Source organism: Cupressus sempervirens, chromosome 4, assembly GCF_028749045.1.
Source record: "Cupressus sempervirens isolate cs-2001-9-10 chromosome 4, ASM2874904v1, whole genome shotgun sequence".
Lineage (NCBI taxonomy): Eukaryota > Viridiplantae > Streptophyta > Pinopsida > Cupressales > Cupressaceae > Cupressus > Cupressus sempervirens.
The window spans coordinates 822,133,003-822,205,091 of NC_143121.1; the positions used below are offsets into that span (position 1 = coordinate 822,133,003).

Consider the following 72,089-nt stretch of genomic DNA (forward strand, 5'->3'; position numbering starts at 1 on the left):
GTAGGTGGCAGGTGCTTGAATTTGACCTAATTTATGGAAGGTGTGGCTATTAATGTACCTCAACTAATATTTAACAATCTATTTGAATTATAGTTAATTCATTACTAAATTAAAATTAAACATCATAGTTTTAGAGTTTTTAACGTTAAAGTTTTATTTATTTATTTTCCACATCAATGGGCACATAAATAAAATTTCCTTTTCATTATAATCATGTGCAAGTATTGATGATGTGAAATATATATAGATGTGTGACATTAATACTAAGTAATAATAATAAAAAAGTAGATGAATTTGTACCCAAACAAGCTTCATAGCGTAAGAAAAGATTCATAAAAACCCTTACCTGTAAAGGTTCCCTGTTCCCACTTTTAGTTGCACCAACACAACACCTAGGGCATGACCAGATGTTTGAAATTATGACCACTCATGTATAGTATACTTAAAATGCTAAAATCCTCCATCACCTCTTGTTGACAGAAGAGCGTACAAATTTGCAGCCAAAGACAATGTGGCTGAGCAGAATTGTGAAGTCGCCACACGTTTTGGGATGTTTTGACTACTCGTTAAGCATGAAGTGCATCATGGTCATCAAGTTTGTGTTATGGGCAGTTGCTGCATGATCCATTCCTAACTCTTCCAAATGCAAAAGCGCTATCAAAATTCTCCAAGTTTCTCCCCCCCACCCCCCAAGTGACTAGGAGTGCCTTTAGAAGCCTATGAGCATGTAGAAGCATAGGAGCATGTAGAAGAATATGAGCATGTCGAAGCATACGAGCTTGTCCATACACACTAGGAGACCCTGTATATAAAGGCCTCTAAGATGAATCTAGAATGTGTCTAGAAAGAACTAGGAGATAAGCATGACAACTTAGCACATAACTTCCACAATAAGAAGATGAACATGATGAGGTGTCTAGAATGTTGTAGACACCATGTGCTCAAATAATGCGCTAACTCCTAAGTGTAGACAACACATGCATAATTAGAGTGCAAACTCCTGTGTTGTCAACATGACAACTCACAAGAGTTCACATACTCCTATGTGAATAAATATTAAAATAATGCACATTAATTTATTCAATATTCACTTTACTCTTTTCAATTTAATTTATTAATTTTAAATCTCACGCACTTATCATGAAATTATTAATAAATTAATTTCTTTTCCATTTTTAAATTTATTTTTGAAACTTAATTGATAAAACATTTGTTAACTTAAATAATAATAATATTTAGCATTTATTTAAAATGAACTCTAAATATATTATTATTAAATTAAATAAATATTATCACATTCCAAATTTAAACTTATAACTTTCATCTCCAAATTTAATTCTTTTATTTAATTAATTTCCCAATTAATAAAATAAAATAAAATATTAAAATATCATTTTAATTTTTATTTAATTAAATCTTTTAATTAGATTTAATTAATATAAATTCACTAAAAAAGAGTTCAACAACAATAGAAAAATGCAAACTAGGGCAAGCACTACATCCACCCCCCCTAGAATTAGGCTTACTCCTAGAAGCCTATAAGAATGGTAATACTGAAGAACTCACTATATGGGTCCCATTGAACCCTTTTCTCCTGTAGGAGGATTTGATTCCACTAATGACATTACAACACACTTAGAGCAATATGATTCTAGTTTAGTGATAAACCAAAAACCATATTGATCCAACATTCATCCTTTTATCAAATACTAAAATAGATTCCCTAAACACTCCAAACAAAGGATCAACATAATGTTTGCAAAGACGATCAAAGGCATACTACCTTAAAGAATAGATGAAAGATACATGTTTTGAAAACAGAATAAGTTTCAATTTTCAATTTTGCCCAAGTTTAGGTTTTAGTGTAATTTCAGGTTTGAAACCTAAGTGTTCAAGTATGAAAAATATGTAAGTAAAAGTTTAAGTTCTGTTTCAATTCTCCTAGTTTCAAGTTTTAGTTTGAAAGAGATACACATGGTAGTTCAAAGTTTTCAGTTTTGTTCAACTAGTTATGAACTAGTGGCGTTCCAATATAACTAGAGCTCCCAATGTAGAAACTTGGGCTCTGATACCAGATGTAACGCCCCACCAAGGGATCTAAAAGAATTGACCTAAATTCTTACTAAGTTTTCCAAACATTTATTTTTTGAATCATGAAAGATAAACCATTTATATCAAACCATAGTAGCGGAAGCAATAACATACACAATGGGTTACATTCCTTAAGGATCCCAAGATGTTGAGTCACATTTAATCTAATTAATACTAAGTCTAACAACTACCACATCCACATGAAAGAATAATTAAAAGTTCCAATGTCCATAATATTTTTTTTTTCTGATTGCCTCTTAGCAATTTAATTTAGAATACTCAATCATCCACTATTCATGTCACAGGGTATGAAAAGCTAAAAAGATTAAACATATATAAAAATAAAGATACATCATCCTCATCGAATCTATGATACAAGTGCAATGAAGTAAATGAAACTATTAACATACATGACACATTCATCAATCAATAATAATATAACAACCATCGTAAAAGATAACCATCCATCTTAAAACACAACTAATCTAAGTGTGTGGTTCCTCCCAACCATCAATAGCATCATTAGACCATCATGGGCCCTAGCCATCCCCCACACATAACATCCCAAGTCACTGAAGAGATCATCGATATTATCATAGTAGGGATGTCACTCCTAAAACATGCTATAACATATGGATAAAGAAATCTAACATGCAAGAATAAAGCATAAGATGATCCTACAAGTAGATAACATCATCTATCACATGTTAATCATCAAAATAAAGAAACATGTCAGTAATTACATCCATCATAAGATCCAAGAACAAAATGAAGGTAAATACCAACAAAGATAGCGCAGGAGGAGATAGTCTCAAGTCTCAAACAGGATAACAAATCACATAACACATATACTCTCTAAGTCCAAGAAATCCTAAAAAGTATACTAACTCAAAGGTTCCAAGACAGACCGACATCTAATTCCCAGAGGCACAACAAAAACATGTAGGAAATCTACTATGTAAGTGGGAAAGTGTCATCACATGGATCATGCTAGAGTTACCCTAGTAGTCTCTCAATAGACCCTAGCCCCCTAGTGATCCCTATGCGGCCACTAGTATCCTCTCGTATTGATGAGGCATACTATGGAATGCAAGGTCGCAACCAAGCATTCTCTCTACTCCCATCCTAGTCTGTACTAGGACTCGAGGCATTGGTGAGAATGCACAATTATCTTATTAGGTTCATTTTAATCCCCATTTAGTGTAAATGTTTTCACTTATTAAATAACTTACAATGAGTTACCCTGGCAGCCACTTAGGGCCCCGACCCCCATTGCAAGCCACTTCCTAACACTGCAAGAAGATAACCTACCCTAGGCTCATGGAATCATAAATCAAAAAATCACCTTAGTCTTATACAAGTGACTGAAAAAATACCAAAAGATAATCCACAATAAGAACATCAAATCTCCATGAGCAACTAAAAAGCATCCATTGATAATCATGACCACAACAGTTCTCTATTGGCAACTGAAGGTATCAATGATAATCACAATATCCATCGGTCCTCATTGAGCAACCATATAGTATTCCAACATGATAAATCTCAACATCCATCGGTTCTCAAAAAGCAACTGTAAGGAATATCAAAATAATTCACAATATCCATTGGTTCTCAACAAGCAACCAAAAAGGCATCTCAAAGAAAATAATACTAATTGAAGACTCCAAAATGGTCGAGTCAAAACATGTCACAACATGACAACATCAAGAATAAATCAACTCTTCAATCCCATCATGGCAACTATAAAGTAATCCAAGTGTGATTGATCGATGACTCATAAATGGTTAAGTTGAGTGTCTCATACACATATAACTCAACTTCACACAAGAAGACTTATGGGCATCAACACACAATAAATATAAACATCTCATAGAGCATACCATCACATAATCATGGCTGGGTCTTAAAAAGATCAAGATCAAATAACATCAACATGACATCACATCTCATAACCTCCGAGCCTTTGGTAACAACCTAAGACTGGTCAACAATCTAGTTAACCCCAAAACCCTATAACATAAACACACACACATGCAATATGGGGTAAGTATCCATAAGAAAACACATATGATATTAAACCATTGAACTAATCATCATCAATATCTGAAAACATTAAATAATCATCATGAAATATAGAGTTCCTCATCATCTCATCATATAATAAACTGAATTTAACTCCACTGTAAAACTTAATGACCAATTTAATTAACATAACTATATTAATAACTCAATGATTATCAAATTCACTAAGGTTCTCATTTTCAAATAGAGATCAGCCTGTGTCCAAATAGAGTATAATGATTATTAGGGTTTGTTATCATGTGTGAAAACTCTCTTTGACACTATAGATATCTAGTACATATAACTACATAAATTAAGGTTCAACCCGCAAAATATTTGAAGTCCACCTTCCTAAAATCAACTAAGGTTATATGTTGAATAACTTAAATGATTAAGATTAATCTCTTAATGATTTAATTTCAATTACAAATCATCATCATAATAAATTGAATTCATTTCCTTTATGTTCTCCCCTCTAATTCAATCTCAATTAAATTCCATCTATTTACGTTGATTAATAATTCATTAGATTACTCTCCTCCAATTATTAACTAATCCTAATTAAATTAAATTAAATTAGATTAGTTAATAAGTCATATAAAACTAATTAGAAGTTAATAACACTTAAAAAGTGTTAATATTAACAAATAATAATAAACTTGTTATCAAATATTATTATTAAATAATAACAAGTTATATTAAAAATTTATTAATAATCATTATTATAAAACAATATTATCAAACTTATTAATAAATATTGTTAATTAACATGATTAATACAATATCAACAATTTACAAAACATTAACATAAATATATATCATAACATGGATTAATATTAATTAATAAACATATATAATTAATTAAAAACTTGTTATTAAAACTTTACAATATATTAAAATAAAGGGCATTTTAAGGTTTTAAGCAAGCTACTTGGTTGTTCATAGCTATCAAACTGGAGTTCATCTATTCTTGTGTATTTGATCCCTACTAAGGAGTCAAGCTTAGAAAGCAATTTTGGAGGTTCCATATCGTCCCTCTTCTATTGGTTTGTTCAGTAAGGTGACCTTGCTGGTCTATCTACAAGTATCCATATATTCAAGTTTACAGATCATCAACGACATCTTGGAGAGCAGTACTCCTTCAGGGCTCAATTTTTGATCTTAGACAACACTGTTCATTCAGGACTCAGCATTCGGTCCTAGAGATTCACTACTACCAGATCATAATCTAAATTGAAGATTAATTGTGCCACAATATTAGCATCACTACACTGTGCAACGTGATTGAACATAGAAAACCACTACACAACAGTAGCCTCATCTTGATTAAAGAACTATAGATCAACACTCAAATCGATTGGCTAAACATTAGCAATAAACAGTGACGACATGATTCAACTGGTAGGAATAGGCGACCTTAGTTGCATATACAGTGATAATCACCAGCAATATCCATGTATGATGTGCCTTGGGCAGACAATCTTCCATTTTGCAAATTAACCACCCAAATTTCCCTTCAGATAATCATAATCCAAACCAAAGTAGTCCCTTTTTTTCACCTTGATGGTCATGCCCATGCTTATGTTCATGTACAGGTGTGGTATAACTGAACCAAATTTATCAATAGTCTGGAAGGCAATACTTTGGAGATTTAAACAGACAACCTCCATATGCGACTGAGATGGCCAAAAGAAATAGATGACCATGTAGATGATGATGGCAACGAAGGTTAAGAGAGTGCCATAGCCAAGGAAGATTATTTTTCTTCATAACAATGAGTGACTTGAACTTATATGTTGGCAACCTACTCGGTGACATTCGAGAATGGGAAGCTGAAGATCTTTTTATAAATATGGATCCGTTGTGGACACTGATCGTAGAATCCCATCTCAGCCTCCTATTATTATTACATAGAGTTTGAGGATGCTCGAGATGCGAAAGAAAAAATTCAAGGTCGCGAGGATAATCCATGGAAATCAGTGTTTGAAAATGATAAATACTACTTAAAATTGACTATGAAGTAGAAAAACAACTCAAAGACCACAGAAGCGATAAGATCCCACAGGTTGAGGGTTCAGTTTCCTTCACAACTACCTTAGATCCAAGTTTAAAAGGCCATCAAATTGCTGTTATATTTAATCAAATAAAGAAAAGTACGAAGAGCAAATGATTTTCTACGAAAGAATGGTATATATATATATATATATATATATATATATATCCCAAATAGTAAATGTATGGCCTTGGCCCTTCACTATCACCATATGAATTCCCGTCAATGCATTCCTTATTAGTATTACATTAAATAAGTTATGGATAAATAAACCAATTTCATGAACATTTTAAATGACACTAATCAATTCAAAGGGAGAAATAGCTCACTGAAGTTATATTGTTCATATAACAATGTGACCTACTTGCTTATAGAAGGCTTTTCGATTGAGATGGTAGGTGGTAAGTGCTTGAATTTGACCTAATTTATGGAAGGTGTGGTTATTAATGTACCTCAACTAATATTCAACAATCTATTTGAATTATAGTTAATTTATTACCAAATTACAATTAAACTTCACAGTTTTAGACTTTTTAACGTTAATGTTTTATTTATTTATTTTCAACATCAATGGGAACATAAATAAAATTTCCTTTTCATTATAATCATGTGCAAGTACTGATGATGTGAAATATATATAGATGTGTGGCATTAATACTAAGTAATAATAAAAAAAAAGTAGATGAATTTGTACCCAAACAAGCTTCATAGCATAAGCAAAGATTCATAAAAACCCTTACCTATAAAGGTTCCCCTGTTCCCACTTTTAGTCACACCAACACAACACCTAGAGCATCACCATATGTTTGAAATTATGGCCATTCATGTATAGTATACTTAAAATGCTAAAATCCTCCATCGCCTCTTATTGACAAAAGAGCATACAAATTTACAGCCAAAGACAATGTGGCTGAGCAAAATTGTGAAGTCGCCACATGTTTCGAGATGTGTACATTGCTCGTTAAGCATGAAGCACATCATGGTCATCAAGTCTGTATTATGGCTAGCTACTGCATGTTCCATTCTTGACTCTTCCAAATGCAAAAGTGCTATCAAAATTCTCCAAGTTTTTCCCTTCCCCCCCCCCCCCCCCCCCCAACTGACTAGGAGTGTCTTTAGAAGCCTATGAGCATGTAGAAGCATAGGAGCATGTAGAAGAATATGAGCATGTCGAAGCATATGAGTTTGTCCATACACACTAGGAGAGCCTGTATATAAAGGCCTCTAAGATGCATCTAGAATGTGTCTAGAAAGAACTAGGAGATAAGCATGACAACTTAGCACATAACTTCCATGATAAGATGATAAACATGATGAGGTGTCTAGAATGTTGTAGACACCATGTGCTCAAATAATGTGCTAACTCCTAAGTGTAGAAAACACATGCATAATTAGAGTGCAAACTCCTATATTGTCAACATGACAACTCACAAGAGTTTGCATACTCCTATGTGAATAAATATTAAAATAATGCAAATTAATTTATTCAATATTCACTTTTCTCTTTTCAATTTAATTTATTAATTTTAAATCTCATGCACTTATCATGAAATTATTAATAAATTAATTTCTTTTCCATTTTTAAATTTATTTTCGAAACTTAATTGATAAAACATTTTAAAACTTAAATAATAATAATATTTAGCATTTATTTAAAAATGAACTCTAAATATATTATTATTAAATTCAATAAATATTATCACATTCCAAATTTAAACTTATAACTTTCATCTCCAAATTTAATTCTTTTATTTAATTAATTTCCCAATTAATTAAATAAAATAAAATAGTAAAATATCATTTTAATTTTCATTTAATTAAATCTTTTAATTAGAATTAATTAATATAATTTCACTAAGAAAGAGTTTGGCAACAATAGCAAAATGCAAACTAGGGCAGGCACTACAGAGTTCTTTTTCCTATTATCAAAGACTAAAAGCTAGCAAAGTGATTCAAGATGATTTCATAGACTGAATTCCTTGCATGCTTTTAAATATTTACAATGTATAGTATAGGGGCATATATTTTGGAAATTACTACATTCTAGAGTATAACCAACAACATATATTCAGATCAACAATTTATTAACAGAGGAAAAAGAATACCTAGTATGCAAACTTTATAAATTTTGAGATCAAATATGTAAGAAATATCAGTATTGAATATCAATAACCTAATGAAAATGTTCATGCCTCTGATAAAAACTTATATCTAGATATGGGTTTAATGTCTATGGTTAAAGTGTCTAAGATCAAATATTTGAGTTCAATGTCTGAGATCAAATATTTGGCTATGAGTATAGAAGTGTATGTCACATAGGATGTTTGTTGGAGGAAGTGGTGTATGTCTTTGTGCAGAGGTGTTGCACAAGATAGTAGTCTTTTGCTAATGAGGAGAAATAATGGAAATAATGTATTTTATATATCACAGTGGCCTAACGATATTGAAATGAAAATAGGGGGCAATAGACTCCAAGTAGTCATCTATTGAGTGATCACTTACTCCATGGTTTCCTTCAAGTGGTCAGTGGGGAAAGTATTTTGGAATTTCTTCTTCATGTATTTTACCTTCATGTACTTCATATTATTTGGGATGATGACTATGGTAATCACCCATAACATAATGTTAATTTTGGTACAATAGGACCTTTTTTCATGTTGTAGATTATTTTCCTAGGATTCATGATCCCTTATCAGGTAAGTTGCCTTGTACTCCATTAATTAATAAATGATTGACTTATGTTGAAGTAAAATATAAAAAGTAGGGTGGTCACCTACAATTGATAGATGATTCCTTTATGGGGGAGATGGTATTATCAGTTGAACCTTATAATTTGGACACTCTATGGCCTTTTATCTTTGCAATATGGAGATGTGAAGACCAATTTAAGGACGACTTGAAAAAAAATGGTCAAGTGTATAATTTTTTTAGAACTTGTGTCAATTGTTTTAATTATTGCAGTTTTCTAACATTAGATTTTGCCGCTTCAGTGCTTGTTGATGGTGACAAATGGATTGTGCTTGCCAGGTATAATGCAAATAGGTTTACTAGGATTGCATCAAAATATGAAGTGAGGTATATAGATAATGAAATCTATAGATATAATTTAAGAGTTCATTATGCTAAGATATGGGTTACTTTAGCTAAGAGTTCATGGTTATTGCTTTCAAGTGAGGTCTTAAATTTTTGGTAAACTATGCTTAATTATGACTTATGGTATATGCACATTTTAGTCTACATAACTTAAGGAAGATTATTTTTCCTTCCACAAGAATTTCTAATTATAGATTTAAGGGACTATAATAATCAATTTAATACATATGGGTAGCTCATAATTTTTAAGACCTCTATCTTTGCAAGATATTTATGGAGATTTATATTTAGTTCTGGTCTACCACTAACAATCAGATTTTTCTACTCTAGTGTTTGCTATTAGGGATAAATGGATTTTTCTTGCCAAATTTAATGCAAACAAATTTACTAGGATTGCATCAAAATATGAAGTGAGGTATGTAGTATTTGGTACTTTCCTAATCTATATAGATGACGAGTTCTATAAATGATGAATTCTATAGATAGAATTTAGACCTAGGTCATCAATTTTTTGAAATTGTGGATGAGTTAACTTTAAAAAAAAAATTAATAGAATTGGGCATATGAGTTTTATTATCACATTATCATTACAACTTTTTATGTTGACAAAAATGATTATTCACAAGGATTAATGGTTTTGGATATTTATTTTATGGTTTCAAATTTACAAACCATTTATCCTGATAGAGGGCCACACCACCCTTACCAACTCACAACCAATAATGCAACAATATAGAGACCAAGAAAAAAAAATGCTTCACAAATAATTTTACTATACTTGAAAAATCCTTACAACACCCACAAGATGATATGATTTCTTCCACATAAGAGAAATCCTAAATAAGAGTCTTCACACCTTCTAGCTTTTACTTCTCCAACTTCTCCTTGAGCTTCCACTCCTCAAGCTACTCCTTGAGCTTCTACTTCTCAAGCTTCCCCCTTGAGCTTCTACTCCTCAAGCTTCCCACTTGAGCTTGATTAGAAATGCTCATATGCCTTGCTTAAATAGGCACTTACCACCTTATGCATGACTTATCCACAACCTTCTAGAATTATTCCTACACAATATCCACAACCTTCTAAAACTTCCATAACCTTCTAGAATTACAACTAAGCACCACCATGTGGCCCAATTAGAAAATTACATTTCCTTTATGGATCACAACAAATATTAAATGCAAGATTTAAGAAACTTTCCACAAGCTTCTAAGATGCCACCTACACACCTCGATTAATGTAATGACAACTATTTTTTTTTTTTTTTTCTATTTATGCCACCTATGCACCTCGAAAATAAAAATCCTCTTTTCCTTTCTTTTCTTCTTTTTATTTTTTTATTATTTCTCCTTTAATTTTCGTCACTTTTCTCTCTCCTCCAGATTTTTTTTTTTTTATTTTTTTAAAATTTTAAATTTTAAATTTTACATTCAACATGTCTCCCCTTTATTTTGGATGCAAGATGCTCCTGCATCAGACTTCCCAGGTCCGAAAAGATGTTCTAATAGCTGGAAGAACATCTTTCGGGATTCAGCACATAAATCCCAAACTGGTTCTTCACATATATGTCCTCCAAATCTTCAACTTGCACACTCTTTCCCTTGTTTTTCTTCTTCTCCTTTACATCCACCACAGGTGTTCTATAGGTTTGCTTCCCATGCTGATTTTCAATCTTCTCAAAATTTGCCAACTCAACTCGACTGCCAACACTCAAGTTTCTCCTACCGAGCGCTTCATTCTGCAAAGGAATCAAATAAAACTTCCTACCACCTTTCTCAATAGTAAACACATTCCTAACACAATCATGCATAGCCCTGCAATCATACTGCCAAGGTCTACCAAGTAACACATGACAATTGTTCATATCCACAATATCACACAATACTTGATCCTTATACTGCCCAATCTGAAAATCAACAAGACATTGCTCTCTCACTTCCAAAGCATGCTCACCTTGCAACCAGCCAATTCTATAAGGACAAGGATGTCTCAATCTCTTCAAACCAAGTTTTTGAACCATCTCCTCAGCAACAAGGTTATCAGTACTACCACTATCTATAATCACCTTGCAAACTTTCCCACCAGACTTACAACAAGTTTTGAACAAACTAGTCCTCTGATAAGAATCCAATGTCTTCTTACCCATTAGTACTCGCCGAGCCAACAAACTTTCTCCTTCCTCAGGCTGATTTTCCTGGACTTCAACCTCATTCGCAATAGTAGCTGTCCTACCAATAGAACATTCAAAAGATCTATGCCCTTCTTGACCACACTTGAAACAATTACCTCTGAATACACCTCCACCTGTCCTTCTTCTTTGTTCAATAGGTTTTGGTTCACCTTCTACTTTTGGTTTAGCTTGTACCGAACTATCTTGCTTCTCCTTCCCTCGGGAACTACCTTGATTCTTCCTCTTTAGCTTCTCCTCTGCTCTCAAAGCATACTGATAAGCATCCTCAACTGTGGAAATATTTAGCATACCAACCTCATCTTGAATATTGAATCTCAAACCATTAATATATTGTGCTACCTTCTCCTTTGACAATTCTCTATGCCCAGACCGAATAGTCAACTTGTAGAACTCCTCAGTGTAATCCTTCACAGTCATATCCTTCTGTTTTAGATTTTGCAACCTCTTAAACAATTCAAGTTCATAATCAGCTGGAATGAACTTTGCCTTTAACTTAGTCACCATCAATTTCCATCTAGTGATCTTCATTTCACCTTCCTCTTCTCTGTCTCTTTGCAGTTCCTTCCACCAAAGAGCAGCATGTCCCTTCAACTTAGTTTGTGCCAACCTTACTCTCAATGGATCTTCAATACCCTCAAGCTCAAAGTAGTCCTCTAATTCACCAATCCAATCAATTAGGTCTTCAAGATTCAAAGTACCTGAAAAATTAGAAACCTCCATCTTATGCTTCAACTTCAACTGAGATCCAGGTCGAGCAAACTGACTAGCCCTAATTCCAATAGGTCTCTCCTCATGATCACTTCTATCCTCACTAGTAGCTTCAAAGTCTTCAGCAACTTCGTCATATCTGTCTTCAGTACCCACATGCCTAGGTACACCACCCAAAGCACTCACAATTTCAGCAATCATGTCACTCTTTATCAATGCAATCTCTGATTTGACCTCTACTCTTATCTTCTCTAAGATTCTTTCTTCCATCGCTTCACTAAGGTCATCATTTTCCTTGGGGTCCAATCTTCTTGGAGGCATCTTCCAAAAATTTAGCAAACCCTAAACAAATCCACCAATCTAAAAGATCAATCAGCCACAAGATCAACCTTCTTTGCAAATCCTGGTGTAAACTGCCTCACGTTCGGCGATCTGTCCACACACTCAGGAACTCCCGCTCTGATACCACTGATAGAGGGCCACACCACCCTTACCAACTCACAACCAATCATGCAACAATATAGAGACCAAGAAAAAAAAATGCTTCACAAATAATTTTACTATACTTGAAAAATCCTTACAACACCCACAAGATGATATGATTTCTTCCACATAAGAGAAATCCTAAATAAGAGTCTTCACACCTTCTAGCTTTTACTTCTCCAACTTCTCCTTGAGCTTCCACTCCTCAAGCTACTCCTTGAGCTTCTACTTCTCAAGCTTCCCCCTTGAGCTTCTACTCCTCAAGCTTCCCCCTTGAGCTTGATTAGAAATGCTCATATGCCTTGCTTAAATAGGCACTTACCACCTTATGCATGACTTATCCACAACCTTCTAGAATTCTTCCTACACAATATCCACAACCTTCTAAAACTTCCATAACCTTCTAGAATTACAACTAAGAACCACCATGTGGCCCAATTAGAAAATTACATTTCCTTTATGGATCACAACAAATATTAAATGCAAGATTTAAGAAACTTTCCACAAGCTTCTAAGATGCCACCTACACACCTCGATTAATGTAATGACAACTATTTTTTTTTTTTTTTTTCTATTTATGCCACCTATGCACCTCGAAAATAAAAATCCTCTTTTCCTTTCTTTTCTCCTTTTTATTTTTTTATTATTTCTCCTTTAATTTTCGTCACTTTTCTCTCTCCTCCAGATTTTTTTTTTTTTTTTTTTTTTTAAATTTTAAATTTTACATTCAACATGTCTCCCCTTTATTTTGGATGCAAGATGCTCCTGCATCATATCCCAACATCTTGATTTTGCAATTTAGTTTCTTCAAATTTGACTTAATAATTTTAGCTTCTTCCTTAAGAATGACCCAAGTCCCAAAGTATGATCACCATCTTTCCAAAACCCATATGATATCTTTGAGAGTAGGTTTAACCTACCGGTAACATAATTTTTCATATTATATTGTATCTCCATTGGCTTTTCTCAACTCCACTATAAACGATGAAGGTGTCACCTCGAAAATCTTTTCAAAAGATACCAAGTTACCTTTTCTTCCATTCTTATTTCTTTTCATCTTGATATGAAATCTATTTTATTCATATTGAACTTCAAAAGTTTAGTTGCTTCATCAAGATTTGTGCATATGCTAGAAAATGATTGATTAGATGTCAAGAACTTCTCACTTTTTGCTATGTTTTTCTCTTCAAGTAGATGTAATAGATGAAGCCATGAGAAAAATAAATGACATCAAATACATTTTAATCTTGATAACCTCTTTACATGGGTGTTATAAGGGGATGAATTATGACTCATATTGAAGCTCACTTTGTCAAAAAAATTCTAACAAGGTCATATCCTCTATCTCAAAATATAAAGGCTTGTATTGTATTCTGAATAATGGAACTTCCATCAACTAGGGAATAGTGAGTTAGGTTTTAGGATGGGGATATGATAACGTGTCCACCATCCTTCTAAAATTATATATATGAAAAATTATATAGATATAATTTATCAAAATTATATCTTATTGTACATAGCCATCAGATTGGGGATCTTGTAAAGGTAGACAACTAGCCATCAAAATAAACAAAATAGCCCCTCATGACCATACATCTACCTTGGCACCATCATAGCCTTTTCTTGTAATCATCTCTTGTGAAACATATGTAGGAGTACCAAAAGTTTTATGTGATAGACCATCTGATCTAGACTCAACTTTTGTAATTTTAAATCTTTATAATAAAATCCCATGCTATCACAAAAGTCCACTACATTGATAACTTGTTGGAAGTATTTACTTGCTACATCCTCCTTTATCTTCCCTTGGGAAACTTTGTTGAAGAGTTCTCCAATAATACATTCTATATCAAAATAGATTTTGGTATTTCTTTCCACGACTTAAAATAGTTGTACAATGTTGGGATGCTTGACAAGTCTAATCATAGTTGTGTACTGTTGGGATGCTTGACCAATCTAATCTTAATGTGTGACTTTTCACAATTTCCAGCATCACCACCTTCAATGCAATGGTTGCATTTCTTCTTCATCCCATCGGATGGAACATTGATTTAAATGACCACAAAATGTTGTTAGCTTTTGTGAAGTTGGAGCCAAAAGTAACAATCTCATGGATAAGATCTTCAATATAGATTATGCCATATTTACCTAAAATCTATTCACAAGCAACAAGGTAGAAATAATAAGCACCAAGAAAGCATATTGACTAACATAAAAAGGCATCATGAAACCAACCACCTTTTCAATGGTAGAGTTGTTAATAAAAGGAATCTATTTCTTACCAACCTTTCCATAACCTCTCTTGTAAACCAGCTCTCTTATGCTTTTTAAATTTGGATATCTAGAAAGAATTAAGCAAGAGAATTAAATAAGAGTAGACACAAGAATCTATGAAACAAGAAAAAATTGATCTACATAATGCTTATAACTAACCAGGAACATACCTAAAGGTCACATATGGCTCAACTTAATGCAACATGTTCATTGTTGCTTTGTTCAATTTTAGAAACACACGATTGAGGATCTAAAATGAAGTGCCATAAAAATTCAATATCATTGGAATATTGTATATACATATCAAAGCGACCACGAACCACTATTTTAGAAACAAAAAGTGAAAAAGAGATAGGTTAAACTAAAAAAGGACCAACCTACTTCAAATGCAAAAGTCACAAAATTATTCTTGTCTTTGGATGCATATCATTGATAATGAATAAGAAAAATAAAAAACTCAAAAAATGAAAAAAAAAAAAAAAACTACTTAAAAACTTATATTAGAATTTGGGGAAGACTAATAATTTTTTGTTCCTCTTTATTTAAAATAGAAGAGATGTGAATAAATTATAATAAAATCTAGAAAAAAAAATATTTTCTCTTTTTTTAATGAAATATAGACTAGAGAGATAATGGTCTACCAAATCTATCACTATATAAAGACCAATAAAGTGCAAGGTATATAAATACCATAGACTAGTTGGTTACCCATAGATATGAATAATGAACAATAGCTTAGCTTTTGGCTCAACATAAAAGCATCATTTTTTTTTTCCTCTCTCTTCAAATTGATGCCTCCCATTCTTGGTTTTTTTTACAAAGTACACAAGAAACTTGCTAAGGTGCATTCTTCAACCCTAGATGGTGTAATGACACATCAAAAAAAAACCCAACAATTTATTAAAGGATCCACATACTCCTTGGTGACTCATAGATTGATATAAAACTTGCCAAAAAGAAACTAAGGTAGACACTTAACACTAGATGGAATTGTGACATCACTCACAAATCAAGCAATTTGTTCCTGCTCCATATAATCCTTTGAATATTCCTTAACCTTCTTAAATACCGGTTTGCAGTTTGTAGCATTTTTTACTTTTGCAACTTCCAACTGCCACTTCTTGTCATTCTCCCATTCTTCATTTCTTTTCCTCTTCTTGAAAACTGACTTAGGCACAAAATTTGCCTCCTCTAAACTCATATCTGAAATAATAGAAAAATTAAACATTAAACAAGAAAATGCTTTCTAGAAGCAATAAGAAGTTCATAATTTCTATGGCAAATCACCATAATATATTATATAATTAAAAAAAAAGACAATTATAGTTTTTTATTATACACTAGATGTGTTGATATAGGTCTTTGTGGGAGTTAGAGATTGCTTTAAAATGACAAGTAACTCTCAAACACTTGGCAAGTGAAACAATCTTGCTAGTCTCTCTATATAGAACACTACTACAAAAAAGGCATTGCTTACCATAAAATATTTTTTTAAGAGTTTTAACTATTCTATATTTTGAATGCATAAACAAGCACTTGGGTGTGCTTGCAAGGGCAAAAAAAGACATTTGCATTTTAATATTAATTTTTTTTCCAAATTTCTTAACTATTTTTTAGTTTCCTTTAGAGAGAATTCATCCCAAGGATTGAATTATTTGAAGAGAGTTATATAATTTTGTGATTTTAACAAGTAGGGGTGAAAGTAGGGCAACCGCATTTTCACTTCATTATGTAAATTCCTTGTTCTCACTAAACATAATTGTCACACTCCATCATTTGCAACTTCACAAGGACAATCTTCTCCCAAACTAGACTATAGTCCAAATTATTAGAAGGCTTCTTATTAATTGGAACTCACTCACTTAACTACAATCTATTGGAGAGTTTGAAGCCTCTTTGATAGTAGAAGCATCCTAGATATTATAAGTAACATTTTTCAAAAAATAATTTGCCTAGCCATGACAATTGTGATGACATGTTCTAATGGCTAGCCGTCCCTTGCATAACACAACTATCACAAGAGTGTCACAAATATGATGTCTAGTCTTGATGGATCAATGTCACTTCAACAATGTAGTTGTCGCATGGACGTCACAATTGTGATGACAGATTGGAAGCTTAAGATGTTGTTATTATGATGACATACTATCATAATTGTGATGTCATCAACATGAACTCTTGCCCCTTCCTTCTTCCAAGTTATGAAAATTGTATCCCTTGCAATTGCGACTAATGCCCTTGCCATCAAAATTTACAACAACAAAAGTCCAACACCTATTTGACGAGCTATCACAAGAGTATCACAATTATGATTGCTAGTCTCAATGTGTGAGGCCTCACCCTGACCCATTGTAGCATAGATACTATATTTCCATTTTTTTATTTATGATGGATACCTCGACATATATTTTGTTACTTGATGGACAATAAATTTTGCTAATTAACCGATGATATTTACCTTGTGGTCTTCCATTATGATATGTATTAGGACTTATTTGGCATAGTTGATGGATTAATGGATATTTATTCAGTATTCCACTTTTATGATAAGAAATGGAAATATGATGTGTTTCATATGCTTAATTTGATCTTTTTAGGAAAGTTAGTAACATGTAATTTTTTTTGAGGATTAATTATTAAATTCTTTATATGTAAATGATGGAGAGTAGGAAGTTGAATTATGTAATGTTTTATATGTGAATGACGGGATAAAGAAATTATTGTGTATCTTTACTTTTATATGTATTTCATATGTGACTTTCCATTGGACTACTGATGCTCAAGTTTAATGTGTAGGAAAGGAACCATGGAAATTTAATGGGGAAACAAGGTATAAACACATGTTAAAATGACACTACCAAGGTGAATCTTTACAAGATTCATAAACCTCATTGTGATGTGTTTATTTTGTAAACATGAGATGTATGTGCGTAGTATGTGTCTCAAGTATAGATGTTGAACGTGCCATGTGTAATGTATAGAAAATTTTGTGTGTCACTTGACATGTGTACTTGTTATGTGAAAATGACATCTTTGATGATGGATCATGTGGCCACCTTATGTTGAGTTAAATATCTTAATTGAGAAATTTGGCTTATTGTCTTAACTTAGTAAAGAAAACAAGGTTATCCCCATAGAAAATTTGGAATTTGAAGTTGCCTAGCATTGTGAGGGTCATAAAGTAGCTCTAAGGTGAATGTGTGATAAAAATAAACCCTACCCATGTTATTACTTTAAGTTAGGGGCCTAATAATGACCACTAGGGTGCCTAGAAAACCTAGGAGACCCAAAAAAGAATGCATTTTTTTATTGAATCCGAAAATGAGAGTGATATATGGAGGCTTGGCCAAATTAGAAACTCACTTGGCCACTCTCTATCTTTAGAGACAACTAGGGTTTGGAGGAGGACGATAAGGAGCTCTACTACAACTTTCCATTGCCATTGCTTGGAGTGAAGTTGGTATCCATGATCCACGGTGTTCTTTATTTTCATGTAGAGTAGATGTGGTGTTCTTCATTCCATGGTAAATTTGGTGTATTGTAGATGTGGTTTGTGGAAAAAGATCCTTTTCTTTGTGTGTTGCATGTGAGAAGTTTATGTGATTTCTTCCTTGAATCTTGTTTTGTTTTCATATTGTGTGTGTTTGTGTAATTGGTGTGAAGGATCACTCAACCTTGGGAGGGAAGAGATGCTTGGGTGAAGGGGTTAGTTGGGCTTACTCATGTAGTAAAGGAACTCTCCCATGTGTGGAGATGATGTCTATGTGTTCTTTGGAATATGGGCTTCTTCTTTCTTGCATTTTGAAAGGTATAAGGAGGTATGTGAAGAGGCAAGACATTGTAAGCCTTGAAAGGTCTTGTTGATAATGATATTATGTGCATATTTGTGAATCATTGCTTGGAAATCCTCCTCATGGAGAGAGCCCACCTTCACCCTATAATTTGATTCAATTGTTGAATCTTTGTGCATGCCTTGGGTTGGGTTGTCTGATATGTATTGTTTAGTGTTTTTTATATTGTTGTGATCATGCATATTTTTTGGATGTGAAGATATGCAATTAGTTGTACCTTGTTTCCCCAAGCTCGGTGGGTGGCCTCCTTGAGGCCTAGGTTGGGAGGTGAGCCTCCATGGTTGTACATATTGTCTCTTATTGTAGGTTGCTTGAGGTATGGGACATTTGGAAATTTGAAGTTCCACCATTGTTAAGAAGAAGGCACTATTGTATTGTATTGAGTAGAGAGAAATCCACCTTGTTGTGTGTTTATATTTATAATAATGTTGTTCGTCCATTTCACTTGTCAAGACAGTATGATGTTGGAAATATAGATGAAGTAACTGAGAGGAGAGGGGTGAATCAATTACCACAAAAACAATTCCAAAAATTCCTTTGATGTCTTTACTTATTGTTGATACATGGTAAATAGTGTAGAAATACTATAACTCAGTAGGTTAACTAGTTATTAATCATCTAGCATTCATAGTTATTAATATGCATGTAAAGGTTAAATAAATGAACACAAGAGACACCAGATTTAACGTAGAAATCCAACATGGAAAAAACCACCAAGTAACTAGTTACCAATTTTCACTCTTCTGAAGTGAGCCCTATTAGGAGCCAACCCTGTTAAAGGTTACAATACACATTGTTAGGTGTGACCTTGTTAGAGGATTTAATCACCTTGTTAGGAGTGGCCTGGTTAGAGGTCTTTAGAATAATTCAACTAAACTATCACCTTGTTAAAGGATTTACAAAATGGTTGTTAAACCAACTCTGTAAAGAGATTCTGGATTCATTGTTACAATGATTAGAAAGCAACAATGAGATGACCTGAATGATATGCAACTTATCTTTTGCTGATTATAGATCTCCGCTCGGCTTCATTGGATCCTTACTGATCGAATACAACTTTGCATCTCCTCCAAGATATCTGATCCTTCATCAAAATTCGCTCAATATTCACTTATGCCATCCTCATCCATATATTCACGTTCACACTTAAATTCACAACTTGAACATCTATATATATACCTTTCAAATTATCAAGTTGGTTCAAATATAGGCTACAACAACTGAAAAAATCATTACATCAGTCAGTTGCATGAAATAATTGAACTTAATATCAAAACAATAAAATCCTTTGATGGCTGACCTAGCTCGGTAACCACTACTCCAGAATGGTTTCTAGTGTTAACCAAGTGAGGCTCGGTAAACACTACAAACCCTACAAAAATCCATTGATGCCCGAGTGAGCTCAGTAAACATTAAATTTTCTTCGTTAACCTTGGGAGCTTGGTTAACACTAACTTTCTGCTACAAAATCCTTTGATGCCCGAATGAGATTGGTAAACATTAACTTTTTTTCATTAACCTTGGGAGCTCGGTTAACACTAACTTTCTATTACAAAATCCTTTGATGCCTGAGTGGGCTCAGTAAGAGCTGACTTTATTGAGTAATGTTGAGGAAAATTCTGTAGACACTATAAATTGCTTTGTTGATCATTTGAGCTTGGTAGACTCTGTCTGATGACTGATATGACATTTGTGTAACATCAAAGACAATATAGAATTAACAATTGTATCCAACAATCTCCCTCTTTGGCATTGATGACAACACAACATGTCATAGTAGAATAAAATTTAAAAACAAGTTTAACAAGTCTTTTTCTATTAGAACAACTTTCTCTATTAGATAGAAAACTCTCCCTCTTTTAGTAATCTCCCTCTGTGAAGGAATTCTATAGCAAACTCTTCTTCTCAAACAAATTTCAGAAAGATATGACAGTAAAACTCTCCCTCTTTGACAACACATACCAAAGACAACACAACTCAAATGGATTTTAATGTACCTTTAGTACTGATTCATATGCAATATTACCTAATTATGCTACATCAACTAATAGACTTCAACTTGGTATGCATTGATGCATCACTAAAACTTAATTTTAGTGAACTTCAGATAGGGGAGTGACCCCTAACTTATCTCTTAGATACAAGAATGCATCCTTAGGTAATGACTTTGTGAATATGTCAGCAATTTGTTCCTTTGTATGAACATATTCCAATCTGATCTCCTTATCTTGCACCAATTCTCTGACAAAATGATATTTTATTGCAATGTGCTTTGTTTTGGAATGCATCACTGGATTCTTAGATATGTTTATTACACTTGTATTATCATAGAACACAACAACTGGTTCTTTGATTTCCACCTTCATGCCTTTCAACAACTGTTTAAACCAAACAATATTAGAACAGTTTACTACTACAACAACATACTCTACCTCTACTGTAGATTGAGATGTACAATTCTACTTTTTGCTTGTCCAAGAAACCAACCTCTTTGCAAGAAAGAATGTTCCTCCATTTGTACTTCTTTTGTCATCAAAGTTTCCTACCCAATCAACATCAGTAAACACTTTCAAATCCAAATTATCTCCAAATTTGTACCATAAACCATAATCTTTAGTTCCTTTCAAATATCTCGTTATTCTTTTGATTTCCATCATGTGATTTTCTCTTGGTTTAGCTGAAAATCTTGCTACAATACCAACTACAAGGGCAATATCTGGCCTAGTATGAACTACATATTGCAACTTTTCAATCATAGATCTATACAATGTTTGATCTACTTCTTTTGATTCATCTTCCTTGGTAAGTTTTAATCCAGTACAAATAGGAGTCCAAACTGCTTTACAATCTTCCATAGCAAAATTTTTCAATATCTCCTTGATGTATTTTGATTGAGTGATGTAGATACCATTTTTATTCTACTGAATTTGAAGACCAACAAAGAATTTGATCTCTCCAAACATAGACATTTCAAATTCCTTGTTCATTTGTTCTGAAAATTCTTTGCAAAGATCATTATTCCCTATGAAAATAGTATCATCTACAAATATTTTTGCCAAGAAAATCTTATTATCTGGTCCTTCCTTTATATACAAGCTACTGTTATCATTAGTTCTTTGAAAACCAATCTGAATAAGATAGTTATGCAATCTTTCATACCATGCTCTAGGGGCTTGTTTCAGAACATACAATGCCTTGTGTAATTTACAGACTATGTTCTTCTTATCTAGATCAACAAAACCTTCAAGTTGTTCAATTTAAACCTCTTCATCCAATATATCATTGAGGAATGTTGACTTGACATCCATCTGATAAAATTTGAATCCTTTGTGAGCAGCATATGCTAGTAAAGTTTTGACTCTTTCCAATCTTGCAACAGGAGCAAAAGTTTCTCCATAGTCTATTCCTTCTTCTTGAGCATATCCTTTGCATACTAGTCTAGCTTTGTTTCTTGATACCTTACCATCTTCATCCAACTTGTATCTGAATACCCACTTAGTTCCAATCACATTTTTATCTTTAGGCTTAGGTACAAGAGTCCATGTCTTATTTTTCACTATCTATTCTATCTCTTCATTCATAGCCTCAATCCAACTATCATTTCCCAATGCATCATTGATATTTCTAGGTTCAAAATCAGCAAGTAAACAAGTACCTTTCAACTTACTTCTTGTCATGGTTCCTTTAGATTTGTCTCCAATGATCTGATCTGCTGAATGATGTCTTCTGACATATTTTGCTAATACAAGTTCCTTGCCTTTTGAATGAATTTCATTGTTATCCTCTTGCACTTCAACTTCGAGTTCTGGCTGTTCTGGCTCGGTAGATATTGGCTTAGGTCCTTTAGACTTGGTAGACACTTGTTTGGTAACATCAGAATGTAACTTGGGTTGTTGTAGCTTGGTTTGAACTTCTTGTAACTCAGTTACTGATGACTTGGGAGTAGAAGATTCTTGATTGACTGGTACTGTATCAGGTTCAATGAAAACAAATCTTTTATAATCTTCTGGTTCCCTTTTTCTTTCTTCTTTAGTCCTTTCTACAAACTCATCAACTTTCACATGTGCACTTTCTATGACTTTGTAAGTAGAAAAGTTCAAACATCTATATGATTTACTTTTGCAGGAGTATCCCAAAAATATTCCTTCATCACTTTTCACATCAAATTTTCCTTTTCTAGATTCTTTCAAAATGTAACATTTACTTTCAAATATTTTTAGATAACTTACATTAGGTTTGTAGCCATACCATAGCTCATAGGGAGTTTTGAATGAGTCCTTTTTTAGCTGTACTTAGTTCAAGGTATGAACTGCAGTGCTGATAGCTTCCTTCTAGTATTTGATAGCAATGTTATTTTCAATCATTAAAGTTCTTGCACAATCCATGATAGATTTGTTCCTCCTTTTAGCTATTCCATTTTGTTTAGGAGTTCCAGGGGCTGATACCTGTCTTTTGATTCCTTTTTCAATGCAAAATTTATTGAACTCATTTGAAATAAATTCTCCACCTCTATTTGACCTTAGGCATTTCAATCTTTTCCCTGTTTCTTTTTCTACTCTGGCCAAATACCATTTGAATTTCTCAAATGCTTCTGATTTGTTCCTTAGATACATGACAGTCATCATTCTTGAGTAGTCATCAACAAAAAGAATGAAGAACTTTTCTCCAATATAGCTTTCAATTCCAATGGGTCCACATAAATAAGTAAGCACAATTTTTAATATATCTTCAGACTGATAGTTTTTACTTTTAAAACTAGTCTTTCCCATTTTACCAATCTGACAATTCTTGCATAGACCGACCTCAAGTTTCTTTATATTAGGAATGCCTCTTACTTTCTTGAATTTTCTTATCTTCACCATGTTATCAAAATTGACATGACACAATATTTTATGCCACAACCAACTTTCTTCAACTTGAGCAATGAAACATGAACATTCAACTAGTTCAAGATAGAACAAGTTACCTTTTGTTTGAGTGCCTGAACCAATCAATTTTCCTTTGCCATCCAGTAGTCTTGCTTTTCCATGCATGAATTCTACTTTGAATCCATTATTGAGTAGCTATGATACACTCAAAATATTATGCTTTAATCCTTCTACCTAATAGGCATTATCACATATAAGTTCTTTGGTTAGAGAGATTCTTCCTCTTCCTTTTATACAACAAGGTTCATTGTTGCCAAATCTTACACTACCACCATCATAGTCTTCAAAGTACTCAAACTTAGTTTTATCACCAATCATGTGATGAGAACAACCACTATCTATGATCCATGTATCATTTTTTCTCATATAAAAAATGAGTGCCATTTCCTCATCATTATCAGACTCATCTTTCACAGCAATGTAGACAATTTCATCTTCTTCTTCATCATTAGAATCATTTGAATCTTTAGCCATAAAACATGTTTTCTTACCTTTATCCTTGAATGATTTGAAGTCTTTCTTGTTAGTGTACTTGTAACCTTTCTTCTCATCTTTTTTTTGCTTGTTTGGACACCTAGCAGCAATATGACCAACTTCTTCACATGAAAAGCAGATTAGAGGAACTTTACCTTTATATTTTCCTCTGCCTCTAGAATATTTCCTTGCTAGTAGAGCTTCAATCACTTCAAGATCACTATCTGAAATTTGGTCTGATTCATCTTCACTTCTTGATTGAGATTTTATCTTTTTTCTTTTCTCCTTGAGTGAAAGCTTGGCTTCAAATGCTGATTCAATGTTCTTGGAAGCTAGAACATAGTTATCAAAGTTGTCTAGTTCAAATGTAGTTAATCTTCCAACTATGGCCTTTAGATTTATCTTGTGATTTGCTTCACATCTTCTTTCTTAAATTGCAGAAACTCTGATTGCATAAATGGGAAGTAGAGTTCTAAGAACTTTACTTATTACTGTCTCCTCCTTGATATCTCCTCTAGATGCTTTGATTGCACTGACACATGCTTTGACTCTTTCAACATATTTTGCAATATTTTCATCCTCTCTCATCCTCATCTGATCAAATTTTCCTCTTAGACTTTCTGCTTTGGCTCTTCTTACATTATCATCTACTCCATAGATTTCTTTTAGCTTTTCTCGCATTTAAAAAGTAGATTTGCAGTCCTTGATGTCATCAAATTCTTCATAACTTAGAGCAGATGCTATATCTATCATCATAATATTGTGAGTTTTCTTTTCAGCAATATCACTGATAGATAGTGTACCAGCTGGTTTTGCATATTTTTCATCAAGGTATTTTAGTCCTGTATCTCCAATAGAAGCTAGATGAAGTCTCATTAACCCTTGCCATGCTGAGAAGTTGTCTCTGTTAAGTCTTCAAATTTTTCTCTCATAAGACATCTTAATCTTTGGCTTTGATCCTTGAAATCTTATTTTGCAAGCACCAAAATCTCTGATACCAATTGTTGGAAATATAGATGAAGTAACTGAGAGGGGAGGGGTGAATCAGTTACCACAAAAACAATTCCAAAAATTCCTTTGATGTCTTTACTTACTGATGATACATGGTAAATAGTGCAGAAATACTGTAACTCGGTAGGTTAATAGTTATTAATCATCTAGCATTCATAGTTATTAATATGCATGTAAAGGTTAAATAAATGAACACAAGATACACCATATTTAACATGGAAACCCAATATGGGAAAAACCACCAAGTAACTAGTTACCAATTTTCACTCTTCTGAAGTGAGCCCTATTAGGAGCCAACCCTGTTAAAGCTTACAATACACACTGTTAGGTGTGACCTTGTTAAAGGATTTAATCACCCTGTTAGGAGTGGCCTAGTTAGAGATCTTTAGAACAATTCAACTAAATTGTCACCTTGTTAGAGGATTTACAAAATGGCTATTAAACCAACTCTGTAAAGAGATTCTGGATTCACTGTTACAATGATTAGAAAGCAACAATGAGATGGCCTGAATGATATGCAACTTATCTTTTGCTGATTACAGATCTTTGCTCAACTTCATTAGATCCTTACTGATCAAATACAACTTTGCATCTCCTCTAGGATATCTAATCCTTCATTAGAATTCGCTCAATATTCTCTTATGCCATCCTCATCCATATATTCATGTTCACATTTAAATTCACAACTTGAACATCTATATATATACCTTTCAGATTATCAAGTCGGCTCAAATATAGGTTACAACAACTGAAAAAATCATTACATCAGTCAGCAGCACGAAATAATTGAACTTAATATCAAAACAATAAAATCCTTCACTGGCCAACCCAGCTCGATAACCACTGCTCTAGAATGATTTCTAGTGTTAACAAAGTGAAGCTCGGTAAACATTGCAAACCTTGCAAAAATCCTTTGATGCCTGAGTGAGCTCGATAAACATTAACCTTTCTTAATTAACCTTGGGAGCTTGATTAACACTAACTTTTTTCTACAAAATCCTTTGATGCCCAAGTGAGCTTGGTAAACGTTAACTTTTCTTTGTTAACCTTGGGAGCTCGGTTAACACTAACTTTCTGTTACAAAATCCTTTGATGCCCGAGTGGGCTTGATAAGAACTAACTTTATTGAGTAATGTTTAGGTCAGTAGACATTGTAAATTTCTTTGTTGATCATCTGAGCTCGATAGACTCTGTCTGATGACTGATATGACATTTGTGTAACATCAAAGACAATACACAATTAACAATTATATCCAACATATGAGTCATCTATGTATTATGGACTAGGTATTTCCATTGTGTGTAATATGATATGTTGGTTGACCATCTTATGTTCATATTGATGAGATTATAGAATGGAAGAAAATTGATTAAGAATTCTCGTTGAGTTGTCATTCTCTTAGGTAGGATTGCATTGAAGAATAGAATTAGAGTCAAGAATAAGAGATTTTACTTCTATTATTCTTATTCCTATAATCACATTTGAATAATTTAGATGTAATTGTATTCAATCTTGATTCATGTTGCATGTGGATTTTTACTTCCAATTCATAAGGAATTCATAGTCATGATGGAGATATCAATAATAAAACTAGCATATATGATGTTCATAGAGTTATATGCAATCTTTCATTGTGCCTCCTAAATTTGTATCTTGTAATTTTAATCTTGATAGTGATGGTATATTTATTATAAAATAACCATTAGAATACAATAAATGGAATAAACATTAGAATATCAAAAGTATGTTCAACATCTATCAACTCAATCACAAAACATCCATAAGTAAATTGTGCAAGAACAAGAAATTAAGCAACTAAAAAAAAGGACCTGGGTGAGGACATTTTAACTCTCTGGAAAATGTACGAGGGAGCAAAAAAAAGGTATTCCTACCAATACAAACCAATAAAATATTCAACTAGATAAAACAATATTATCCTTGAAAACAACTAGTATAATATTAATAAATCTTGAATGCATTAATAATGATCAAAAATTGAGATATCATTACCTAGGTGTTTGATTTTACCCCCATCATGTCATAATAACTCTATAAAAATAAATTACTATAATAATATTATACTCCAAAAAAAATCATTTCCATCTTAATTGGGCAGATGGGCGACCAAGCCTAGAGCCGTGACTTTACTCAAAAAGAAAATTATTTAATTGCAAGTTGAGTGGGGAAGGAATTCACTCCCCACCCACTTGTCTTGGCGGCCTTCCTATGAAAAAGGGGGCATTTAATTTAAGTAGGCTGCCTTGTATGGCATGCCACCCTTCCCTCCTCCTTCCAACATGGGAGGGGAGGGAGTAAAATCAGGGGGGGTGGCTATGTTAAATGGTCAAAGGGTTAGGTGGTAGATGGTGGGTAGGGGTAGATAGGTGGGTAGTATGTAATTTAAATTTTATTTTATTTTTTTGTTATTAAAAATTGTTTAATGTAGTAAAGTGGGTTTTAGAAAAAAAATAGTATTAGTATATTATGTCATGAGGGAGGGGGTGGGTGAAAATAATAATATAATTATGGTATGTTTAATAAGTTTGGGGTTAATAGTACTAGTATAGTATAGGAAAATTATAGTTGAATTAAATATGTTATAGGAAGCAAAGATTGGATTATTTTAGTTTGTTATAAAAAAATAAAATAAAATATATTAAGGGATAAATTTCAATTCTAGTTATTTCATTATAATTTGAATTTAATGATTTCTATAATTAGGATTATAGTTTAATTGATTGTATCTTGATTTTAGTATATTAGTTGAATTTAAGGAGAATACACACACACACACACACACATATGTATGTATATATATATTATATATATATATATATACATATATATATATACATATACATATATATATATATATATATATATATATATACATATACATATATATATATATATATATATATATACATATATATATATATATATATATATATATATATATATACACATATACATACACACACACACACACACACACACACACACACACACACACACACACACACACACATATATATATACATATACATATATATATATATATATACATATACATATATACATATATATATATATATATATATATATACATATACATATATATATATATATATATACATATACATATACATATATATATATATATATATAATTTGTTAAAGGTAGTATATGTTTTGATGATAGTTTTTAATTAATAATCAATTGGGCATTATTTGCAAATGTAGTAATTTTTAGTTAGTATTAAATAATAATAATGTTAGCAACAAGAAGAAAAGATGTATTTTAAAATAGAAGTACATGTGTTTTCAAATAATACTTATAATAACAATTGAATAATAATAATTATGAAAATATTTGAGATAATGGTAAACCTAAGATTAATGGAAATAAAATGATAAATTGATAAACACCTCCTCGTTACAACCTTAGAACTTTTACTCCCACAATAAAAAAAATTTAATTTCACTTGTGCATTAGGGTATCTCATTTGAGTATAGAATAAGGAGGGGTTCATAACCATATCATCTTAATGAGGTTTTGTCTTGAGTAACTAGCAACTATGTGACCTCCTCATAGTGAACTCGAGAGCTAGATTTCAATTGGAGCAAACTTCATTCAACTTTCTAACTTCATCACCTCCTAGTTGATGGATAGATTAAGTTTTCTTACCTTCAATTTTCTACATTTAAAATAAATAAATTTAGTTGTTTATTTGCCTTGTAGAATTTTGGGCATGACATTTTGGTATTAGAGCTTTTAGTTTCAACACTAGGAGCCTAACCCATTACATCTAACCTATGAACTACAACTTGTGTAGGATGCCCACAGTCACCCGCAATGGTTGTCAAAGGGTCAGGGATGCTAGAGAAAACCTAGTAGGCCAAGAAGAGGCAGGACAGGATGTGGGAGGACCCCCACTAGGGTAACCTCCAAATCTTGATCATGTTTTGAATGCTATCAATAATCTGATTCGGGTAGTACAATAGAGATTACCACCTATCATTCCATAGCCAGGATAGTAGGATGCAAAGGGGCATGGGGCCAATATCAAGGAAAGGAGTAGAGGTCCCCCACCTAGACTTGCAAAGGATCATGAGGAAGCATTAGTACACTAGGTCAAGCCACCCCCTATATTAGAGAGAGCACCAGTGAGAGCACCCTGAGATATTGGGGATGAGATCAGTGACCTACTATAACTCAAGCCACCCCCATTCATTGGTACCATAGATCAAACATGTGTGGATGCATGGACATAGAGTTTACAGAGGTGCTTTTGATTAAGGCTCAACTAGCCATACAACTATTACGAGAGGATGCCTCCACTTAGTGGCAGTAGGAGGAAACCACAGGGAGAGTAGACATAGAGACACTCACATGGGAGTCATTTGTGGACCATTTTAGGGATAGATATTTGTTAGAACACTTTAGAAAAAAGTAGGTTGAGGAGTTCCAGGATCTTCAATAGAGGGGTCTCATGGTGGCCTAGTATGAGAGCAAGTTCTTAGAGTTACTTCCTAATGTGGAGTACATGAGAGATGAGAAGCTACACATCCATTGATTCATTAAGGGCCTTAATTTATCTCTCCAAGGATCAGTGTGGTTGGCTTTTCCTACCACTTTCAGAGAGGTAGTCGAGACAACATTGGTTGTTGAAGATATTTGTATTAGATAGGAATCTTGGGATAGGTCTCATAAATGAATCCCCTCCCAGTAACCAACACAACAAAAACCCTCCTTGAAGCGTAATTAGAGCCACTCAACCCCAAAAACATAGTAGAGAGGGTATCATGACACTAGGTAGATGTCATCATAGGGTTACCAGGGCTCTAAGCCCAAATAATGGTAGTCATAGGGCCCCAGACATGATTAGAGGCCACAGAACTTGGTAAAGAGAACAAGGTTATCCCCATAGGAAATTTGGAATTTGAACTTGTGTAACATTATGAGGGTCATAAAGTAGCTCTAAGGTGAATTTGTGATAAAAATAAACTCTACCCATGTTATTACTTTAAGTTACGGGCCTAATAATGACCACTAGGGTGCCTAGAAGACCTAGGAGACCCAAATAAGAATGCATTTTTTTATTGAATCTAAAAATGAGAGTGATATATGGAGGCTTGGCCAAATTAGAAACTCACTTGGCCACTCTCTATCTTTAGAGACAACTAGGGTTTGGAGGAGGTGGATAAGGAGCTCTACTAAAACTTTCCATTGCCATTGCTTGGAGTGAAGTTGGTATCCATGATCCATGGTGTTCTTCATTTGCATGTAGAGTAGATATGGTGTTCTTCATTCCATGGTAAATTTGGTGTATTGTAGATGTGTTTTGTGGAAAAAGATCATTTTCTTTGTGTGTTGCATGTGAGAAGTTTATGTGATTTCTTCCTTGAATCTTGTTTTTTTTTCATGTTGTGTGTGTTTGTGTAATGGGTGTGAAACATCACTCACCCTTGGGAGGGAAGAGATGCTTGGGTGAAGGGGTTAGTTAGGCTCACTCATGTAGTAGAGGAACTCTCCCATGTGTGGAGATGATGTTTATTTATTCTTTGGAATATGGGCTTCTTGTTACTTGCATTTTGGAAGGTATAAGGAGGTATGTTAAGAGGGAAGATATTGTAAGCCTCAAAAGGGCTTGTTGATAATGATATTATGTGCATATTTTTGAATCATTGCTTGGAAATCCTCCTCATGGAGAGAGCCCACCTTCACCATATAATTTGATTCAATTGTTGAATCTTTGTGCATGCCTTGGGTTGGGTTGTCTGATATGTATTGTGCAGTGTTTTTTATATTGTTGTGATCATGCATGTTTTGTGGATGTCAAGATATAAAACTAGCTATGCCTTGTTTCCCCAAGCTTGGTGGATGGCCTCCTTGAGGCCTAGGTTGGGAGGTGAGCCTCCATGGTTCTACATATTGTCTCTTGTTGTAGGTTGCTTGAGGTCTAGGACGTTTGGAAATTTGAAGTTTCATCCTTGTTAAAAGGAAGGCACTATTGTATTGCATTGAGTAGAGAGAAATCCACCTTGTTATGTATTTATATTTTTAATAATGTTGTTCATCCATTTCACTTGTCAAGAAAGTATGAGTCATCTATGTTTTATGGAATAGGTATTTCCGTTGTGTGTAATATGATATGTTGGTTGACCACCTTATGTTCATGTTGATGAGAGTGTAGAATGGAAGAAAATTTATTAATAATTCTCATTGAGTTGTCATTCTCTTAGGTAGGATTTCATTGGAGAAAAGAATTAGAGTTAAGAATAAGATATTTTACTTCTATTATTCTTATTCCTATAATCTCATTTGAATAATTTAGATGTAATTATATTCAATCTTGATTCATGTTTCATGTGGATTTTTACTTCCAATTCATGGGGAATTCATAGTCATGATGGAGATATCAATAATGAAACTAGCGTATATGATGTTCATAAATTTATATGCAAGCTTTCATTGTGCCTCTTGAATTTGTATCTTGTAATTTTAATCTTGATAGTGATGGTATATTTATTATGAAATAACCATTAAAATATCAAAAGTATGTTCAACATCTATCAACTCAATCACAAAACATCCATAAGTAAATTGTGTAACAATAAGAAATTAAGCAACTAGAAAAAAAGGACCTGGGTGAGCACATTTTAGCTCTCTAGAAAATGTATGAGGGAGAAAAAAAGAAGAAGGTATTCCTACTAATACAGACCAATGAAATATTTAGCTAGATAAAATAATATTATCCTTGAAAACAACTGGTGTAATATTAATAAATCTTGACATGCATTAATAATGATCATACCTTGAGATATCATTACTTAGGTGTTTTATTTCACCCCCATCATATCATAACAACCCTATAAAAATAAATTACTATAATAATATTATACTCCAAAAAAAATCATTTCCATCTTAATTGGGTAGATGGGTGACTAGGCCTATAGCCGTAACTTTACTCAAAAAGAAAATTATTTAATTGCAAGTTGAGTGGGGAAGGAATTCACTACCCACCCACTTGTCCTAGTGGCCTTCCTATGAAAAGGGGGCATTTAATTTAAGGGGGTTGCCTTGTATGGCATGCCACCCTTCCCTCCTCCTTCCCATGTGGGAGGAGAGGGAGTAAAATGAGGGTTGGGGGGGGGGGGGGGGTGGGGTGCGGGGGGCTCTGTTAAATGGTCAAAGGGTTAGGTGGTAGATGGTGGGTAGGGGTAGATAGGTGTGTAGTATGTAATTTAATTTAATTTAAATTTTTTTGTTATTAAAATTTTTTTAATGTAGTAAAGTGGGGGTTGGAACAAAAGTAGTATTAGTATATTATGTCATGGGGGGGGAGGGGTGAAAATAATAATATAATTATGGTATGTTTAATAAGTTTGGGGTTAATAGTACTAGTATAGTATAGGAAAATTATAGTTGAATTAAATATGTTATAGGAAGCAAAGATTGGATTGTTTTAGTTTGTTATATATATATATATATATATATATATATATATATATATATATATATATATATATATATATATATATATATATATATATATATATATATATATAAGGGATAAATTTTGATTTTAGTTATTTCATTACAATTTGAATTTAAGGATTTCTATAACTAGGATTATAGTTTAATTGATTATATCTTGATTTTAGTATATTAGTTTAATTTAAGGAGAAAATATATATTTCATACTTTAATTTTATTTTGATTATATATATATATATAGAATTCTTTAGAATAAAGAAAAAGGGGGGGTGATTCGATTATTCAAGGTCTTGTAATGTCCAATTCAAACTTTCTAGTAAAACAAGAGTGAATCAGAAGTACTATCCTTTTTACTTTCTTAACATGCATACAATTAAACATGAAAAGTAAAAATGCATCACACCATAACAGAAAGGATTTTGATGACCTAGAAACCCTCCAAGAATAAGAAGGTAAAATTGGGGTGGGGATGATATGCACAAAATAATTGGAAATTGATTTCAACCACTTCTAATGGTTTGCCCTATTAAAGGCCTGCCCTGTTAAAGGCTACATCACATTGTTAAATGTGACCCTATTAAAGGATTTCTACACCCTTTTAGGAGTGTGCCCTATTAGAGAACTTAAGAACATTCAACTTAGAATGTCACCCTGTTAAAGGATTTACATAGAGCTGTTAGGCTCACCCAAGTCCATGGGATTTATAGTCACCTTCTCAAAAGAATCTTTTATCCCTCTCTAAGGATCTCCTATCCTTCTCCAGGGGATCTCTTATCCTTCTCCTAAGGATCTCTTATCCTTCTCTAGGGGATCTTCTATTCTTTTCTTGAGGCTTATCCACCTAGCTATTAAGCTAACCTAGCAATGTAGGATTTCAATATCTAATACAATGGTAAGAATGTATTAGAAAGGTTTTGACCTAATAAAGATTGCAACTTTAACCTTGTAGATTTCATATCACTCTTCAATTCCTTTCTTTTCTTGGCTTTTCTCCCTTGTAGTGCTAACAACTTGTTCACCCTTCAAGATCTATCTCCTTGAGTTCTTCCACTCGTAATGCCAATGCACTCTATGGTCACTTGATCAACTTAGAGTCTTGCTACTCTATCCTTACTCCTCACTGTGTCCTCTTCTTGACACTTTACACTAGCCTTCTCTTGGTTTCTTTGCATGACTACACTTATGACCAACTCCCTCTCACACTCTCTCTATTTCTGACCTGTAACTCCTTATAAAGATTTTTTGTTCTTCATTTCCTGCTCAAATCTTGATTTGATCTGAGAAAATGATATTGTTTTCCCTCCAAATTGCTTCTTCTAGAAACTTCATGATAAATCTATTAGCATTCACCTTGAATTGGTTTGCATGGTTTACATAAAATTCTGTGATATCTACTCATCATCCTTATCATCTAACTAATTCACAAAATTCAATGTAACAAACTTACCGTTACTGATCTAGCAAATCTTTGACTTAACAAATAATGCAGCAACTTAGCATCATTGGTTTACTGATGCTCGCCACCTTCTGTGTTACTCAGCTCCTACTATATTTACTGATGCTTGACACTTGAAGAAATTTTCTTGGCATCCATTACCTTTTTTTGATACTTAGCACTTGAATAATCACTTGGCTCACACTAAAGTTGAACTTGCTCAGCTTCAAGTAAGAATCTGCTCGGCTCTAACTAGCTTGCTCTGCTTTCTCAAATGAACTTAGTTAGGCTTTACAAATGACTTACTTAATCCTTACATCTTTGATTTCAACCACTTCTAATGGTTTGCCCTATTAAAGGCCTACCCTATTAAAGGCTACAACACACTGTTAAATGTGACCCTGTTAAAGGATTTCTACACCCTTTTAGGAGTGTGCCCTATTAGAGGACTTAAGAACATTCAACTTAGAATGTCACCCTATTAAAGGATTTACATAGAGCTGTTAGGCTCACCCAAGTCCATGGGATTTATAGTCACCTTCTCAAAAGAATCTTTTATCCCTCTCTAAGGATCTCCTATCCTTCTCCTGGGGATCTCTTATCCTTCTCCTAAGGATCTCTTATCCTTCTCCTAGGGATCTTCTATCCTTTTCTTGAGGCTTATCCACTTAGCTATTAAGTTAACCTAGCAATGTAGGATTTCAATATCTAATAAAATGGTAATAAAGTATTAGAAAGGTTTTGACCTAATAAAGATTGCAACTTTAATCTTGTAGATTTTAGATCACTCTTCAGTTCCTTTCTTTGCTTGGCTTTTCTCCCTTGCAGTGCTAACAACTTGTTCACCCTTCAAGATCTATCTCCTTGAGTTCTTCCACTCGTAATGCCAATGCACTCTATGGTCACTTGATCAACTCAGAGTCTTGCTACTCTATCCTTACTCCTCACTGTGTCCTCTTCTTGACACTTTACACTAGCCTTCTCTTGGTTTCTTTGCATGACTACACTTATGACCAACTCCCTCTCACACTCTCTCTATTTTTGACCTATAACTCCTTATAAAGAATTTTTGTTCTTCATTTCCTGCTCAAATCTTGATTTGATTTGAGAAAATGATATTGTTTTCCCTCCAAATTGCTTCTTCTAGAAACTTCATGATAAATCCATTAGCATTCACCTTGAATTGGTTTGCATGGTTTACATAAAATTCTATGACATCTACTCATCATCCTTATCATCCAACTAATTCACAAAATTCAATGTAACAAACTTACCATTACTGATCTAGCGAATCTTTGACTTAACAAATAATGCAGCAACTTAGCATCATTGGTTTACTGATGCTCGCCACCTTCTGTGTTACTCAGCTCCTACTATATTTACTGATGCTTGACACCTGAAGAAATTTTCTTGGCATCCATTACTTTTTTTTGATACTTAGCACCTGAATAATCACTTGGCTCACACTAAAGTTGAACTTGCTCGGCTTCAACTAAGAATCAGCTCGGCTCTAACTAGCTTGCTTTGCTTTCTCAAATGAACTTAGCTAGGCTTTACAAATGACTTAGTTAATCCTTACATCTTTGATTTCAACCACTTCTAATGGTTTTCCCTATTAAAAGCCTGCCTTGTTAAAGGCTATAACACACTGTTAAATGTGACCCTATTAAAGGATTTCTACACCCTTTTAGGAGTGTGCCCTATTAGAGGACTTAAGAACATTCAACTTAGAATGTCACCCTATTAAAGGATTTACATAGAGCTGTTAGGCTCACCCAAGTCCATGGGATTTATAGTCACCTTCTCAAAAGAATCTTTTATCCCTCTCTAAGGATCTCCTATCCTTCTCCTGAGGATCTCTTATCCTTCTCCTAAGGATCTCTTATCCTTCTCCTGGGGATCTTCTATCCTTTTCTTGAGGCTTATCCACCTAGCTATTAAGCTAACCTAGCAATGTAGGATTTCAATATCTAATAAAATGGTAAGAAAGTATTAGAAAGGTTTTGACCTAATAAAGATTGCAACTTTAACCTTGTAGATTTCAGATCACTCTTCAGTTCCTTTCTTTTCTTGGCTTTTCTCTCTTGTAGTGCTAACAACTTGTTCACCCTTCAAGATCTATCTCCTTGAGTTCTTCCACTCATAATGCCAATGCACTCTATGGTCACTTGATCAACTCAGAGTCTTGCTGCTCTATCCTTACTCCTCACTGTGTCCTCTTCTTGACACTTTACACTAGCCTTCTCTTGGTTTCTTTGCATGACTACACTTATGACCAACTCCCTCTCACACTCTCTCTATTTCTGACCCTGTAACTCCTTATAAAGAATTTTTGTTCTTCATTTCCTGCTCAAATCTTGATTTGATTTGAGAAAATGATATTATTTCCCCTCCAAATTGCTTCTTCTAGAAACTTCATGATAAATCCATTAGCATTCACCTTGAATTGGTTTGCATGGTTTACATAAAATTCTGTGACATCTACTCATTATCCTTATCATCCAACTAATTCACAAAATTCAATGTAACAAACTTACCGTTACTGATCTGGAAAATCTTTGACTTAACAAATAATGCAACAACTTAGCATCATTGGTTTACTGATGCTCGCCACCTTCTATGTTACTCAGCTCCTACTATATTTACTGATGCTTGACACTTGAAGAAATTTTCTTAGCATCCATTACCTTTTTTTGATACTTAGCACCTGAATAATCACTTGGCTCACACTAAAGTTGAACTTGCTCGGCTTCAACTAAGAATCTGCTAAGCTCTAACTAGCTCGCTCTGCTTTCTCAAATGAACTTAGTTAGGCTTTACAAATGACTTAGTTAATCCTTACATCTTTGATGTGTCTCAGTGTGTCCATCTTTTTAGAGTATGTCATCAATACACTATTTCATCAATGGCTTAGCTAATCCTTATACTTCATTACAACATCATAACTTCAACCTTTCTCTAGGTGCTCTAGTTACATCTTATTGATTGCCTCCTCCTTGTCAATCAACCAATTGATAGTATTTGGATCACTTAAGAAATTGTCATTCTTGCAAGTAGCAAGTTTGACATCAATGACAAAACAAAGATTGAAAACATTCTTTACTAGTTCCATTATTCTTCATTCCTGATCTTTTTCAATCATTTTCAACACACACACACACACACACACACACACACACACACACACACACACACACACAGATATACATATAATTTAGATTATTTGTTAAATGTAGTATAGGTTTTGATGATAGTTTTTAATTAATAATTAATCAAGCATTATTTCCAAATGTAGTAATTTTTAGTTAGTGTTAAATAATAATAATGTTAGCAACAAGAAGAAAAGATGTATATTAAAATAGAAGTATAGGCATTTTCAAATAACATTTATAATAATAATAATGAAAATATTTGAGATAATGGTAAACCTAAGATTAATGGAAATAAAATGATAAATTGATAAGCACCTCCTCATTACAACCTTAGAACTTTTACCGCCATAATAAAACAAATTGAATTTCACTTGCACATCAAGATGTCTCATTTGAGTATAGAAGAAGGAGGGGTTCATAACCATATCATCTTAACGAGGTTTTGTCTTGAGTAACTAGCAACTAGGTGACCTCCTCATAGTGAACTCGAGATCCAGATTTTGATTGGAGCAAACTTCATTCCACCTTCCAACTTCATCACCTTCTAGTTGATGGATAGATTAAGTTTTCTTACCTTCAATTTTCTACATCTAAAAAAAAAAATTAGTTTTGTTTTTTCCTTGTAGAATTTTGGGCATAACACAATGGATCAACATCGCTTCAACAATGTAGTTGTTGCATGGATGTCACAATTGCAGCAATAGACTAGAAGCTTAAGATATCATTATTATGATGACATAATATCATAATTGTGATGTCATCAACATGAATTCTTGCCCCTTCCTTCTTCTAAATTATGAAAATTTTATCCATTGCAATTGTGACTGATGCCCTTGCCATCATAATTTATGAAAAACAAAAGTCCAACACTCTTTCAAAAATAGCAAATTCATGCCTCTATCACTTGGGTGATGGGTGACTATCATAGTTCAGGTCCAAATGTAGTATTGATAGTGATCGAGTGATTAAGTAATGACCGAGTGTGAATACTTAGTGATTGTTGAGTAAATATTTTGAATGTATTTGAGGAATCATGATTTCCAAACAACTTAGTTGATTTCTCATGATATGGAAGCCATGTTGATGATAGGATTGATGAGTTGGATTATTTAAATCAAGGAGAGGATTAGGTATAATACCTATGATCAAATTTGATGGATGAGAAGTTTCTAGAAAAGAAGGAAGGTGGACTGATACAATGAATCTGATGAACCAAATCATAAACCCTGTGATCTACAATGATTATGAAAAATGGAAAAGCCAGAATTACTTATTTAAGAAGGTGTAGAGCCAAAATTTAAGGCCCCATTTGGTTGCGAGAATTAGTCAATTCAGAATTCAACTATGCTAGAATAAGCTCTCTTTTGGAATTTGCGCATTCTGAAAATAAATTCTAGAATATCATTTGGATGTGTTTGGTTGTCCCGAAAGAGGAATCAGTAGATGACTATTTTTTGTTTGGTTCCATCAATAAAAATAGAAATTAGAATAATTTTTAAAAAAAATCTTAATATGAATTTATAAAAAAACATTTTTTTGTTAAGTTTTTAAAAGTCAAATTAATTTACTACCCTTTTCATTATAAATTGACTTTATTAGTAAGAAAGGTATATCACAACCTTTATATTTCACTTAATACCGACTTAAATGTGTTTCAAAGTTTAAAACATTTAAATATTTAGACCTCTCTTATCCACAAATATATTTGCTTGCTTGGCCCACACTAAAAGCAACCAAGTTTAATCAATTCACTTTGTCATGCCCACATTTTTGGATCTTAAATTCATTGGATTTAAATGTAGTTATTTTAAAATTATATTCAATGTTACCTAAAATTATTTCCATTACAAGCGTGATTTTTCAATATATATGTTTATTGTTAAAGAAGTCAACAGTTGCAATTTTTAATTATAAATATTTGACAACATTTAAAAAAAATTTAATTACATTTGAAGAATTTGATTATAAATACTATTGTATGCATAAAGAATATAAAAAATCATGTTAAATATAAGTATAAATTTGAATATAATATCAAAACTAAAATTATTTTATTTCTGGGTAAGAACTGTCAATGACTGATAGCCTTAAACCATGTGTGAAGGAAAGTCCAAAGACTATTCCCATCCTTATCAAGGGAGATGCCAACTGTCTCTCATTTTCAATGAACACACACATTTTTGTTTTAAATAAATAAAAATTTAAAATAAATGATATTTGAACCTAGTTTTATTTAGAGGGCTAAAGATAAGATTTATTTGTAAAGATAATTTTAATAAAAGTTTATAATAAATATCAAGTTTGATATTAGACATTTTGTCATCGATAAAAATTCTTATACAAATTATAGCTATGCATTTTTTCGCATATGTTCCAAATAAATAAATGCAATTAAAAGACAACAAGATATCGTAAAAAGAAAATTTCAGCCTTCTGACTATTGCAACACTTGCACTCTACTCTAGCCTTTTAACAATTGCAACACTTGCACTCTTCTCCATCATCACACACTATACTTGTTGTTTGTGCATCACTAGCCCATTCAAAGAATCCACATCCATCATGTCCCTACAATAGCAAATCTTCATTAGTTCCTAGTATAATAATTATTTATTCATTACACTAATTTCTAAGAAAATTAATAATGACCTTTTTCTTATTCAGGAAAGACCAAAATTTATGATTAGGTTTTTTTTGTGTGTTGGAGATTTTCAATAAACAAGGGCCAACACCACATCGACATGTTGGCACATTGATTAAAGCCATCAACCTTGCAACATAAAAAAATTGTTAGTTATATGAAAATACACATACTATAATAAAAGTCTTTTAAATCACTATACAAAATCTTTATAATCATTATTAAAAGCCTATTTAAATATCAATTTATATAGCCAAGGAGTCGTTTGCAACAAAATACATCACTGCATCTATTTTAGTGGTGCAAAATTGAAATTCAATTGGATCGTTATATCAAGCGATATTAAATCCTAAAAATTGTAAGTATAGCATCTCCTAATGATGCATAATTTATGGGAGTGAAGAATCAAATAATAGGTTTCTAAAAATGAGAAAAAATATGACTAGAAAGAAGATATCAATATTGTACACACCCACAAAAAAAATGACATTGTCCAAATTAAGACATTGTCCATAGTAGCCAAACAACACAAGAGTTAAAGTGAAATGTTGATGTGGAAATTAGTAATGTTGATATAGATATTATTGTCATCTATATTCGATGTGCGAGCTACTATGAAAGAATGGAAAGACATACTTGTCAATGGAACATGTGATTGTAAAAGAAACCCACAGGATGTCTAGTTATGGTCAACCATGGCAATACGGCCTTTTGAAAATGTTCATGATCATCAATAAAAGCCTTTACAACCAACACAAATGTAGGGGAGGGGTATCATGGTTTTAATAATAATTGGGAAGGCAATGTTCAAATAAGAGGAATTGCCATTATTAGAAAATAAAAATGGTGTAAAATAGATGATATAAGAATCATCACAGTATTCTACATTTTACCCAACAAAATAATGTGAAGTAGCCTAGACACCATGCAAACTGTTTGACCAAATGCCTATCCAAGTAGCTCAATAGAAGTTGAGGACTAATGTGTAAATAATTTGGTATCAATAGCTATCAAATCTGTGAATAATTCCATGATTAATGCAAATGAATGAGTCCATCGATCCCTCTGTGTGGGTTAATATATAAGAAGAGCGAGTACAAGCATCTTTAAATATTTAAAGGAATTGAATAATTTTCCATACATGCATGTCATAAAGTCATAAAGAAGTTGATAAAAATATGTTTTCAGCTGATAAAAGTATGTTTGTAGCTAATAATATCATAAGGCATGCATAAGGCATGCTATGAAGTAGTCAAATATAAAGATCACTATAATTAGAAATAGTTTTAACAAAAACTCTAGAGTCCTCCATACTTAGGTTGTATCTATTTGACTCTCTCCCCCTCAGTCATTCTCAAGAAGCCTTGTTCTCTTTTGGTTTCAACCAAAAAATCATCATAGGCCTTTATCATTGAATCTTCACTAAACCCAGGAATGCCTTTGAGGGCATCATACATTTTTTCTCCAATAGATTTAGAATCCTCTTCATCCACTTTGACAATGTAAGGATTTAACATGCCCTCATGGATCCTGTTCATGGCTTCACAAATGGTATCCATCAAACTAGCCATGCTTTCCTTCTTTCTCTTTCCCTTCCTTGATGAAGATTGTGATATTCTTTGACTACTACTTGCACTTGATTGATTTGATTCAGCAAAGTCTTCATCCAAATGACTATCAACATCAACTAGTATACTCAAATCCCTAACATCATCAAGATCAATGGCCTCATCCATAATGTTCCCTTCCTTCATCTCTTGAGCCATGGTAACTACAATACCTTCTGCCATGTCATTTCTCACAATGAAGGCTAACTCATTATAGTATTGGAATAGTTGTCTTTTATACGCTTTTGTATTTTTGAATTCTTTCCTCTATAAATTGGGAAACAATTGAAATGGTTAGTTGTCTTTCAATACTAAATTTACAAATATAAAGTTAAACAAAATGAATATTAAATACCATTTTACCTTCAACAACTCATTCAAAATATTGTCTTTAGCATCTACGCATTGTGTATCTTCATTCCAAGCAAAGCCACTTGTATTTCTTAAATCTTTCATTACTCTAAATCTCACTTTCCATGTTTTCAATTTATTCCTTAAAATTATCCTTGGTCAGATTTTTCTTCAACTCATCATTAAATTGCCTTTCAATGGTAGTCTAAGCTTCCTTTTTGAAACCACCTTCACCTTTTTGACCTAGCTGTACTTGCTCTTGAAGCAACTCAAGGAATTTGTGCTCCATATCCCTAATCCATAGCACCCTATTCATAAAAGGTGCATTGCTGACTTTTGTTTCTTGAGCCATGCTAAGTAACATAACAAAAATGGATAATAAATACTTGACCATATAATATAAGACCTTAATAATGTGTATGGAAAAATGAAGATGGTCAAATAAATAAACATAATACAAACCTGCACCAATCAATATGCATAGAACCACATTATGTATCCAAAAAATTCAACATAGATTGCATCAAATAAGAAAACTAAATATCATAATGCACTCTTTTTGAACTTTAACATGAAATAATTTAGAGATTGTGTCTTGTGTTCTCTCTACAATGCATTAAAGATGTAATGTGAAATACATTGTGCTAGCATTGAATGTATTTGCATTTGGTTTGATCAAATTTTGGAAAGATGGATAGTCTACAGGAAAGTTTAACAAAATTAGTATTCAGTAGGGAAAAATCATAACCTACAAGCTCTAGTCTTCAATTCAAATGCACATTAAAATTAATCTTAACACCTCAACAACAATACACATTTTACAGAGTTAGAGAAGCTCAAAGAATCGAGTTTTAAGAGAGAAGAATAGTAGAAATGCCAATGCTACAAATAATTTGGATTCTATCAAGTTTTAACACTTATTCACAAGTATGCAACCCTTTTAACAAGAGTGTTTTTGTACCTCTATTTGTTTAATGTCAAGATGAAGATTAATAATTAAATAAGAAAGTTCAATTTCCTAAAATGAAATAGGAATGTTAATAATGAAAGGGAAAGAAAACAACATACTGCACCCCAACCCCAAAATAATCTGTAAAAATTATTAATAAACTATCTTTCAATTGATATGATCTTAAATAAGCAATCCTGCTATTGAATTTTTTTCAACAGAAAAAGCACCACAATTGGAAAAAAAAATGCAAAATACCAGAACTAATTTTAGTGACAAGTACAACCAATTTCTTCCCAACATAATTTAATTTCTACTATAGAGGTCTACCTATACACTTGCAAATTTTCTATCAAAAAACATTGCTTCAGCAAATAGATCATGCCTAAGAAACTACTAAAGATCCACAAGATTGGAATGACTTACCTCACTCATTATGTAAATGCTCTACTTCTCCACTTTCCACCATAAATTTGGAGGCTCCCAAATGTTGTGAGGATGATTTTGATGTTACAAGCTGATCAAATACTAGGAATATCAATTGCTGCGGTATCATAGAATACTCTTTTAACTTACTGCCACTAGTGTTTTCAATTAAACAGGATGATAAAAACTATCGACCTTGATGCTGACAAGTTTTATAGTCCATCCTCAAACTCTTGAACACTCGAGGTTGATTTTTGGATTCATTGAGCTCTAAAATATGTCGAGTTACTTCAACTATAATGGTTCTCTTATATGAGACGTTTTCCATAATTTATTAAATATGCTTGATAGATATGGACTAAGTGACATCATTTTTGTAGATTGGTCACTTGCATCTTGGGTAAATAGTAAAGCTCTTCTATTAGAAATTGTGATAAAATTCAAACTAATGTTTAGAAGGACCATGAAATTCTTCACTAGGGACCATGAAAATCTTCTCTAGTGTGTCATTCTTAAGAACCTTTGAGCATTAGCTACAAAGAATGTGTTGTTCTTAAGAGCCTTTGAGAATTAGCAATCCTATCATACATCTTATCATGGATCAGTACATTTGGAAATGTGCAGAATGTTTTGGATTTTCCAAATATGATAAGTCTAACTCATATGTTTTTATTTCTTATTACTATAATAAGTTCTTTTAATTATGTATCTCTTTGATTACAAAAGTAAATATGAAGATACAACCATACTATATGCATTGAATTACAAATCAAAGAAACAAATATCATACACAATCACTCTAGTCAATATACTTATAGCCACATTATAATGATGACAAAAATGTCACATATAATTCATTCATTTGAAATAACACACAAGTGTCAATATATATATCAAAAATATCTGCTAATATTTATTCTACAATAAAATGTAATGTTCCAACTACAACTAAGCTAGTGCTAAGCTATTTCATCTCAAAAATTTCCCCAATCATCTCTATCTCGTTGAGTCATCCCATATGTCTAAAGTATGGGTACATTTATCCCATTGCACTCATCCTCTTTAGTTTCAAATTCACAAGAAATATCGTCCTCTATTGTAATGAAGTGTAAGATGCAACATGCTAAGACAATCTTAGTCTGTGTCATTATTTGATACAATGTTGCATTCCTCAAGATAGGAAAATGTTGCTTTAGAATGCCAAATGTACACTCCATTTTATTTTGAGGTGAGGAGTGCCAGTGATTAAATAGCTCTTGTGGAGAGTTAATTGGATTTTCTTTCCAAAACTTCTTTAGATGGTAGCATTTACACCGGTAAGGAGCAAGAAATCCAAGTACATTTAGATATTCTGCATCAACCAAATAAAATTTACCTACACAAATGTACCAAAAGTATATTGATATAACCTTGACATGTCTCTCATAAAATCAAAGGAACTAAACATTAACAAGTTGATTGCACTATTGGGGGGAACTACTAGTGGATTTGATATGGACAAAGCAAAAGCAAGAATACGACTATCTATTGTAGACCCTTCCCAACTAGCAAGAATTTATTGAAACTTATAATCAAAGGAACACACACCCATAACATTCTATGATAGGTTGCCTTTTCTATCATGATATTTAGCTTGGTTGCTGACATCAATAGTAATTGGTATATGGGTCCCATCTATTGCTCGAACACAATCCTACAAATTATGAATTTGCATTAAAAAACATATTATTATGAGTAATAATCAACATAAAAAATTATATGTGGAAATAGGAGATGTACCTTGAAGTAGGGATCAAAATGATCCTTCCCACAAATTTGTAGAGGAGTTTTTGGCCTAGTGAGCAATATATAGTCAACATGGAGTGCTAAGATAGCCCTCAAGACCTTGTAGATGTATCTACTAGGTGTCTCTCCCAAGTGATCAAATTATGAGCAATCTTACAATTCCTCAAATTGTGCCCAAGTGTGTCGAGGAACATCACTAGTTGTTCTTCTAAAGTGATGTTGCAAGAATCTCCAATGATTCCTTTCTACCTAAGAATAGTGGATAGACAAAAGAAGTTTTTTCTAGTCATATGAAGTTGTTTATGGCAATCAGTCTCATTTGAATGAATAATACTCTTTAAAAATGAGATTTCATCTCTTCTGTGCTTACACCTCTCTCTTCTTGCTTCTTGTGCAGATGCTGCAATGGATATTGCAAGGGCGACAAGAGCAGCTACAAGTGCAAGCATGATTCTAGTCCTCCTACCAATGAGACCATGAATCCTTTGATCATTAGCAAGATCCATCAATGATCTAGATAAAAATTAGTACCAAAGATGAGGAGAGTGAAATTTGAACAAAAATCAATTTTCTAACATATATATTAACCTTTAAATTATAAGCTTCCCTTATAAATGTTAACAAGTTTTATAAGTTATTATTATAATTAGAAGGTAGCTTTGTATACACCCAAATTTTTGTTATATTAATGAAACTAAAGGTTAGTAGTGAATGTGCAACAATGTAGTGACATAGAACTCAAAAAACACCAAAAAACAACTAACGACATATCTTACATTAAGATTCACCTTGCATAACTATCAGTTAGTTCACCTCTAGGCCTAATCATGTAACAAATGAAGCCTAGTACAGTGGTGGAAGGATTTGAGTTCTTATGGTTGAAGTATTGGGTTGTCTAATTAAGAAACCATGGTAAAAATTATCATTGGAAGGGCATTATCATCCATCAAAATGTCAAACCAGCCACACATTCTTAGTTCACAAATGAGGCCTAAAGATTCCAAAGAAAATAGTAGATGAAACAATGACAATCAAGTAGGTCTAAAATGATATTAATATCACAATCTCAAGCTAGTCAAATGCTCTAGGCTACAACAATAATCTATGTCTATATTAAGAGCAAGTGACTCAATTATATGCAGCCACAAATGACTATAAGCAAATGCCAATAGTATATACTATATATAGGCTGTGCAATAAAACATGCATATTATCACAAAGGTAGACTAGATATAAATTTGTGGTTTGAGGTACAATAAATAATGACAAACCCATCAACCCCATTTTGGGACCTCAACTCCTAATGCAAACACAATTCATTGAACATATTCAATTCACACAATTCATAATTTGAGTGATTCAAAATAAGATTTGATTATAAGGAAATTTGGAAGGTCTTGAGACTAGTTTGGCCCTTGTTTTGTGATGGGAACACTTGTGAGGACTACGGCACCTAGCTCCAATGTCCAACCAATCATGCCCAACCAATTGAACGACAACCCTTTGACTTCTAGCACCCTTTTAACTTTGTAACCTCAACAAAACTGACATGTTCTCTATATCTTACACAAAATGCTTTGTTAGAGATATTTTAAGTATCTTATGAAGATCTTTTGTGCAAGTTCTCTTATGATAAATGCACCAATCACTATCCACTATTTATAGTACATAGAAAGTAAATGAGTTCATGAAAAATCATGTCCAATGAAAACTAGAACCAATAACATCAACAACTTTGCCTCGATAGGCAATGAGCCTACACTCTAGTCACCTTGATTATGTAGAAGTTAAAGGTGAATATAATTCTTAAGATCGCCACCAAGGGAAATGCCAATCTATTATATGGGATCTCCTTTTTGAAATCCCAAAAGTACATAATTTCTTCCATTGATATTGAATATTAGTCAAATTTGGTAGTCAAAGGTATTGACCTTAGGAACAATATTATTCCTTTAAAAGACTTGAACATAATCCTCATAAAAAGTTTCCCTCAATCTTTCATCTTGTTTTTCATAGAGTTAATAGGACTCTAACCCACCTATTGGAAATTCTATCATTAGTTTTCCCAAGAAATCTCCCATGGAGTGAAGTATCATAATTTCACATACCTATAACTTGTATGTGTCTACATGTACACCTATATATTCCTATTTTTGTACAAACATTCAATGACATGAAGTTGAGATAGGCGAGGCAACACAAGAGTAATTTAGAGTTATTTGAAGGTAAATAAGTAGCATTTAGTGTGGGAAAATGTCCATAGATGAACATGTTGGGCAGTGATTATGCAGCCACAAAAAAGTTATCCTTACCAAGGGAAACACATATTTTTTCTTCAAAAGTTGTCAAAAACTATATAAAGAAAATGTTTTCTATGGCTAGATAGCTACTACTAACATTTTGAACCTAATGCAAACACTTATTTTCATTATAGAGTCAACATAAAACACTTCATAATGTTTCTCATAAAGAACTAACATATACAGATAGACCCATTGTTGATAGGTAGAAGGAGATATAGTCTATAGAAGATAAAGGTTAGAAAGATACAACATTGCAATAAAACATTCCATAGCCCATCACATAAAAAATAATTGAAGTTCCATTTTTTCACAAATTGAGAAAGATAAAATCACCCAAGGATTCAAGCTCATATTTAGAGCTTTGAAAACTTTATTTTAGGCTTTATGAAAGACAATACCCAACCCTAGCATGGAAAGCTAAATACAGTAAAGATGACCATATTATTTTTATGATTTAGAGAATATAGAGGAGACAAAGCCCTAATGAACTACATATCTAGAAATAAAAGAAAATAAAGAAAAAATGGAATAGAAATGAAATCTATATATAAACAACAACAACAAATTAATAATAAAAATGATAAATATAGGGTTTGGACCATCAAACATAAGAATTGTATAAAATAGGAATCTATCATGTGTTTCATTCATCCATATCCTAATTAACCAAAGGAGCATATTTCAAATGGCAAAAAAATGCTTTAATGTTACCACCATTTTGATTTAATAATTAGGGCCTATTATAGCCATAAGTAAACCAAAGGTAAAAACTTACCTAGTGTTTTGGAAACCCTCCCTTCACTGGCTAATGCAGTGTATTTGGCAATTTGGTGACACGAAAAGTCTTGCCAAAAAATACAAAACCCAAAATCCATTAGATGAAAAAAAATGTAAAATCCAAGAAACTTAGAGGGCTTGGCTTCATATTAGGCAGAGATTGGTACCTACTATCAAGGGCATACAAAGCTGGCTCTCTCAAATGCTCAATGTGCTTAGAAGAGAAAATCATTGCATTGATGGCTCTCTCAAATGTGCGAACCTCTCATATGTGCGAATAACATTGAGTGATAGAATGAAGATGGAAAACCACATCAAGTGACAAAATGAAATGGGAGTATCATGAACCCGTTAGGAAATAATATTTTCTTTACTAAAAAGTGGAATAAGAATAGACTATTCTTATTCCAACTTTTTTTAGGAACTTCGATATGCCCATTTAAGGGTAAAATAAGGAGAGGAGAATTCTTATTCCACATTTATTTTTTGCAAACAAATGTTAAATTGGTGAAGTCTAGTAAATAAGTTTTCCTATTTCACTCCTATTCTCACAACCAAATGGGGCCTAAGAGTATGCACAAAGAAAAATGTGGAATAGATGCACACAAGGCTGAACACAAAAGTGTGTGAGAGTAAAGTAAGAGAAGAAATGTTTGTGTAGATGTTGTTGCAGTTGATAATTGAATTTGAGCAAAAGGCTTAAGTTTCTTAGAAGGAGAAGATTGACTTGTTAAAGATTTACCATGCAAATTAAGGAAAGAGGTGACAATACACAACTTATCAGTAAGTCAACGCATGAGCTAAATAGTGATGTAAAACTACAAAAGTGAGTTATAATCATATAGGTAAAAAACCTATTATTTTCTTTCTAAATAATTGTAAACAATTTATATTGAAATCCTTTTAATCAAAGATTGACCTAACAATCATTTAAAGGACTTAATAATTGATGTAAATCCTTTAGCAATGTGATATTCTAAATGTAATGATCAAAGTCCTCTAAAAAGGTCACTTCTAATAGAGTGATTAAATCCTCTAACTAGGTTACATTTAATAATCTGTATTGTAACATTTAATAGGGATGGATCCTAATAGAGATCACTTCAAAAGACTGAAAAAAGTGGTGACATGTTGCTGGTTTTTTTTCCCAAATTGGGTTTCGACATAGAATCCTAGTGTCAAACTTGTGTTGAATGATTTATGATGTTTTACATTTACATGTTTACATTCAACAAAGTCTATTATAATAGGACAATGAACTACTAGTAATTTTGTTTATTAGTATATAGGAGAGACCCAGCTATAATAGGATAAAAAACATAGTGAATGTTTAATGTTTGATTATTCAATGTTAACATCATAATGTTTTTGACACTTGAGTGCCAACACACTTAAACATATTCCACATTGGATTCAGATCAGAGAAAGCAGAACAAGTGCCCGCAATCAACAATCAAGGATTGTAATCAGTTAGGTTTATTATACCTAATACTCTCTAGCAATTGTATTAGAATGAAAAATCCTATGGTGATAGGTTAGCTTAGCAGCTATTTCGATAAATCCTTTAACTAGGTGATGAAATCCTTTAACAGGGTAATGCTTCATGTTAAGTGTTTTGAAATCCTCTAACTAGGTCACTATTGACACAGTGTAAAGCCGTTAATAGGGCATGCCTTTAACAAGGCAAACCATCAGAAGTGGTTGAACAATATTGCTGCAGTAATTTTTGTGGGTATCATTCCCACCCCAATTTTACCTCTTATTCCTGGAGGGTTTCTATGTTACCAAATTCTAGTGTTAAGTTTTATTGATGCATGTGTTTTGTTACATGTTTATTTGATGTATTTACATGCATGCAATTTAATTTCAGTTAAAAATTTTATTGGATAAAATATGATACTTATGATTCACCCCCCCCTCTCATAAGTACTCTTTCCATATTTGAATATTCCAACAATTGGTATCAGAGCTAATCTAGGTTCTCACAAGAAAAAGCCTAACAGCTTGGAGGAAAAGATCTAAAGATGGAAGCCTTCAAACTTGGAAAGATCATTGAAAATCAGGTGATAGATGTGCAACTTACTTTGCATAGCTTGGAGTAATTCAAAAACAAGTTGAGAAACTCATTAAAAAAGAGGAAGGATCTAGCCATAGCTGAAAATGATATACACTACAAGGAGATTGATACCTCCAAAATATTTTCTAGTGGAGACACTAAAGAGTTTGACGTAGCAATAGCAGAACTGATGGAGAAAAATAAAATTCAAGCAGATGAGATAAGATCTCTCAAGATGGAACATGAATTACAGGCCATAATGATATGTGAAATTATTGAACACAAGAAAAGAGAAGTTGAAGACAAAGTGATATTGGAAAATGATAAAAGAAATCTTGCAAACAGACTTGAAGAAAAATGTACTAAACTGACAAGGATCTCAAACATGCAGATGGATACACTTGCCCAAATGATGAACCTTCATCATGAACTCAATGTAAAAGATATTGAGATCTCCACCTTGAACATGCAGAATCAAAAAATGCAGAATGAATTGAACAGAGAAAAAGAGGTAGTAGAGAATCTCAATAAATCAAGTGAAGCCATCAAGTATTTTGAACAGTTGCTGAAATCACCAAAATCTACCCATGATACATCAGAACTAGGATATAATAGCATTGAAGTTGGAGAATCATCAAAGAGTGCTAAACAAAGAAGTGATAAAGGTAAGAATTCAAAACCCACTTGTCATTATTGTAATAAGAAGGGACATACAACTAATGTGTGCAGGAGTAGAAGATTCAATCAATCAAACATACCCAAAAGTTTCTGTCACAATTGCAACATGCAAGGACATATGACACAAAATTGCAGATCCAATGTCACAAGGACTCAAAGATTTGATGGACATTGTTATAATTGCAAAAATTATGGACATAGGGCATTTGAATGTAGATCAAAACCCATGTGGACATCAAATCAACTAGCAAAAATAGAAGGAAATAGAAGTCATTATCATTGGGACTACAACACCAGGTATAGTTGTCACTATTGTCAAGAATATGGACATATACCACAGAACTGTATAAGAACACATTTCAAAGGAAACTACAAAAGATGTTTGAATCAAACTACATGTTTTAGTTGTTTGAAGACTGGTCATATTAGCAGAAACTGTCCTACAAGATCAAAGGTACCCAAGATTGAAGATAACAAAGGAAAACAAAAGATTGACATTGAAAAGATAAGAGGGCAAATGAATAAGACTTGGAAAAAGAAGGAAGAGTGCAACACATCAAGTGGAGGGATCACTTCACCCAATGGGTCAAGTGATCATACTTCATCAAACTAAGCAAAAAAAAAAGAGGGTACACAGGACTGATATACAAGGCTATATCATACATTAGTCCCAAGATAAAGAAGCTAAGCAAAGTATAAATCCACATGAAACAAGATGGCAAGATAAAAACTAAATGTTGATGCCGAACTGTCTTTGGATGCTGAGTTAAAATAGATGTCAAGCTCCCAATAGTGATTGAGCTAATAACTGATGCTGAGTTGGATAACTCCAATGGAAGCCGAGTAAAAAGGGAAATAATGGAAGCCGAGTTGGCAGTTGAGCATTCAATACAATGAAATTAGGGTATATTATCATGATTTTAATCAGTTTTTCGCATCACAATCAAGAAGCGAAGGAGAAGAAAGAGAGCTGAGCGACTACATAGCAAGAATCCAGTGTTTCAAGCAGATTACAACCTCATTCAACACATTTTTCATCAATCTAAAGGTATTTTTGTTTGTGCTGAGCTACATAGTTTTATACCCATTTGTTGTATAAACCCTAGTTCACAAAAATGATGTCAAGTTCAAAGAAAGTTGGAGAGAAAGAGTCTTTTGAAGTCTAGTTAGTTTCAAATGAAGTGAAGCAACCTGATTTTTTCCCTATTCCCAAAGTTGCTTACAAAAATGACCCAGCCAGAGCTCTCTCCCACATTTCTCGAAAAGTTGTAATGGTTCAAGATGTGAGAAAATGTTACAATTGCAAGATAGGAGCTCTAGGAGATATGGAAATTAGACAAGCTTATGATAAACTATGTGTAGATGGAGCATTGAAAGAAGAATTTAAAATCGTTGAAAGAAAGGGTTTGACCCGAGTTTTAAGTTTTCCCACCGTATTCAAAACTGAATGGATTAGACTTGTATTGAGTAGAATCCATGGTGGAAACTTGTGGTTAGAAGATATGCCCATCAAATTGATAAAGGAAATTATACATAGAGTAACAGGGTACCCAATCCTAGATTGGTACAAGACCCTAAGGAGTGAATCAAAGGAGGTCATTGAAAGGAATACTGGTGCACAATGGAACAAAAGAGGAATGACAATTCATACTATAAAGGATCCTCTAGTTAAGTTTGCTGTTAGAGTTATTGCTCAAAAATTCTATCAATCCAGTAGACTTAACAGTGTACCATGCATTGCAGTAGATGTAGGTTACAAATTGGTGAAAAAGGATCATACCTATGATCTTGCAGAACTGCAACTGCAACAGATAAATGAAAATCTAGCTGCCATAAGAAGAATAAAGGGCACACAATGCAAATTTGGAGCAATCTTAGTTTGCATATTCTTTTATGTACAGAATGAATTTCCTTCTTTTGGTAAAATAGCATGGAGGAATGACAGGACCATCATTGCACAAATAAATGAATATATAGAGCAAATGGGAGAAAATTTTGATACTTTGATGACAAGCTATTTTGAAAATTTCAAGAAAGCCATGAAGCAAAGGTCAAGGATACCAACTTCATTAGTGGAAAAGCATACTAATGATATATGTTTCTTAGTTGACATTGATTTTACTTACATTCAAGTAGTAATACCAAGAGTAAGATGGCTAAAGCCATTCAGATACGAAATCAATATTGATGAGGCATCAATAGCAATAACTGCATTATTGGCAGAAGAAGTAGATAAAAATGCACTACATTTTGGAACTTATGATGTGGTAAGATAAAAAATAAACATGGAATTAAAAACTGCTTCTACATTGAAGAAGAAAGATAGATTAATCAACAAGATCAAGAAGAAGTTTGGCAAAGAAATTGAGGCTGAGGCAGAAGAAGAAGAAGATGAAAGTGAGGATGAAGATGAGTAGGAACAAGGGCAAATAGAACTAACTCAAGGTCTTGGAGAAGACAAGGAGGAAGGTGCAGAGGAAGAAGAAGCCAAAGAAGCACCAATTGAACTCGAGCCAAAGAAGAGAAAGGCAACAGAATAGCCTTCAGCTAAGCCCGGATAGAAGAAAGCTGCCACTCCATCACCTCAAAAGCCAACAACACAAGCATCAACAAGAGCCTCTACTCAAAGGGCTAAAGAGGAAGTTACCAAGAAGAAACAAGTCAAGGAATCACAGGAAGAGCCGAGGAAAAGAAGAAGATATGTGGCTCAACCTGAAACTGATGACGAAGAGCAAACAGAAAAGGTAAGCAATTCATCAGTTGATAACCTATGTAAAAAGATTGCAAATGGTGACTTGAATAATTTAAATAAAGCTGATTTTAGTAAATTTAATAAAGAAGAACAAAATAAAATAGAAGAAACAATGTATGGAATGATGGCATAGTTCAAGTACACTCCACTTGAACTAGATGGTCAATTGCCAAAGGAGCTATCAAAAATTGTAGAAGATAGATGTCATTTTTGCTTAAAAATGGAGAAGGAGATGAGGGAATCAACCCTAGCCAGTGTATTGTTGGATTTGACCAAAGAACAAGTCAGCAAAGTAGTCAAGAGGCATGATAATAGGTTTACACCCAAATATAGGGCATTCTTTATACTTCAAAATAGAATGGAAGAGATTGTTCAAAGAACAATGAAATCGTGGAAGAATTTGTATAAAAAGATTGAAGATTTTCTTGAAGAAGAATACAAGGAAGAAGCAGCTATACCAATAGAGGAGAGGAGAAAAAGGAAAGAAGAAGAAGAAAAGAGAAGAGAACAAGAGAGGAAAGAAGAAGAAGAAAAGAAAAGAGAAGAAGAAAAGAAAGATGGAGAGGAGGAAGAGACACAAAAATAGGATACAATGGCAACAGCTGAGCCAAAAGAGCAACCAGATCAGAGTGTGCAAGACACACACTTGCCAACTCCTAGCCCTCCACAAGAATCCATCCCATCTGTAGATACAATAACAATAACTGATGTTCCTGATACTTCTAGTCAGAATATCAATCCACTAACTGCAGAAGATCTGAAAAGAATTCTTGAGCAATCAACACAACAAGCAATATTATGTGCAGATCCAGTATTGGTCAATATAGATGAGTTACAAAAACTAGTAGAAAGTATAGTTAAAGATAAGGCGAATACAAAAGAACCACCTTCTATCACAACTACTAGTAGTCAATTTGAAATACCAACAAGTATAATTGATGTTGCAAGACAAAAGCAAAGTGTAGCTATAGAAAAAGGAAAAGAACAAACAGGACAAACTATTACATATAATCCTACAGAAAAAATACAAAGTGCACTTCCACAGATAACAATAATTGATCATGGTAGACAGAAGGAAGAGGAAATAGTAAAAACCCCTAAAGAATAGGAGGCAATTCAAACATTAATAAATTTTCTTACCTCGAGAACTCCTTCACACCAGCCATTGCAGATTTCAGTACCATCATCCAGTACTACCAGAGTTGCAAGGGTACTTCACTATGGAGACCCTGAATTAGATGAAGAGATAGTCATATGGAGCTATGAATCAAAATCAATAACCATTGATCAAATCAATGAGGTGCAGGATGCACTAAATAGAAGGAAAAGACAGGAAATAATTAGGAAAGTGTATAAAAATAAGCAAACACTTTATGAGATCAAGGACATCTTTATGGATGCCTTCAGTTTGCAATCACTAGATGAGTCAAAGCATATCACAGAGCAACTAACAGATATTGTTGACCAGGTGAAAAATGAAGACCTAGAAACCAATGCAAAACTTATGGCATGGTCAGAAAGAAAATTTCAAGGGAAAGTGAGTGAGAAAATATCAAGACAAATTGCACTTTCACAAGTAGAATTGGAAAAGCTTATTGAAAAGGTGAAGAAGGTACTTGAGAATATATTCTCACTGTACAAAAAGTTGTGTGATTTTTCATACTTCACACAAGAAACAAGCCAAAAGATACTGAGCTTGGAAAGAAATCTAAACATTTCAAGCATGCAACTACCGAGTGATCTAGCTCAAAGTGAGAAGCATTTTGCTCAATCGCTTCACACTCATAAAGAAATAGTTGTCTTAACAGTAGATGAGGCTAATATTAAGGCTAGAGTAATATAGCTCCAGTCCTCCATTACCCCACATTTAGAGATACTCTATAAAGAGCAAGTATATGCTGAAAATGTACTCAAGAAAGATCCAAATCTTCCTACATTAGATGGACTTATTCAACTTGCTGCTAAGACTGCTATCTAGCATAAGTCACTAGAAATTGCTTTGAACAATTGGGATGCAGCTCTCAGAATGATTATGGAGGTAAATAGCACATTTTTGGCTAAATATGGTCTTAACCCTTAAACATTCTTTGACATAAGTGTCAAAAAGGGGGAGATATAGATTGTAAAGGGGGGAGATATAGATTAATAAGGGGAGAACAAATAGAAAGGAGGAGCATTGATATACAGATAAGGCACAATCAACTCAAGGGGAGTTACTAAATTTTTGAGGTATATATTGTAAGTCACAAATTTTGATCAAAGTTTTCAATATGTACATAACAATCAGATTAGTAAATGTACTTATAAGGTCAGTTAAGTGTTTTTTTGACTCATGTCAAAGGGGGAGATTGTTAACATCATAATGTTTTTGACACTTGAGTGCCAACACACTTAAACATATTCCACATTGGATGCCGAGTACATCATGCATGTTGAGTGATCTTCATGTGTCGAGTAGTTTTTAGATGTTGAGTGAAGATTAGCTGCCGAGTGAAAATCAGATACCGAGTGAAGTTCAGGTGCTGAGTGTTAACAAGTGTCGAGTGTTAATAAGTGTTGAGTGTTAACAAGTGCCGAGTGTTAATAAGTGCTGAGTGTTAACAAGTGTTGAGTAACATGAGGTGCCAAGTAATACAATTTTATTAAGGTGTCGAGCTATCCAGGAAACAATTTGTGCCCAACATCAGCAATACTTCAGGAGCCGAGTAACTCAGTATATCAGCATAAGAGTTTGTAATTGCACAAACTATGATGCAAACCATTTTTACAGCCGACATAAGGTAAATCTCGAAGGATTTAATGATGAGATCAAATCTTTTATTTTCCCTATGCAATTTGCATGCAGCCAATAAGAAAAATGCTAAAGGCATGCAACCAATCAGAAAAATATAAGTATTGAGCAAAAAATGAAGATTGAATATGGATCGTAGATCCATACCTAACCCTAAATCTTCAAATGTCTTTATAAGGAAGACAAAACTTCATTGTAAAGTGTAAGAGACAAGAGGTGTGAGAAGACGTACAAGGGTTCGTAAAGAATTTTGTTTTCAGAAGTGAGGATTATTAGATCATGAAAGGATTCAGATCAGAGAAAGCAGAACAAGTGCCTGCAATCAGCAATCAATGATTGTAATCAGTCAGGTTTATTGTACCTAATACTCTCTAGTAATTGTATTAGAATGAAAAATCCTATGGTGATAGGTTAGCTTAATAGCTATTTCGATAAATCCTTTAACTAGGTGATGAAATCCTTTAACAGGGTAACACTTCATGTTAAGTGTTTTGAAATCCTCTAACCAGGTCACTATTAACACAGTGCAAAGCCTTTAACAGGGCAAACCATCAGAAGTGGTTGAACAATATTGCTATAGTAATTTTTGTGGGTATCATCCCCACCCCAGTTTTACCTTCTTATTCCTAGAGGGTTTCTTAGTTACCAAATTCCAATGTTAAGTGTTATTGATGCATGTGTTTTGTTACATGTTTATTTGATGTATTTACATGCATGCACTTTACTTTTAGTTAAAATTTTTATTGGATAAAGTATGATACTTATGATTCACCCCCCCCTTCTCATAAGTACTCTTTCCATATTTGAATATTCCAACAATTCAAATGGTACTTATGGACCTTGAGTAACTTTAATGTTACCACCATTTCAATTCAATAATTAGGGCCTATTATAGCCATAAGCAAACTGAAGGTAAAAATTTACCTAGTGTTTTGGAAACCCTCCCTTCTTTGGCTAATGCAATGTGTATGGAAATTTGGTGACACGAAAAGTCCTACCAAAAAATACAAAACCCAAAATTCATTAGATGCAAAAAAAAAAAAAAAAATTTCAAGAAACTAAGAGAGCTTCACTTCATATCAGGTAGAGATTGGTACTTGCTATCAAAGGCATACAAAGTTGTCTCTCTCAAATGCTCAACGTGCTCAGAAGAGAAAATCACTACATCGATGGCTCTCTCAAATGTGCAAACCTCTCAAATGTGTGAATAACATTGAGTAGAAAAATGAAGATGGAAAACTACATTGAGTGGCAAAATGAAATGGACAAAATGAAATGGGAGTATCACGGACTTGACAGGAAATAATATTTGCTTTACTAAAAAGTGGAATAAGAATAGACTATTCTTATTCCAACTTTTTTTAGGAACTCTGCTATGCCTATTTTTGGGTAAAATGAGGAGAGGAGGATTCTTATTCTACTTTTATTTTTTGCACACAAATGTTAAATTGGTGAATTCTAGTATATAAGTTTCCTATTTCACTCCTATTCTCACAACCAAATGGGGCCTAAGAGTATGCACAAAGAAAAAGGTGGAATAGACACACACAAGGGTGAACACAAAAGTATGTGAGAGTAAAGTAAGAGAATAAATTTTTTTTAGATGTTGTTGTAGTTGATAAGTGAATCTGAGCAGAAGGCTTAAGTTTCTTAGAAGGAGAAGATTGACTTCTTAAAGATTTACTATGCAAATTAAGGAAAGAAATGACAATGCAGAACTTATTAGTAAGTCAACATATGAGCTGAATAGTGATCTAAAACTACAAAAGTGAGTTGTAATCATACATATAAAAAATCTACCATTTTCTTTCTAAATAATTGTAAACAATTTGTATTGAAATCCTTTTAATCAAAGGTTGACCTAACAATCATTTAAAGGACTTAATAATCAATGTAAATCCTTTAGCAATGTGATATTCTAAATATAATGATCAAAGTCCTCTAAAAAGGTCACTTCTAATAGGGTGATTAAATCCTCTAACTAGGTTATATTTAATAGTGTGTATTTTAACATTTAACAAGGATGGCTCCTAATAGAGCTCACTTCAAAAGACTGAAAAAGTGGTGACATGTTGCTGGTGGTTTTTCCCAAATTGGGTTTCCACATAGAATCCTAGTGTAAAACTTGTGTTGAATGATTTATGATGTTTTACATTTACATGATTACATTCAACAAAGTATATTATAATAGGACAATGAACTACCAGTAATTTTTTTTATTAGTATATAGGAAAGACCAAGCTATAATAGGATAAGAAAAATATTGAATGTTTAATGTTTGATTATTCAAATGGTACTTACGGACCTTGAGTAACTAATTCACCATGCCTATTGGTTATTCTAAATATTTCAAATAATTGGTATCAGAGCTAACTATGTACAGAGAGAAGTTTGAAGGTACTTGAAGCTAAAAATCATGGTTCATAAAAGAGAGGTACCAAAGTTGAACAAGGAGAGCTTTCCTACATGGAAAACTCTGATGAGGTTGCATATATCTAGTATCAAGGATGTTGCTATAAACTTTGTGGATAATGAATACATGAAAATAATGACTACTCTAATAGCTAAGTGTTAAATTATGGTGATTAATCATGGAAGTACTATACATACTCCATAATTCCTTGGGAGGGTATGGGGCTAGGCTGGGCCTTGAGTGAGGGTTTGGGGTAGCAGCCTCCAATATAGCCATGTTTGTTAGGCCAAGGCTAATGGGGGTGGAGTTCCCAAGAAATTTTTTTGGGGGCTATTTTATCAATATTTTATGGCTGAAATGTTGTAACTAATTATAACCCTCAAGTAGAAAAATACTTGTATCAAAGGGCTTAGGGTTAGGGATTGTTTCATTGTGTGTGATGCGAAAATTGCTTCTTATGGTGGTATTGAGTTGTAAGGGGTTACAAATTGTAATCAAGTTGTAATTATAGAATCATAATAATATTGGACTTGCTATTTGGTGGATGTATCCCTAAGATTGGGTGAACCACATTAAATCTTGGTGTCTTTTGTTCTCTTTTGTGTGATCTATTTTATTATTATTATTTATATTTGAATGTAAGTGTTATTTCTGTTAGTGATTTTATCCCAACAAGTGGTATGAGAGCAAAGTTGTTTCTTAGTTATCCTCTGCAAGAAACTCTCATGGTTGAGTGGAAGCAATGGTAGATGAGGGTAAGATGAGTGTTGAAAAGTTTAATGGGTAGAACTTTTAGTTATGGATGATGCAAATGGAAGACTATTTTTATTAGAAGGCTTTATCGAAGACATTGGAAGGAAAAACCAAGAATCAGGGATCTATGACAAATGATGACTAGGATCTTTTAGGAAGAAAGGTAATTGGAGGCATTTGATTATGTATGGTAGTATTAGTGGCATTTAATATTACAAGTGAAGATGATTGAAGAGTTGATGGAAGCCCTAGAAAAATTGTATGAAAATCCGTCCACTTCAAACAAGGTATTTCTCATGAAGTGTTTATTTAATATGAAAATGGAAAAAAGTGGATCTATTGTACATCATTTAAATGAGTTTAATATGGTTACTAGTCACTTATCTTCTATGGGTATTAATTTTGATGAAGAAATTAGAGCTCTCTTTATTTTGTGTTCTTTTACTAAAAGTTGGAATGGCTTGGTAATGGCTATGAGTAATTCCATTTCTAGATCTAATACTCTAAAATATGATGATGTAATTTGTGTTATTTTTAGTGAGAAAACTCATAGGAAAACCTTAGGTGGATCTACATCTAGAAGTGCTCTATGTTGGCATTATGTTATATTTGTCATTAGTGACAACACTTATTCAACTCTATATGGTTATCAAGCTCATCACTGAATCTATAGTTTATACCAAGAATTCAATGGTTGCAAAGTAAGTTCATTAGTTAAGCAGTTCATACCAAGCATTCCAGAAGCTACCAAGTGAATATAGATTGTGAGTAGTTTAGTAGTTATCATCGAGTAGATAGTGGTCACCAAGCTTCATAGTATCTACCGAGTCATTAGTTACTATGATGTGAAGCCAATATCTATCGAGTGATAGATGTGCAGTGTTTACCGAGTGCCAGCAAGGCAAATATAGAAATTAGTTTCCACCAAGTGACACTATATCTACCAAGTCTCTAATGGTCACCGAGTTCAAAGCTACATTGTGTGATTAGTATGGACCAAGCTTCTACTTCTACTAAGTGCATGATGATGCCAAGTGATGTAGTGGACACCAAGTATCATAAGTTCACCAAGTTAGCTTACAGAATTGACTTTCTACTATTTGGTCAACTCAGTAATATTTTGTTTACTTGTGTTTTAGCCAACATTACAATTGTAAATATTGGAATGGTATATATATGTAATGTATTGTATCATTTGCAATATATGAATGAACATATGAGTATATGGATGGATGGATATGTAATATTTTTTGAGAAGAATGAATGTGAATCAGCAATAGAGTAGAGTATTTAGCAAGGTCTATAAAGAGAAGTAAAGTTATATTTATCATAGAAGGTGATCTGTACTTCAAGGATCTAATTAGAAATCAAGTTGTAAGTTAGATCTACTATTTCATCCTAATAGGTGACTTAGTTTTCTAAATCCTTTGACAGGGTAGACTTAACATTCTTTCTTCAAATCTCTTAATTGAGGGCATACTTCATTGTATGTTTGTAAAACCTCTAACAAGGTGGATCTAGCAGTCTAAATTGCTCTTAACAGGAAAAATAATTAGAAGTGATCAATGTAAGCCTTAATAGGCCAACTTTATACTACAGTAGTGAAGTTTTGTGGGTATCATCCCCACCCCAAATTTACTTTCTATTTGGAAGGTTTCTAGGTCACCAAATTATGTGTTCATGTGTCATGAATGTTTATCTTTCAGTTTCTTATGCATGCAGTAAAGTAGATCAATTAATAGTGAATGATTTATATTGTTAAGTGCTGAATTTATGAAAGTTTTTAAGGTTACTAATTCACCCCTCCCCTCTTAGTAACCTAGCTAGGCTTGATTATTTCCAATAATGGTATCAGAGCTTTTTGGTTCTTAGGATAAAGTTTGACAGCTTGAGCAAAGATCAAGGACAATGGAGATATTCAAACTTGACAAAGCCATTGATAATGAGAAGCTAGATCTAGAGATGGCCGTAACTCAACTCAAAGAAGCAAAAGAGCATCTTTCCCAATCCCTAAAAAGAAGAAAGGAACTTACAAAAAAAATGAATGACCAATAGTATGTTGAAGAAAATATTGAAGACTTTTTCCCCTCAAGAATTTTAGATGAAGCAAATGAGGCAATCAAAGAACTCCTAGAAAAGAATGGCTCTCTACAAGAAGAGATAAGAAAATTGAAAAGAGAACAAGAAATTTAGTCAATAAGAATGTGTGAAATCTTGGAAAAAAGGAATAAGGCCAATGAAGACTTGGAGACAAGGAACAATGAAACTCAAAGTCAATCCCTTCAGCAAGAAAGTCTTATCAATTAGCTCTCTAATGCAAATGAGGAAATGATGAATCTGAGATCTAAAAATGAAAGTTTAAGGAATGATTTAATCACTGAAAGACAAATCAATGAAAGATTAAAAGCTAATCTAAATTTTGAAAATAAACTCAATGAAAGGATAATGAAATCTCAAGAAAAAATGGATCAACTGAATCAACAAAGGGAGTAGAATCTTTATAGGAAAAAAGGTAAAGCAAGACTTGGATAAAAAGAGGAAGGTGAATCTTCCAAACAAGGTCCTCAAAGGAATCAAAGACCTACTTGCAATCACTGTGGTAAGATAGGTCATACATCAAATTTTTTTTGGAGCAATGGAAAGGAAAAATTTAGTGGAAAATGCTACAATTGTAGTCAACATGGTCATAAAGCTAATGAATGCAAGGAGAAACCAAAATTTGAAGGTAAATGTTACAAATGCAAGAAACAAGGTCATAAGGCATCTTAATGCATATCTAAACCATTCAATCTAGTTGAACAACTTGTAAATGCAATATTTGGTTGGGACTACAATACTTGGTGTACATGTCATTATTATGGAGAATATGGACACATTGGCATAAACTGTGCAAGGCATCACTTGAGAAAGAAGGATACTACAATAAGATGTTATACATGCATTGAACTTGGTCATATAGTTAAGAACTACATGAATATAGGAAAGGTTGAAGATAAAAAGAAAGCTAAAGCTAATAACATCAGGAAGAAAATGAGATAGTAGTGGATTCCCAAATCTACCAAGCAAGCCAGTTCAAATGATGGTCATGTCACTCAAGAAGTGGGTGACTCCACCATTTCCAATTAAGCTCTTAAGGAAGAATTGGAACTGTATCTTCAAGAAAAATCTTGAGTAGTTCCAATAAAAGGAAGTAGAAGATCCAATTTAGTATTTTAGATATAGAGGATCATATGAGATTAGTATTCACCAAGCAAGGTTAGTTATGGACTCAACTGAGCTAGGTTGGGAGTAATAAATTTTTTGTTAACGAGCAAGTGAGTGGATGATAGTCAGTCATGCACTATGTATTTATGGTACCAAGAATTAATTTGGAATTTTCATAAAAAATGGTAGAATTCAACTTCATTTTTCACTACGACTTCATAATACTCAGAGCAGAGCAATTTCCAGGCACATCCAAGCAATCTCAAGTGAATTTGCAGCAAAGATTTGTTTGAAATTTTTTTCTCATTTACCAAGCAACCATGGCATCCAAAAGCACCAGTAGTATTAGCAAGGAAAAAATAGGTTCTAAAATGTTGGTAAAAGGTGTGGAATGGAAAGCACCAAATTTCAAGATAGTACTAGTAGTTGTAGAGTCAATAGACTCGAATGGAGCTCAATCAAAAATTCCTTCAAAGGTACTTGCTATTAATGATAGTCATACTCAATTTAAGTGTTCTGTGCAAGAAATTAGAAGCCTAGAGATGGATAGTGACCTAGCAGAAATGTGTGTTGATGGTTCTTTGAAACCCAAGCATAAGCATTTAGAGGCAAAAGGATTAACCCATATTCTGCATATGCCAAGGAATTTTCAAATTAAGTGGATTACATATATTCTCAGTCATGTGCATAATGGTTAGTTGTGGTTAGAACAACCAGTTTTGATCACCAAGAAAATGATTCATAAGATCATGGGTCTCCATATGCTAAACAAGGCCAAAACTACCAAAACCCTAGGTCAAGAAGAGCTTCATAAGAAAACCCTAGCTAAGTGGGACGATAGAGGTATAAAGATTAGCATAGTATCAGATATAGAATTAAGGTTTGGTATTCACTTCATTGCACATAAGATATATAGCTCTAGACATTTGAATAGTGTGTCATGTGAGGTAGTTGATCTGGCATATAAGGTTGTAAAGAAGAATTTGGAATTTGATCTATCAGAGTTATTGTTGAAGCAGTTGAACAAGAATACAGATAGCATCAAGACATCAAAGAACAACCCCTATAAATTTGGTTCTTTGTTAACATGTCTTTTCTTTTATGTTCAAAAGGTTTTCCCATTAAAAGGTTTAGTAGTATGGAGGAAAGATATTCCTATTTTGTATCAGATTAATGAATTTATTGCTGATATGGGTGAAAATTTTGATAGTATTATGGATAATTAATTTGAAGTTTTTAAGGAGAAGATGAATAATAGGTTTAGGATTACTCTTAAGCTAGTCAAAGATTATAAAGATGATGTATACTTTATGGTTGATTGTGATAGAGTGTATATCTAGTCAGTTAGGCCTAGAATTGCATGGGTGAGACCTCTTCCATATGAGGTTAACATTGATGAAACTAAATATATTATTGAAGCCCTGGTGAATGAGCCAGTAGATCCAAAGCTACCTATTTTTGAAACTTATGAAGAAGCCAAAGCTAGAATTGAGCTTGAAATCAAGTTTCCTCAGGCAATAAGCAAAGGCAAGAGGAAGGTAGCCAAGTTGAAAATTGCAAGTGCTCCTCTCATGATTACCAAGGGAAAGGGTGAAGACACTAAGGAATCTAAAGAAGAAGAAGAGTAGGAATTTGAGAAGGAGGCAGAGCTTATGATAAAGAAGGGCAGGGTAATCATCACCAAGCCACCCAAGGCCTTCATAGCTATATTTACAAGGAGATCTAAGAGGAAAGGTGGTAGTGAAGTTGTGTTCAGAAAGCCCCCACTCATCTTCTAAGAAAGGTTTAAAAAAATGGAAGAAGGTGTAGGCATCACAAACTTCAAGGCATTAAAGTTTTAAACTAGAACAGATGCTAAGAAAATGTAGATTGAGGAGCTAGTACTCAATAAGATGGGAAAATAGAAATATTCCCCTGATCAAATTGTCCCTCAGATTTCAAACAAATTATTGGCAAGATTGCAACCAAGATGAGAATCAGCTATATAGACAAAAAAAGATATATATGAGCAATCTTTGAAATAGTTACTGCCTAATCTTATAGATGTAGAAATTAAGACATCAATGAAAAATAATGAAGGTAAAATGATGATCAAATTTCATACATGTTTGATATTAATCAAAGACATTGAGCATGTTGTTAGGATGCTACAAACATGTGGAAAAACATCTATGATTTGCACAAGCCTAGTGAAGATCCAGTAGAAATCAAGGATGATGATGATGATAGTGACAATGATGAAGGAGATAACACTCCATGTGTCACTTTTGATGTTGAGGACTATCAAGCATTAAAGAACAATGATGAAGAGAGAGAGGAAGAAGTAGATGAGGAAGAGAAGGAAGGAGATGAAGAGAATGATCCAATGAGAATAGAAACACAAGTTATAGCCTCCCTTACACACTCTCCACCAAAGATTGCTACATCATCTTGGTTGGAGACAACTTTAGCAAATGAAATCACATCTACAACAGACACATCATTTGTTTAGTCAATATTTTCTACCTTGTAGCTCTAGGTATCAATAATGGAAGTGTCTACCACTTCATCTATCGAGCTACAACCCTCCTCTTCATTAGCTCCCAAGTCAACTACATCAATAGCATCCAGTTCTAAAATTTTGTCAACTTCAATTTTGCATATGCCTATAAGTACATCACTTGTAAATATTTCTACTAGTGCTCCTATTATATGTGCTCCAATCAGTTTTCCACCTGTTATCACTTCAATTTTTGGAAGCACATCAGTTTTGGATTAAGTTTTCACTTCTCTCAGTTCTCCTCCAGTTGGCCCTATTCAAGTTTTAATGGCAAGTCTAGCTATCTCTAAAATTGTCTCTATTTCTAAGTCCAAGGTAGTAATGTCAGAAGTAGAACCAAGGACACCTCTAAAACTTCTACTTACTGGTGAGAAAATTGATAAAGATATTGATTTGGACAAAGAAATTGAAATTCCCAAGTTGGATCTGGATAATAGTATAGTTGAAGAAATGAGATTGGTTAGCCAAATTTTGGAAAAAAAAGGCAAGGTAGAAGTAGTTAAGAGAGGAAAGAGACAAAGAATACTAAATAATTGAAAATGCAAAGAATATACTAATAGAGGCTATAGGTGTTGATGCGGACTCATCTCAAGACATTTTTCTATAGTTGGAAGAAGCAGTCAATAAGTTCAATGAGGATACTTCTTCTCAAGAGAAGTTAATTGAAAAGGAAGAGAAAAAGTTTGATAATAAGGTGCTTGAGCACATTGCTTAACACATTGCTATTAGCCAAGTAGAGCTATCCTTAATTTTGAGCAATCTTGAACATTCTTTTACCAATGTAACATTTCTTTTTAGCAAATTATGTGATGTTACTAAGTACACCAAGGAGATAAAAGAGAAATTAAATAAGATTGATATGGATATGAAGGCCAACGCTCAAAGGCTGCAGCTTGACCTTGGCTCAAGCTCAACACATCACATTAAGGGAAGATTTTTTTCAGATATGTAGGTAGAATTGCTAAGAGAAGAAGCAAGGATTAGGTCCATATTGATAGACATTCAAAACATGATCCTTCTAATCATGGACACAATGTAGAAATATATTGCATATTCAAAGACATTGGTGTAGGATAACAATTTTTCTATTGCAGACCATATGATTGAACTTTTAGCAGAAGTTCAAGTGGCACTTTCCACCTGCAAAATTTTGCAAGACAACTAGGATAAGACATTAGCTCTTATTGTCAAGGTACACTTTCAGTTTCTCTCACATTTTGATGTCTCTATTTGAATATATTGCATAAATTTTTGGCATTATTGTCAAAAAAGGGGAGTAAGAGTAAGAGATATGTGGAGACAAAGGGGGAGAGAATAGTTTGATATATGTATAGAATGATCAGGAAGAAAGACTATGTATGGGGGAGATATGTGCAATTGTATATACAACAACATTACAAAGATAAATTTTGAAAAATCAAAATCAGTGTGTTAGTGTACATAAGTCTTGGCTTATAAGTGTTTTTGTCACTAATGCCAAAGGGCAAGATTGTTGTCATTATGTTATATTTTTCATTAGTGACAACACTTATTCAACTTTGTATGGTTATCGAGCTCATCACTTAGTCTATAGTTTATATCGAACATTTGGTGGTTCCCAAGTAAGTTCATTAGTTAAGTAGTTCATACCAAGCATTATAGAAGCAATTGAGTGAATATAGATAGTGAGCAGTTTAACAGTTATCATTGAGTATATAGTGGTCACCAAGCTTCATAGTATCTACCGAGTCATCAGTTACTATCATGTGAAGCCAGTGTCTACCAAGTGATGGATGTGTAGTGTTTACCAAGTGCTAGAAAGGTAAACATAGAAATTAGTTTCCACTGAGTGACACTATATCTATCAAGTCTCCGATGGTCACCGAGTTTGAAGCTACATTGCATGATTAGTATGGACCAAGCTTCTACTTCTACCAATTGCATGATGATGTTGAGTAATGCAATGGATGCTAAGTATCAATTGTTCACCAAGTCAGGTTACAAAACTCAAATTTCTACTATTTGGCCAACTTAGTAATATTTTGTTTACTTGTGTTTTAGCCAACTTTGTAATTGTAAATATTGGAATGGTATATATATGTAATGTATTGTATCATTTGTAATATATGAATGAACATATGAGTATATGGATGGATGGATATATAATGTTTTTTGAGAAGAGTGAATGCAAATCAATAGCAAAGAAGAGTATTTAGCAAGGTCTACAAAGAGTAGTAAAGTTATATTTATCATAGAAGGTGATCTGTACTTTAAGGATCTAATCAATAATCAAGTTGTAAGTAAGATCTACTGTTTCATCCTAATAGGTGACTCAGTTTTCTAAATCCTTTAATAGGGTAGACTTAACAGTCTTTCTTTAAATCTCTTAACTAAGTGCATACTTCATTGTATATTTGTAAAACCTCTAACAAGGTGGATCTAGGAGTCCAAATTGCTCTTAACTGGGCAGATCATCAAAAGTGATTAATGTAAGCCTTAACAGGCCAACTTTATACTACAGTAGTGAAGTTTTTGGGTATCATCCCCACACCAATTTTACTTTCTATTTGGAAGGTTTCTAAGTCACCAAATTCTATGTTCATGTGTTATGAATGTTTATCTTTCAGTTTCTTATGCATGCAGTAAAGTAGATCAATTAATGGTGAATGATTTATATTGTTAAGTGCTGAATTTATGAAATTTTTTAAGTTTACCAATTCACCCCTCCCCTCTCAATAACCTAGCTAGTCTTGATTATTTCCAACACTCTGAATGTACAAAGTCAAGGAAAAATGAATGAGAGAGGAAGTAATTTTGGAAATCGTGGGAAATCAAGAGGAAATTCAAAAGGGAAGAGATCTTAATCGAGAGGACCAAACAACTACTAGCACTATGGGAAAGTAGGGCATAAGAAGAAATATTGTTGGACTTAAAAGAAAGATGGAGACAAGGAGGCAAATGTGGTAAGTAAAAAATCCAAAGAGGACACTTTTCTTCTATCTTTAGAAAGTGTTAATGATTCATGGATTTTAGATTCTGGTGCTTCATTCTATGTTACACCTCATAGAGATTATTTCATTGATTATGTCCAAGGGGATTTTGGGCTTATCTATTTGGGGGATAATGAACCCTATTAGATTTTTGAAAAGGGAAAAGTTAAGTTTAAGTTGCAAAATGGGAATCATTGGCTACTACATGAGGTAAGACATGTTCTAAGGTTGAGTAGGAATTTAATTTTAGTAGGTCAAGTTAGTGATGAGGGTTGTGTAGTTACTTTTAATTATAAAGTTTGGAAAGTTTCAAAAGGTTCACTTGTAGTAGCAAAATGTGTGAAAGTAGGAACCTTATATCTTTGTATAGGTCATATTGTTCCTTCTACTTTAATTATTTAAGAGAAAAATGAATGTTGAGGAACATTTGTTGTAGTTGAGTAGGGAGAACAAATTGCTGCTATAGATTCTGATACAATATTGTGGCACAATAGAATTGGGCACATAAGTGAGAAAGGTATGAAAGTACTTCATTCAAATAAAGTTTCACTAGGTCTAAAATGTGTTAATATGGATTTTATGAAAGTTGTGTGTATGGAAAATAAAAGAGAGTGAGTTTTGTGAAGACTAGGAAGGAAAATAAAAGTGAGAAATTAGAGCTTGTGCATATAGATGTATGGGGACTAGCTTAGGTATCTTCCCTTGGTGGCTTTCATTATTATGTTACATTTATTGATGATGTAACTAGAAAAGTATGGGTTTATTTCCTTAGAGAAAAAATTGATGTATTTCAAACTTTTAAGAAATGGAAATGCTTGGTTGAAAATGAGATTGGTAAGAAATTAAAATATCTCAGATCTAATAATGGTGGTGAGTATTGTAGTCATGAATTTGAATATTATTGCTCCACTAATAGTATTAGTAGACATAAAACTATTCCAAGGACTCCACAGGAAAATGGAGTGGCTAAATGCATGAATAGGACTATAATAGAGTGTGTAAGGAACATGAGGTTGCATGCTAGGTTAGATGCTACTCCAAAAGATAATGTTCTAGTGATTCCTAATGATGTGTAACAACTGCAACAAAAAATACCACACACCCTAGTGAATGTTAGACAATCAACAAGGATGAGTAGACCTCTAGAAAGATTTTCATCTTCTTTGATCTCTATTTTACTTACAGATGCTGGTGAACCTAAATGTTGTGATGAAGTTGTGTAGGTGGATACTAAGATTCAGTGGGAGTCTACAATGAAAGACAAAATGGCCTCTTTGTTGAAAAATAAGACATTGGATTTATGCAAGTTGCCTACCAGTAAAAGGACTTTATAGAATAAGTGGGTTTATAGGTTGAAAGAAGAGTATGGAGGTAAGAAAATATTTAAATCTAGGTTAGTGGTAAAAGGATTTGTATAAAATAAAGGAATTGATTTTGATGAGATATTCTCTCCTATTTTTAAAATGACTTCTATCTATACTGTTTTAAGTATTGTGGCTATCAATGATTTTCATTTGAAGTAGCTTGATGTTAAAACAACCTTCCTTCGTGGTGATTTGGATGAAGAGATATATATGGCTCAACCACAAGGATTTGAGGTCAAAGATAAGGAGAACCTAGTATATAGATTAAAGAAAAGTTTACATGGATTCAAATAAGCACTTGGCAATGGTATCTAAAATCTGATAGTTTTATGCACAAGCATGGATATGGTTAATATCATTTAGATCATTATGTTTTTTTAAGAGGTTGGACAATGACAACTACATCATTTTATGTTTATATGTTGATGATATGCTTGTAGCTGGGTCTAACATGGATCACATTAATGGGCTGAAATGCCAATTAACACATGCATTTGCTATGAAGGGTTTAGGGGTAGGAAAAAAAATCCTTGGTATAAATATTTGTATAGATAGGAAGAATAGGAAATTGACTTTATATTAGGCTAATTATATTGAGAATGTGTTGCAACATTTCTCTATGGAGAATGCTAAAGCTATCAGCACACCTTTAGCTGGTCATTTGAAGTTGACTAAGGAGATGTATCACAAGACACAAGAAGAGGAGGACAAGATGTCCAAGGTATCTTATGCTTCAACTATAGGAAGCTTTATGTATGCTATGGTATGTACAAGGCTAGATATTACACATATAGTGGGAGTTGTTAGTAGGTATATGAGTCATCTAGGAGTTGAGCATTGGAATGCAGTCAAATGGATTATTAGATATTTGAGAGGAACATCCAATAGGTTTTTATACTTTGGGAGCTCTACTAATGATTTATAACTTGGATATGTTAACTCAAATTTGGTAGGGAATATTGATACTAGGTAGAGTACTATAGGTTATATATTTACTATTGGTGGGGCAATAGTGAGCTAGGCTTCTCGATTGCAGAAGGTGAATGCTTTATCTACTAGAGAGGTAGAGTATGTTGTTGCTATAGAGGTAGCCAAGGAGATTATATGGCTTCAATTCTTCTTTGAAGAATTGGGACACCCTTAGACTAATAATTATTTGTTTATAGATAGTCAGAGTGTTATTCGTCTTGCAAAGAATTCTACTCTGCATTCAAAGATAGAACACATACAATTACAGTACTATTTCATTTGGTCTATTTTGGAAGATGGATAGTTAAAGCTGGACAAGATATATATAGATGAAAATCCAAAAGATATGTCTACAAAAGTAGAAACAAGGGAGAAGCTAAACTCCTCTTCAGCTTCAATTGATCTTCTAAATTAAATAGGAATAAAAGAATAGTAGAGTCCAAGGTGGCTTGATCCAATGGGAGCCTTATGGAGTAATGCCATAGCTATAGGATCAGTCTCCAAGTGGGAGATTATTGTTACGTGTGGAGCCAATTTAGTCCCCAAGTGGGAGATTGTTAGATTCTAGTGACTGATCTAGGAAGTATTGTATATACTACATAATTTCTTGGTGAGTTTTGGGGTTGGGCTGGGCCCTAAGCAGGGGTTTGGAGGTGAAAGCCCCCAATATAGTTGGGGCTATCATACCACTATTCTCGGGGGTTTGGGGTGGAGCCCCTAAGAACCTTTTTTTGGGGGCTATTTTATTGACATTTTATGGTTGACATTTTGTAACTAATTTTAACCCTAAAGTGGAAAAAATACTTGTATAAAAGGACTTAGGGTTAGGAATTGTTTCATTATGGGAGATGTGAAAATTACTTCTTTCATTAGTATTGAGCTATAAGTGATTATGCATTGTATTTAGGTTGTAATCACTAGATCATAATAATATTGGACTTGTTGTTTGGTGGATGTAGCCTAGGGATTGGGTGAACAATGTTAAATCTAGGTGTCTTTTGTTCTCTTCTATCTGGATCTATTATTTTTTGTTATTTTTTATATTTGCATGTAATTGTTATTTCTATCTATTGTTTCATCCTAACACTAAGAAACTAAAGAAAAATTAAGAACACAATCAAGGAATGTTGGAGATTGCCTCAGCCCTAAGCTATTTTGAGTTTAATTATATAAAAGAATGTGACGGTGCAAAGAAGATGTGGGAAAAACTAAACACTATATATGGAGGAAATGACAATATCATGAGAGGTAAATCAAAGAGCCTAATAGATAAATTTGATGAAATGAGAATGATGGAAGGTAAGAACATAGTAAAATAATGTACAAAATTTAAAGAAGTTGTCAATTCTATTCGTGGTGTAAAAAGAGAAATCAAAGAAGAAACAATGATAAGAAAGATATTGAGGATTATGTACTTCCTATATATGCCATTAGAGTTTCTACAATTTAAGAACTT

General features: G+C 33.2%; 2 pseudogenes; both read right to left on the reverse strand.

Moving 5' to 3' along the window:
- Positions 1 to 13,548: 13,548 nt before the first annotated feature.
- On the reverse strand, positions 13,549 to 14,606 carry LOC149563909 (CBL-interacting protein kinase 2-like; annotated as a pseudogene).
- Positions 14,607 to 39,348: 24,742 nt separating this feature from the next.
- On the reverse strand, positions 39,349 to 39,478 carry LOC149563910 (U6atac minor spliceosomal RNA; annotated as a pseudogene).
- Positions 39,479 to 72,089: the final 32,611 nt, after the last annotated feature.